We start from the raw sequence: 72,089 nt of genomic DNA, 5'->3' as shown, positions 1-72,089 counted from the left end.
AATAGGCATAAGTATTGTGATATAACATGTAATAAGAGCCCATAATGCAATAAATATTGATATAAAAGCATGATGCAAAATGGACGTATCACTTGCCCAGTCCGGATTGTCAATAATCGAGGTAATGGTGATCTCCATAGTGCGGGGGGTCCAACCACTCCAATACAGAGGGCTTCCCATGTGGCACTATAATGGGTAAGATGATGCCTCATGCTGCGGTCGGAAGGGTTTGAAAACCCCCGCGGTTTTGGCCAAAATATTGGCTGAACTGTACAAAGGGGAGAAGGATGAGTTCACTCGTCTCCAATGTCGAGATGGATTTTCCATGTATAATCCTCCACCATTATACTCCTCTCCCTGAATCATTTTTGCTGGACAGTAACCTATCCACTCGCAATAGGAATGGCGGAAGGCTATTGAGGGGATCCATAGCCCCGCCCCCCAGCCAGAGGGTCACAACCGGGACCTTGACCCCGGATTCGAAGAAGATCCGGACATATTTGTGGACCTCGAGGATGGAGTATTCTATCAGACGAGCTACGATGGTACGGAAGTACCCATCGTCGCCGATTACCACGGCCTCCTTCCCGCTTCGCATGTAAGTAATTTAGAAGACACCTTCTGCGAAAGAGTTTCCTTACTATGCCTCACCCACTGCACTATTTTGTGTTCCAAAGGGGAGGCGCTCAGCGTCACAACATGCACCAGAAGCGTCTCCGAGGATAGCGGCGCCCGCGCGGAGCACATCTTCGAAGAGGAAGGAAAATTATAATGCGGCAGAACCCTCGTCAAAGAGGTAAGGCTTTCTTTTGAAGAATCCATCTTCTGATTGCCACATCAAATCATGATGCCATTCGCCGCATTCTATCAGGAAAAGTGTCCGCCGGAATATGTCCGGGGATTCTGCCGGTCGTGCCTCCACTAGTCAGGTTCTGGACCCTGCCCTAAGGACGGGGGCTGACACGGGAGTGGCGCCGACCTACCCTTCAGCAGAGGATTTGGACAATATGTCCGTCACGAACTCTAAAGTGGAGAGCGCCACGAGTCATCATCATTGGAGGGCCGCTCTCCGTGACCCCAGCTATTCAAAGGAGGCATTTGATGCCTTCGGCTCGGGCAATGCATACATAGGAGCTCCTCGGGATGGGCTTGTAAGAGCCACGGACCAGCATCTAAAAGATATGCAGGAAAGTTTATATTGTACCGATCTAATAGTTATATACCAGTAGCCCCCGAGACTTGATGTAGTTGATCCAACTAATTGAAGGATCATTGCATAACCAGGTACTTACGGAGAAGAACAACCTGTTATCTTAGGAACTTGAAAAGTATCAGACCCAGCTAACTGCTACCAATGCCGAACTGAAGAAATCCAAGAAGGCGTCACCTGGTAATGTTCCCCTCCATCGAGAAAACATAATGGTATACCAAAAATGCTAACATAGTTGCTGACCTCTTAATAGGATCATCAGATCAACTGCAAGAGCAACTGAAAGCCGCTCAAGGAGGAGAACAAGAAGCCAAAAGACTACTAGCCGCGGGCGAGCGTTTGCTAACACGAGTCGTGGAGGAGAAAAACAAGCTCCAGGATTCCAATACCCAACTGGGCGAGGAACTGAAATATGTACGGGCCCAGCTGGCTGACTCCATGAAGGAAAATAAGAGGCTTCGAGGCGGCATATTTAGTATGTGGTCAAACTTACCTCCATGCAATTCGAAAATGAAAGGGACTAACAGATTTATGCCTGTATGTATGCGGACTGGCCGTCCCGAACAGGAGGTGTCCAGATTCTCGGGCGATCTTCTAGAAGAGACATCGCAAGTGCACGAGCAAGCTCGGCAGGCGATGCAAAGTGTTGCCAAGGCTTTATTGCCATCCGCCTCCCCTCTAGGAAAAATGGAGGGGCTTATACAGCTATTCAAGGGAGCGCGGCCGCGTTTTCGGTTATGGAAGATATCGGCCTACCGGGAAGGTGCACGAGAAGCCTGGGCCATGGTCAAAACATGGTATACCAAGCTTGATCCGAATCATATGGCTTGGGTCAGACCTCTAGGGTCGGATGGAAAAGAAATTCCTGTTAGTTTGTTATATGACCAAGTCGAAGTAGCCGCCTGATATTCCCAACAGGATTGCAAGTTAGATAGCCTGTTAGACGGTATAGAGGAGGAAGTTCTTGAGTCTAATTGACTATGTACTTTCCTTGACACATTTGTCCCTAGCCGTATTTGTAAAACGATTGTCATGGCAGACCTTTTCGCTTCGACCTCTGGACCCGAAGGTGCGGAGTGTTTCCGAATACCCGAGCGGCAAAAAATAGACCAGGGTATGCATGGAAACTAGGCATAGGGGTCATAGTTTCTTGAACAGACAAGTTGTATCCAGCTAGCTATGTTATATTACATTGTGATTGTAAGAAACATCTTCCAGAGAGAATAGTTACGTTAAGGGTTCCTTTCCCTGGGTAGTCATGCGTTAATGTGCATGTCCGAACTGTGATTTGCAAAAATCATAGTGTTCGTAAATTCTGGGGTGCTCACCATGGGGTGAATTCAAAAAAACATCTTTAGTCCGCCGACCGGATATTCCCTTAAGAATGCTAGCTTTCGGCTTCACTCAGTTTGAGGTACACATCTGGTTGATCCGAAAGTAACAATCGCAGAGGTGCTCCCTTTATGCCCTAGCCGAACTAACGGGAACGTAGGGCATAAGCACAGGAGCCAGGCAACCCAGCTTGGCCAAAAATTAAGTCATATCAATGCATGTAATGGCGAAGAAGAGGTACATATGAGGAGAACACACATATATGACGAGCTTGATTCTTGGAAAATAACAATAATAAGCTTCTGTCCAAGAAGGCCCCACGTATAATGGACGTACATATTTGAGTATGTGTATGTCACAGGTGCACGGTTGAGCCGCGCGAAGTGCTTTAAAGCTAAAAAAGAAAAAAGAAAAAAGAGAGAAAAAATTATTGGAAACAATAGGTAGAAGGAAACGAACAAAGAGTTCGGCACAAGGCATAGAATCCTCGGATCCTGACCGCGTTCCAGGGGTTCGGCTCTAGGCGATTGTCAGATGTATCTCGCAGGCGGTACGCTCCCCCGGTGAGAACTTCGTCAATGATGAAGGGACCCTCCCACTTTGGCTTGAGTTTGTCCCTTTTCTTCTCTGGGAGGCATAGAACAAGTTCGCCAATGTTGTAAGTCTTGGCCCATACTTCTCTGCTTTGATATCTGCGGGCCTACTGTTGATAAAATGCGGAACGGGCTTTTGCGACATCGCGCTCCTCCTCCAAGGCATCTAAGCTGTCCTGCCGATCGAGCACGGCCTCTCTCTCTTCGTACATGCGCACTCGAGGTGAGTCATGAATAATGTTGCAGGGTAACACGGCCTCTGCGCCGTACACCATAAAGAAAGGTGTGTATCCGGTAGTGCGATTGGGCGTGGTCCGCAGCCCCCAGAGTACGGAGTCGAGCTCCTCAACCCAGTGCTTGTCTGACTCTTTTAAATACCGCACTAGTCTGGGTTTGATGCCGCTCATAATAAGACCATTGGCTCGTTCGACTTGACCGTTGGTTTGCAGATGATATATGGAGGCGTAATCGAGGTTAATGCCGAGAATAGCAGACCAGTTTTTCACGTCATCAGCTGTAAAGTTAGAGCCATTGTCAGTGATGATGTTGTGTGGAACACCATAACGGTGCACAACATTGGATATAAAGTCTATCACTGGTCCGGCTTCGGTCATTTTAACTGGTTTGGCCTCTATCGACTTAGTGAACTTATCTACCATAACTAGCAAATATTTTTTCTTATGGTTGCCTCCTTTAAGGGGTCCAACCATGTCAAGCCCCCAGACCGTGAAAGGCTAAGTGATGGGGATTGTTTGTAGAGTAGTGGGTGGCATATGGCTTTGGTTGGCGAAAAACTGGCATCCGACGCAACGTTGGAAAAGGTCCTGTGCATCTGCTCGGGCCGTCGGCCAGTAAAAACCTGTATGGAAGGCCTTGCTTACAAGGGCCCGAGCTGCGGCGTGGTGACCATCGAGACTGGCATGAATTTCAACCAAAAGCTGCCACCCCTCCTCGGAGATACATCTTTGAAGCACTCCGGTAGCGCTGTTCTTGTAGAGTTCTGCTTCATGGACCCTGTAGGCTTTCAAACGCTGAACAATGCGGTGGGCCTCATTCTGATCCTCAGGGAGCTCTCGCCTATTGAAGTAGGGCAAGAATGGTTCGGTCCATGGGGCAATGACTGCCATTACAAGATGGGCCGATGGTGTTGTTTCAGTGGCTGAGCCTCTAATGCGAGCAAGGACGTCCGCCGCTTGATTACTTTCTCGAGCCACATGGTGAAACTCGAGCCCCTCGAACCGAGCCGACATTTTGAGAACGGCGTTACGGTAAGCCGCCATCTTCAGATCCTTGGCGTAGAAATCTCCATTTATTTGAGATATCACGAGGCTCAAGTCCCCGCGCACATCCAGGCGTTGTATGCCCATGGAGATAACCATCCGAAGACCATGCAATAAAGCCTCTTATTCGGTTGCATTGTTGGAGTCTGTGTATAATATTTGCAGTACATACTGAACTGTATCTCTAGTGGTAGAGATGGCATGGGTACGCGAAGAGTTGGAATATGTCTCGTACTCTTTAGGGAGTTCGGCTTCTGTCCATTCGGCGATGAAGTCTGCTAGTACTTGGGATTTGATGGCCTAGCGTGGCTTATATGTTATATCGAATGGAGGGAGCTCAATGGCCCACTTGGCAATCCGGTCCGTTGCGTCGCAATTGTTTATTATGTCGTTCAGTGGAACTTCAGAAGCCACTGTGATCGAGCACTCTTGGAAATAGTGTCATAGCTTCCGGGATGCCATGAATACTGTGTATGCTATCTTTTGATAATGAGGGTACCAGGATTTGCCTGGAGTTAGGACAGTGGATACGTACTATACCGACTTCTGGAGCGGGAATTTGTGTCCATCCTCTTCTCGTTCGACGACGAGTACTACGCTCACCACCTGGTGTGTTGCTGATATGTATAATATCATTGGTTTGCTAGCGCTTAGCGCGGCTAGGATTGGGTTGCTTGCTAAAAGATCCTTTATTTCTTCCAATCCAGCCATTGCTGCATCTGTCCACTCGGAGTGATCGGTGCATCGAAGGAGCCGATAAAGTGGCAATGCTTTTTCTCCTAGTCTGGAGATAAAGCGGCTTAAAGCTGCCATGCATCCAGCTAGCTTCAGGACGTGTTTAAGGTCTGTTGGTGTAGCCAATTGTGATAAAGCTCGTATTTTGGCTGGATTTGCCTCGATTCCTCTACTAGAAACAATGAAGCCCAGTAGTTTTCCCGAGGGGACGCCAAATACACATTTTTCCGGATTGAGCTTAATGTCATATGTCCGAAGATTGTCGAATGTGAGGCGTAAGTCATCTATAAATGATTCAACGCACTTAGTCTTTATGACAACGTCGTCCACATATCCTTCAACTGTTTACCGATTTTTTTCTTGAGGCATGTTTGAATCATGCGTTGGGAGGTGGCACCGACGCTTTTGAGCCCAAAGGGCATGGCGTTGAAGCAGAAAGGACCGTATGGGGTAATAAATGTCATTGCGGCTTGGTAGGATTCCTTCATTTTAATTTGATGGTATCCGGAATATGCGTCAAGGAAACACAGTGATTCGTGTCCTACAGTGGCGTCAATAATTTGATCGATGCGGGGGAGCAGGAATGGATCCTTATGGCAAGCTTTGTTGTGGTCTTCTAAATCAATGCACAAGCGCCAAGATTTATCCTTTTTTGGCACCATCACCAGGTTTGCTAGAAAGTCCGGATGTTTTATTTCTCTGATGAATCCGGCCTCGATTAGCTTGGCTAGCTCGTCCCCCATGGCTTGTCGTTTGGGTTTGGAAAAGCGCTGCAGTGTTTGCTTAACTGGCTTGTATCACTTCAATATATTGAGGTTGTGCTCAGCCAACCTGCATGGGATTCCTAGCATATCAGAAGGTTGCCAGGCGAATATGTCCCAATTCTCGCGTAGGAATGTTCATAGTGCGGCGTCCACCGTTGAGTCTAGCGGTGCACCGATGGAGGCTATTTTCTTTGGGTCCGTCGGGTGGACTTGAAATTTGACTATTTCATCTGCTGGTTTGAAGGAGGTGGATTTAGAGCGCTTGTCGAGGATTATGTCGTCCCTATCCACCGTTGAGCGTAGCACGTTTAACTCTTCAGCCACAAGGGCCTCAGAGAGTGCCTCGAGGGCCAGGGAGGCTGTTTTGTTTTCGGCGCAGAGGGCTATATCCGGATCACTTGCGAGAGTGATAATACCGTTGGGCCCGCGCATTTTTAGCTTCATATACCCGTAATGAGGTATGGCTTGCGTGTGAATGCGTCTCGCCCCAACAGGGCGTGGTATCCACTGTTGAAAGGGGCCACTTGGAAAGTTATTTCTTCCGACTGGTAGTTAAGCGGCGTGCCGTATACCACATCCAGTGTGATTTTTCCCGCGCATCATGCCTCCTGGCTGGGAATAATTCCTCGGAATGTCGTGCTACATTGCTCAATACGGCTCCCGTCTATGTCCATTTTACTGAGTGTATCCTCGTAGATGAGGTTTAACCCGCTGCCATCGTCCATGAGCACTTTTGTAAGTCGAAAACCGTCCACAATTGGATTGATGACCAAGGCCGCAGGTGCTCGGACTGACCAGGCTTTTGATTCATCACTGGCATTGAAAGTTATAGCCGTGTCGTTCCAAGGATTTATTGTTGCGATTTGGCAGACTTCGGCAAGGTCGCGGAGTGCCCTCTTGCGTCGATTGTTTGAAGCGAAAGTCTCTAAGACTGTCAATACTCTGCGGTCGTCGTGTTCCGGGGGGATTTGTTCCGAGGTATGTTTGGTGAATATATCCTTGCCACTCTTGGCCACTTGCCGGAGTATCCAACATGCTCTAAGGCTGTGGGTAGGTATGGTATCCGGTGCTGTGTGTATTTTGCACGGCATGTCGAGCCATCCTTCCAGAATAGTTCTGTGCCCCGTAATGGGTCTAGATTTCTTTACTACTGTGTTGTGCGCCTCTTGAGGGTGCATCCTTTTTGTCTGGACGAAAGGTTGAGTGGGAGTTGGCGGCTTCGAACGAGCTGCCTGAGTTTTCCATGCGCTTTCCATTGCGCATTACTTCCGTACAATGGTTGTCAAATCAGTGAAGTGTAATATGTGACAACGGTTGATAGCATTGAGGATTCCTTCGTCCATACAATTACTGTGGAATACTGAGATCGCGTCTTCGTCATGGCAATCTTTGATCTTGTTCTTGACAAGGTGGAATCTGGCCCAAAAGTGATGGACTGTTTCCTAAGACAGCTGCCGTAGATAGGTGAGATCGCTTATATCTGGGTGGGTGGGTGGATTTAAATCTAAACCCTGACCCAACTTGGGATCTCGAGTTTGAGAAATTTCCGAGCTTAGTAGTTCGAATTCCAGGAGATCAAGCGATATTTCAGGTCTACTTTCTGATTCCAAGTTCGGAGGACAAAGCATGTCGTTCCGTGGATAGGTGTCCGGCTCTACGAGCTCGGGGATCCGAACAGAGTTTGTCCTCAGTATAGGGGGAGAATTGTTGTTTTGCTCCTCCACTACCGCTATCTGGTAGGTCATCGATGGAGATTTGATTTCTCTCTGATCGGGTTTGAGCCCAATCCGACCGTAGTCTGTGGTGACCCCCAGGGCAGTGATGCGATCCAGGAGTTCATTCTAGGATGGTAATTCCATCGGATCCATCTTTCGGGAGCATTCGGAGTCAATCCAAAGGTGATTTTCAATGACCCGAGAAGTCATCGTCGGCTCACCGGCTGAACGGGTGGTCAGGATAAAGCCACCCAACCTGAGGTTTTGGCCTGAGGCCAGGGCTCCATAGGCGGTGATGTTGTCCTTGATCACAAGGTGAGCCATCAACCCTGACTTCGACGTCACAGTGGATCTCTCCATGAAAGCACCAATGTCGGTGTCAAAACCAGCGGATCTCGGGTAGGGGGTCCCGAACTGTGCGTCTGAGGTTGATGGTAACAAGAGACAAGGAACACAATGTTTACCCAGGTTCGGGCCCTCTCGATGGAGGTAAACCCTACCTCCTGCTAGATTAATATTGATGAGTATGGGCGTTACAAGAGTTGATCTACCACGAGATCGTAATGGCTAAAAACCTAGAAGTCTAGCCTATCTGATTATGATTGTCCCTATGGACTAAACCCTCCAGTTTATATACACACTGGAGGGGACTAGTGTTATACAAAGTCGGTTACATAGAAAGGAAATAGTATATTCGGTCGCCTGACTTGCCATCCACGCAAAGAATAGTCCTATCCGGACACGGGAAAAAGTATTCCATCTTGTATCTTCATGGCCAAATAATTCAGCCCATGTCCAATAGGCCGGACGCCCGAGGACACCTTAGTCCAGGACTCCATCACCAAGGTGCTGCTTCACATGTCGTAGGTTGTTGATGGTGAGGGCACGGTCACGAGGGCCCGAGAAGTTGGAGATGAACTAATCATGGAACTCATCCCTCAAAGAGATTGACTCGTCAGGCAGGTTCATGAACCAAGAGCGTGCACCATCCTTGAGGGCCATGGGAAACCAGTTCGCCATGAACTTTTCATTGCTGTTCGCTGCCTCGACACTCAGCGCGTAGAGCTGGAGGGACTTCGTGGGGCTAGAGATGTCGTCGTAGCACGGGAGCAGCTCCGGCTTGAACTTGGCCAGACAGACCACCCGACGCAACTCGTGAGGGAAACCCTGGCAGCCGGCGGTGCTCACAGGTGCATCCCGCACGGGGGCGGTGCTGTCTTGATGCCCTAGTGCTACGAACTCCTGGATAGCTCGTCCCTAATGCTGGCACTATGGCTTGGGGGCGCGTCGAGTGGCCCACGGTGCACAATCTGGTAGCTGGCCTCATCTTGGGCCAGCACAGGCGCTCCACGCGGCGGGTCACGCGGCCGCACGTCATGCCGGGGCTCAACGTTGTCACCGCGCAGGGGAGGAGGCGGAGGCGCTCCGTGTGCCATGTCACCAGCCCAAGACGACGGAGGACTTATCGAGTGGGAGGGCATCGGGGCCTAGCCAGTGGCATTGGCGATCTCGGTGATGCGGCCAAGCCAGGCGTCATGCCCTTTGTTGGCAGGGTGGTAGCACAACACCTCACGCGCAATGAGCAGCACGGCCTGCGCATTGACCGGCCCGCTGTGAGCATGGGAGGAGGAGGTCGTAGCTGCGGTGAGCAAAGGCGTAGTGGTGTGGCTGTCGTGCTGCACAACGGGGCCGGGAGGTGTCCTGCTTCTTGTGAGCGGCGGGGTCAATGGTGGTGTTAGCCGCGACCGAGGTCGAGTGGTGGCGGTTGCCGCGGCCCGCCGGCTCCGTCTGGGCGACGCGAGCTACTCGGCCCTCGGCATGAACACGGCAAGCGTCGGCCATGTAGATGGTGGAGCAACAACTGGAGTGGAGCATAAGATATTCAACCTGCCCCTACATAGCGTGCCAAATGTCGGAATCAGGGCTCCACGGACTCGAGAAAGGTTCAAACTTTGGGGCGTGCTGACAGAACTCCGTTCAGCTCCATCTTGCTGCCCAATAACTAATGGCAATGGTTTGGCGTGCTCGAGCGCAAGGGAAGAAGAATACAGACATGAAAACTTAACTAGATTCGGGCCATATTGCGGTGTAAGACTCTTCTCCTGCTTTGTGTGGATTGCCTCGCGAAGGAGGATGAGTATGTGAGTTCAAGAACGATGAACTGCCTCGGGAGGCTCGGGTGGCTTGAGGGGTCCTTGGAATGAATAGGATCTAAATAATCTCTCTATGGTGGCAACTAGACTATACTTATACTAGCAATGGTCCTCTTCCCCCGGAAACACTAGGCAGGAAGGGTTGCCACAACAAGCAAAATCGAAGGGGAACAAGAGTATAGCTTATCCTGACTAATGGTGGTCTACACCTGCTAAAGCTTCCTACCATGACGTGCTGCTGGGCTCGGCGATGACCTCTGTCCTGGCGAGCCCACTGTCCTGGTTTTCTTGCACCAAAGTGGCAACCTTTGGGGATTGCTTCGGGAACCTGCTACTTCTTTTAGCACTGTGTTGGTTTTCCCTGAAGAGGAAGGGATGTTGCAGCAAAGTAGCGTAAGTATTTCCCTCAGTTTTTGAGAACCAAGGTATCAATCCAGTAGGAGGCTACGCGTGAGTCCCTCGTACCCGCACAAAACAAATAAATCCGCGCAACCAACGCAAATAGGGGTTGTCAATCCCTATAGGGCCACTTACGAGAGTGAGATCTTATAGATATTATAAGATAATATTTTTAGTATTTTTATGATAAAGATGCAAAGTAAATAGCAAAGTAGTAGGAGAACAATATGATGAAGATAGACCCGGGGGCCATAGGTTTCACTAGTGGCTTCTCTCGAGAGCATAAGTATTCTACGGTGGGTGAACAAATTACTGTTGAGCAATTGACAGAATTGAGCATAGTTATGAGAATATCTAGGTATGATCATGTATATAGGCATCACGTCCGAGACAAGTAGACCGACTCCTGCCTACATCTACTACTATTACTCCACTCATCGACCGCTATCCAGCATGCATCTAGAGTATTAAGTTAAAAACAGAGTAACACCTTTAGCAAGATGACATGATTTAGAGGGATAGACTCATGCAATATGAAGAGAACAACATCTTGTTATCCTCGATGGCAACAATACAATACGTGCCTTGCTGCCCTTACTGTCACTGGGAAAGGACATCGCAAGATTGAACCCAAAGCTAAGCACTTCTCCCATCGCAAGAAAGATCAATCTAGTAGGCCAAACCAAACTAATAATTCGAAGAGACTTGCAAAGATAACCAATCATACATAAAAGAATTCAGAGAAGATTCAAATATTATTCATAGATAGACTTGATCATAAACCCACAATTCATCGATCTCAACAAACACACCGCAAAAAGAAGTTTACATCGAATAGATCTCCACAAGAGAGGGGGAGAACATTGTATTGAGATCAAAAAAGAGAGAAGAAGCCATCTGGATACTAACTATGGACCCGTAGGTCTGAAGTAAACTACTCACACTACATCAGAGTGGCTATGGTCTTGATGTAGAAGCCCTCCGAGATTGATGCCCCCTCCGGCGGAGCTCCGGAACAGGCCCCAAGATGGGATCTCGTGGATACAGAAAGTTACGGCGGTGGAATTAGGGTTTTGGCTCCTGTTCTGATCGTTTGGGGGTACGTGGATATATATACGAGGAATAAGTATGTCGGTGGAGCAAGAGGGGCCCCACGAGGGTGGAGGGCACGCCTGGGGGGGGGGGGCAGGCGCGCCCCCTACCTCATGGCCTCCTGTTAGTTGGCATGACGTTGGGTCCAAGTCTCCTAAGTTGTATTCGGTGAGAAAATCACATTCCCGAAGGTTTCATTCCGTTTGGACTCCGTTTGATATTCCTTTTCTTCGAAACCCTAAAATAGGCAAAAAACAGTAATTCTGGGCTGGGCATCCAGTTAATAGGTTAGTCCCAAAAATAATATAAAAGTGGATAATAAAGCCCAATTATGTCTAAAACAGTAGATAATATAGCATGGAGCAATCAAAAAATATAGATACGTTGGAGACGTATCAAGCATCCCCAAGCTTAATTCATGCTCGTCCTCGAGTAGGTAAATGATAAAAACAAAATTTTTGATGCGGAGTGCTACTTTGCATAATTTTAATGTAATTCTTCTTAATTGTGGTATGAATATTCAGATCCAAAAGATTCAAGACAAAAGTTTATATTGACATAGAAAATAATAATACTTCAAGCATACTAACAAAGCAATTATGTCTTCTCAAAATAACATGGCTAAAGATAGTTATCCCTATAAAATCATATAGTCTCGCTATGCTCTATCTTCACCACACAAAATATTTAAATCATGCACAACCCCGATGACAAGCCAAGCAATTGTTTCATACTTTTGACATTCTCAAAACATTTTCAATCTTCACGCAATACATGAGCGTGAGCCATGGATATAGCACTATAGGTGGAATAGAGTGGTGGTTGTGGAGAAGACAAAAAGGGGAAGATAGTCTCACATCAACTAGGCGTATCAACGGGCTATGGAGATGCCCATCAATAGATATCAATGTGAGTGAGTAGGGATTGCCATGCAACGGATGCACTAGAGCTATAAGTATATGAAAGCTCAAAAAGAAACTAAGTGGGTGTGCATCCAACTTGCTTGCTCATGAAGACGTAGGGCAATTTTGAGGAAGCCCGTCATTGGAATATACAAGCCAAGTTCTATAATGAAAAATTCCCACTAGTATATGAAAGTGATAACATGAGAGACTCTCTACTATGAAGATCATGGTGCTACTTTGAAGCACAAGTGTGGTAAAAGGATAGTAACATTGTCCCTTCTCTCTTTTTCTCTTATTTTTTTGGGCCTTTTCTCTTTTTTTATGGCCTCTTTTCTATCTCTTTTTTCTATTTGGGCTTCTTTGGCCTCTTTTATTTATTTTTCGTCCGGAGTCTCATCCCGACTTGTGGGTGAATCATAGTATCCATCATCCTTTCCTCACTTGGGACAATGCTCTAATAATGATGATCATCACACTTTTATTTTTCTTACAACTCAACAATTACAACTCGATACTTAGAACAAAATATGACTATATATGCATGCCTCCGGCGGTGCACCGGGATATGCAATGATGCATGAGTGACAAGTATGAAAGAATTATGAACGATGGCTTTGCCACAAATACTATGTCAACTACATGATCATGCTAAGCAATATGACAATGATGGAGTGTGTCATAAACGGAACGGTGGAAGGTTGCATGGCAATATATCTCGGAATGGCTATGGAAATGCCATAATAGGTAGGTATGGTGGCCGTTTTGAGGAAGTTATATGGTGGGTGTATGATACCGGCGAAAGGTGTGCGGTATTAGATAGGCTGGCAATGGTGGAAGGGTGAGAGTGCGTATAATCCATGGAATCAACATTAGTCATAAAGAACTCATATACTTATTGCAAAATTCTACAAGTTACCAAAGAAAAGTATTACGCGCATGCTCCTAGGGAGATAGATTGGTAGGAACAGACCATCGCTCGTCCCCGACCACCACTCATAAGGAAGACAATCAATAAATAAACCATGCTCCGACTTCATCACATAACGGTTCACCATACGTGCATGCTACGGGAATCACAAGCTTCAACACAAGTATTTCTCAAATTCAGAACTACTCAACTAGCATGACTTTAATATCACCATCTCCATATCTCAAAACAATTATCAAGTATCAAACTTCTCATATTATTCAACACACTCATAAGAGAGTTTTATTATTAATCTTGCATACCAAGCATATTAGGATTTTAAGAAAATTACCATGCTATTTAAGACTCTGAAAATAATCTAAGTGAAGCATGAGAGATCACTAGTTTCTATAAAACAAATCCACCACCGTGCTCTAAAAGATATAAGTGAAGCACTAGAGCAAAATTATATAACTCAAAAGATATAAGCGAAGCACATAGATTATTCTCACAAATTCCAAATCATGTATGGCTCTCTCAAAAAATGTGTACAGCAAGGATTATTGTGGTAAACTAATAAGCAAAGACTCAAATCATACAAGACGCTCGAAGCAAAACACATATCATGTGGTAAATAAAAATATAGCTCCAAGTAAAGTTACCGATGGAAGTAGACGAAAGAGGGGATACCTTCCGGGACATCCCCAAGCTTTGGCTTTTAGGTGTCCTTAGATTATCTTGGGGGTGCCATGGGCATCCCCAAGCTTAGGCTCTTGCCACTCCTTGTTCCATAATCCATCAAATCTTTACCCAAAACTTGAAAACTTCACAACACAAAACTTAAAGTAGAAAATCTCGTGAGCTCCGTTAGCGAAAGAAAATAAAAGACCACTTCAAGGTACTGTAATGAACTCATTATTTATTTATATGGGTGTTATACCTAATGTATTCAAACTTCTCTATGCTTTATAAACTAATTTACTAGCCATAGATTCATCAAAATTAGCAAACAACACACGCAAAACAGAATCTGTCAAAAAAACAGAACAGTCTGTAGTAATCTGTAGCTAGCACAAGATCTGGAACCCCAAAAATTCTAAAATAAATTTCTGGACGTGAGGAATTTATCTATTAATCATCTGAAAAAATAATTAACTAAATATCACTTTCCAAATAAAAATGACAGCAGTTCTCGTGAGCACTAAAGTTTCTGTTTTTTACAGCAAGTTCAACAAGACTTTCCCCAAGTCTTCCCAACGGTTCTACTTGGCACAAACACTAATTAAACACAAAAAACACAACCAAAACAGAGGCTAGATAATTTATTTATTACTAAGCAGGAGCAAAAAGCAAAGAATAAAAATAAAATTGGGTTGCCTCCCAACAAGCGATATCGTTTTACGCCCCTAGCTAGGCATAACAAGCAAGAATAGATCTAGGTATTGCCATAATAATAAGATAGATTGTTAAAACTCATTTCATATTCTCTACGTTCAGCAGCAAGTTTTCTTTGAGGCAAGCAAAAGTAATCAAAAGGGCTTAGTTTGTTGGGACAAAAGTCTCCAAGATCAACCTTGGGAGGTATAGGTTCCTCCTTTGATCCTTCATATTGCACAACCAATTCATCATTATAAGAATTCTTTTGACAGAACTTTGTGAGCCTATATTCAAGAGAATATCCCAATTCATTATGTCGAATAGAAAAATCATCATTAAGTTCAGAAATTCTATCAACTAAAACATTGGTAGGAACTCTTTTTCTAAGATTTTCATTGAAAGCAACATAGTCTAAAGATTGAAAACGCATTATTTCTTCTTGAACAAAGAGGATAGTCTCTATGGGAGGACGGCAAGCGTCCAACCTATAATGCACAAAGATTTATTTGGTCTCTTTTATTATGAATCAAAACTCATGAGCCAAAAAGATAGTAACGGCACGCTTAACAGAAGAATGCTCAATATTAGAAAATTCTAGGAAAATCCTTTGTATAGAAGGATGCATGTGCATGAATTATCTCTCAAGTTCAACTACAAGCATGGCAATAGCGTCCGCAAGACTACTAGTTCTATGAAGAATAGAACTACCCATAGAAGGTAAAGCACCGGCACAAGTACAGAAATCTTGAATAACCCCTTTTCCAATAATATTACCACTACCAACACGAAATATTTTTATATGTCAGACAGTGGGTTCTTTAGTAGGAGCATCAAAATTATTATCGACAATAGTATCCCCAATTTCAGACATAGAGGCGGAGGGTAAAGAACTAGCCATAATGACAAGCAAGCAAACTAACACACAAGCAAACAAAAAGCAAGCGGACAAAAAGGGTCAGATAGAGAAAGAGAGGGAGGATAGAGAGAGAGAGAGAGGGTGAATAAAACGGCAAGGGTGAATTGGGGGGAGAGGAAAACGAGAGGAAAATGGCAAATAATGTAATGCGGGAGATAAGGGTATGTGATGGGTACTTGGTATGTTGACTTTTGCGTAGACCTCCCTGGCATCGGTGCCAGAAATCCTTCTTGCTACCTCTTTTAGAACTCCGTTGGTTTTCCCCGAAGAGGAAGGGATGATGCAACAAAGTAGCATAAGTATTTCCTCGGTTTTTGAGAACCAAGGTATCAATCTAGTAGGAGGCTACTCGCGAGTCCCTCGTACCTGCACAAAACAAATAAATCCTCGCAACCAACGCAAATAGGGGTTGTTAATCCCTATAGGGGCACTTACGAGAGTGAGATCTGATAGATATGATAAGATAATTTTTTTGGTATTTTTATGATAAAGATGCAAACTAAAATAATGGAAAAGTAAATAGCAAAGTAGTAGGAGAACAATATGATGAAGATAGACCCGGGGGGCCATAGGTTTCACTAGTGGCTTCTCTTGAGAGCATAAGTATTCTACGGTGGGTGAACAAATTACTGTTGAGCAATTGACAGAACTGAGCATTGTTATGAGAATATCTAGGTATGATCATGTATATAGGCATCACGTCCGAGACAAGTAGACCGACTCCTTCCTGCACCTACTACTATTACAACACTCATCGACCTCTATCCAGCATGCATCTTGAGTATTAAGTTAAAAACAGAGTAACGCCTTAAGCAAGATGACATGATGTAGAGGGATAGACTCATGCAATATGAAGAAAACCCCATATTGTTATCCTCAATGGCAACAATACAATACATGCCTTGCTGCCCTTACTGTCACCGGGAAAGGACACTGCAAGATTGAACCCAAAGCTAAGCACTTCTCCCATTGCAATAAAGATCAATGTAGTAGGCCCAACCAAGCTGATAATTCGAACAGACTTGCAAAGATAACCAATCATACATAAAAGAATTCATAGAAGATTCAATTATTATTCATAGATAGACTTGATCATAAACCCACAATTCATCGGTCTCAACAAGCACACCGCAAAAAGAAGATTGCATCGAATAGATCTCCACAAGAGAGGGGGAGAACATTGTATTGAGATCAAAAAAGAGAGAAGAAGCGATCTAGCTACTAACTATGGACCCGTAGGTCTGAAGTAAACTACTCACACTTCATCAGAGAGGCTATGGTGTTGATGTAGAAGCCCTCCGTGATCGATGCCCCCTCCGGCGGAGCTCCGGACTAGGCCCCAAGATGGGATCTCATGGATACAGAAAGTTACGGCGGTGGAATTAGGGTTTTGGCTCATGTTCTGATTGTTTGGGGGTACGTGGATATATATAGGAGGAAGAAGTACGTCGGTGGAGCAATAGGGGACCCAGGAGGGTGGAGGGTGCGCCTGGGGGGGGGGCAGGCTTGCTCCCCTACCTCGTGGCCTCCTGTTAGTTGGCTTGACGTAGGGTCCAGGTCTCCTAAGTTGTATTCGGTGAGAAAATCACGTTCCCGAAGGTTTCATTCCGTTTGGACTCCGTTTGATATTCCTTTTCTTCGAAACCCTAAAACAGGCAAAAAACAACAATTCAAGGCTGGGCCTTCGGTTAATAGGTTAGTCCCAAAAATAATATAAAAGTGGATAATAAAGCCCGTTGATGTCCAAAACAGTAGATAATATAGCGTGGAGCAATCAAAAATTATAGATACGTTGGAGACGTATCAGAACCAATGCCTCGTCCTTGTTTCGTTAGCATGAAAGAGGAACACCTCCTTATGTGCACCTGCTAGCGCCCTTCTGGCTCCGCCCGTCACCACACGCATCACCCACGTGGAGATGTAGGGCCATGTGACTCCCCCATCTGATCCTTGATCTGCACACCTCTGCGAGGGGCCCCGGGAAGCCGCCTCGCGAGAGAGCTTCGTGTGGCCCTTGAAGACACTTGATGAAGCGCCCCTCGCGAGGCAGGGTCCTCATGAGGGTCTGGCTTGTGAAATCCTAAGCTGGGCCGACTTGGGACTCTTGGTAGCGCCGCGCACTGGGCCACACGTAGATGGACCTGGGTACCCCTAGTCCCACAAGCCCGACATATTACGGCATGAGGCTCACAATCTAGTTTATACAAGGCTAATGATTGCATAGTTTTAGTTGCTGTAGTAGGTTTGTATGAATCGTTCTGCAGTTCATTATGATCGCTAACACTCTTTTGGAACATGGCACACAATGTTCCATGTATTTAATACGAGCACATAATAACTAACTACTTTCTTACTTATATGCAAGATATATATAACATTCAGTAGCTGTGCGTGGTCTAAATTTGTGATATGTATGTGTTTTGGATTTGGCCACAACATCATGCTCCTTTGGTGAGATAAGAAAGATTTATGTATGCGGGCTGCACAGATTACCATTTTTTATAATTTTTAAAGTATCACCAGCTTATGCTTCATGACGAGCACATTATTGTTTGTGCTGTTTTTCCATGTACAAGATAGTCTGTCTTGCTCGCTTCATGGTTGTAACTATATTTTTGCCCTAGTCATGTGTACTTACAGAAACATTTCAGAATGAAGTGACATCAACACAAATCTCTCAGAGCAATGCGGCGTGGCCATTACCAAATGATTATGGATTGGAATAGGAATGTGCTGATGTTCTAGATCATCAACTAGAGGTGGCCATACAATGTGCATTTGAGTCTCAACATGTAATCAACACGATGAGACTGGAGGTGCACATAAAAAATGCACGAATGAAAAAATGAAACAAGACACTGAGGTAACCACAGAGGAATTGGAGATTTTGTAGACTGAAATTTGTGCTATCTAAATCCGGCCAATCCTATTTTATGAAGAGATTATAGTTCAAATGGTAAGTTCCGTTGGTGCACGTCTATAGTGTATGAGCTTCATTTGCCCAGTGTATGTAATTTGCCATTTGTGTACGCTTTCTTATCACTTGGGGCGAACTATGATGCCTAGTGAATGTAATCTGCTGTAATTTGTTTATTGTATCGTGTAGGTTTTCTAGAGAGAATGGTATAGAGTAGGATAATTCGTTGTATATGATATCGTTGAAACGAGGGCCAACACACCCAAACATTACATGGACGCCATCCGAACAAATAAACATGGGTAGTCAAAGAAGGCCTCAATTGGGCTGGTCAGCTAATAGTTAGTGGATCCTAATTTATGTGGGCTCATAATGGCTCAAACAGCCCAATCAACTTGGCCTGTTACAATTAGTGGATTTCGGCCTCAGATGTGGGACCATCGTAACAAGTATTCTTACCAGGCCGTTAACAGGCTGAAATCTCGATAGGGCCACAGTAATGGAATCAGCCCGCGGGCCTCTAGCAGGCAAAAATAAGCGTCAGTTTTGTCTCGACCCATTTCCATGTCGGGCCATTAAGAGGCCTCAAGCATTTTGGGCCAAAAGAGGGCCAATGTACAACATAGGCTTTTAACAGGGCGAAAGTCGGGTTGGGATAGAATCGTGTGATGGAGAATGTGGGACGCAAATGGACCCAAAGTCGGGAGGGACTATCAAAGGGCCAACTGTTGTGCGGGCTGTTAATGGGTCGAAAGTCACAACAGGCAAGAAATTGGCCCAACTACATAATGGGCCACGAGAAGGCCAAAAGACGTACCAGTGGGATATGGGGCCATCTCTATAATGGGCTACTAACAGGCCGAAAGAAGCTCGGGCCGCAATTGAGCCCAAAGATGTAGCGGGCTGTTAACGGGCTGGAACTGAAGATGGGCCAGAATGGTGTCAAATCTATAATGGGTCTTTGACGGGCTGATTTTGCGTAGATCGTATTGGCCATGGTTGTGAATGGGCTGGATGCAAGTAGGACGCTGATGGGTCGGCCCACTTATATTGACAGGCCTGACCTTTTAACCTAAATGGGCCACAGTTGGGCCATGCCACGTGTCGACGTATCATAAGCGCCTCGTGTCCATTGGGCAGCTGCCATCTGTTGCGGCGCAGAGCTGACACATGGTTCCTTCGGCCAATGAGAATTTTACATCTGGAAAATCGCCATTGGTCTAGGCTGTTAATAGGTTATAGGATCCACACCGGACTTGATAGCTTAACAACAACCCGTTACGGTGGATGCCATGTGTTAGTTATACTTGACAAAAGGACTTCCATGACACGCTGTTTATCCTCATGGAAGTGGACACTTTTGTGATGATAATTTGAGTATTATCATGGGACACTTCTATGACTGCACATGTATGGTTATCTTGATTCTGTCATGAAATCGTCATGGATGTACATGCATGATAGAAATCGTGACCTACTGTGACAAACATCTACGCATGTCATGACCTATCGTGACCTATCGTGACCTACGGCTGTCGATTCCAAAATAACAAAGGAGGTTAGCAATCTGAACATCAACACCCACAACCAATTTGTGTTCTACTGATGCATAACATCTACGCATAGACCTAGTGCATGATGCCACTGGGAACATTGCATGGAAAACAAAAATAATTCCTACAAAACACAAAAATATGGAGATGCTAGAAACGAGAGGGGAGTGTGTCTACATACCCTTGTAGAACGAAAGTGTTAATGATCTAGAGATCGTGGTTGGCATAGTCGTACTCCTTCGCGATGCAATCTGGTCCATGCACCGAATGAACGGCACCTCCGAGAAGTGAATAGGTACAGCTCGGTGACGACTATGCCTTCTAGATTAAGGAAGGGAGGTGGAGATGTATATGGGACCTAGGACAACACGACGAGGTGGTGGTGGTGGTGGCTGTGAAACTGCAGAAGAGCTTCACTAAGCGTCTGCACGAGGAGATGGGAGGAGTTCACTACTAGGAAAAACCTTATAGGTGGAGGCTTATCTATAGCGCGGCTCTATGGAACGATTTAGTGCTACTTTGAAGTAGCGCGAGGGTGGCACAAGCGCTACTGCTATCTATTTAGCAGTAACGCGGTTCCGCTGATAGGCGCTACTACTATGTGACCCCACCATACCCACCAGGCTATGTATAGTAACAACACAGCTCATGGTAAGCGCTACTGCTAAAAAGTGAGCAGTAGCATGTGTTACAGGCCCACCAATGCAGCTAAAGTTGTACAGTGCCACATGGTGAGCCCCACTTAGCAGTAGCGCGGCCTGCAGACCCGTGCTACTGTTACCGCACTTCTAAGGTGCACAACCACCTTTTGCATCCCCTCCCCTACCCCTCCTCTCTCCCTCAATTTGCTTCTTCCTGACTTGCTTCTCCTTCATTACTACTAGCTAGCTTTGTTGTTGTCTTCCTTCTCCTACCTATCTTCTCTATCCTTTAATGCCTCTAGCTACAACACCACCATTAATGCATCCCTTTCTCTTTTCCTCATTTTTCCTTCCTCTCCACTAGTTAGAGCCATATCTTTCACCAACTAGGTAGATCTACCCATTTCATGAAGTGACTATCTATCCCCTAACTAGATCTATCCATTTAAAGATGTCATTAAAGCCATCTTTGTCCACTTATCACTAGGTATGTGGCGACATCGACTTCATCGACGTGCTCGATCTATCTCGAGATAGGTGAGTAAAAGTTGGTGCTTTGCAAGAATGGAAATATGTGTGTGTGTGTGTGTGATATGACCTAATTGGGCGATATGATGGAAATTGTGCGTGTGGCATGAGTTGATGTCGAACTGTGCGTGAGTTGCCTATGTTTTGCCGAAATATCGATTTATTTCTGTTTCGGCGAATTTCGGGGATACTCTATATGTCCTATTTTAGGGAAGCTCATGCCAAATTTTTATGTGACTTTGATGCATGCATGCATTTTTTTAATCGTTTTCTTATTATATACCACACGGGCAATCATGAGGGTCTGTCGAACGATGGTGGAAAGATGGTTGCGATCGGCGGTGCAGGACATGTATGAAAATAACCAGAAGGAGATTATGTGTCCATGCCAAAGATGCAAAGTGTAACACCCCGGATGTAACTTTCCCAATTTGTACTCCAACTCTTGCCGTTTCCGGCATTAAGTTATATTTATTTCCTCGGGTTCGGGTTTTTGTCTCCGTGTGTTGTTATCGTTGTCATGCATCTCATATCATGTCATCATGTGCATTGCATTTGCATACGTGTTCGTCTCATGCATTCGAGCATTTTCCACGTTGTCCGTTTTGCATTCCGGCGCTTCGTTCTCCTCCGGTGGTCTTTTCTAGCTTTCTTTCGTGTGTGGGGATTAAACATTTCCGGATTGGACCGAGACTTGCCATGCGGCCTTGGTTTACTACCGGTAGACCGCCTGTCAAGTTTCGTATCATTTGGACTTCGTTTGATACTCCAACGGTTAACCGAGGGACCGAAAAGGCCTCGTGTGCGTTGCAGCCCAACACCCCTCCAATTTAGCCCAAAACCCACCAAACCCTGCTCCATGTCCTAGAGCATTCAATCACGATCGCGTGGCCGAAAACCGCACCTCATTTGGACTCTCCTAGCTCCACTTATGCCTATAAATAGGCCCCTCCATTTTCGGATCATCTCCTTCCCCGAAACCCTAGTCAAAAAAAAGCTCCAGATCCGCCGCCGACGGACGTGTCCGGAGCGGACCGGACAACATCCGCCACCGCCCCGCAGCCACCCGTGACGCGTCACGTGGCAGAGCCACACCCGCCGCCGCCGAAGCCCGCCTGGCCCGCGGCGAGCCCGCTCCCGCGCCGCACCGGGCCAGAGGGAGCCGCCACCTCACGCGCCCATCTTCCCCGACCCCAGTGGCCGCGCCACCGCGGGCCGCCATCGCCGGCCGCCACCTCGCCTCGGAGCCCCTCGCCGCGCATCGCCGCGCCGCCCCGCGAGCCGATCCGGAGCTCGCGCCGCCCGGGCCGGCCACCGCCGCCGACGCCGCCCCGTCCTCCTCCGGCCCCGGCGACCTCCTCTGCTTCCTCTCCGACGCCCGCGAGCTCCAACTCCGGTGAACAGTGCCGGCCGCGCCTCGGTTTCCGTGCGAAACCCTAGATCTAATCCGGGAGGTTGTTTTTTTTGCTAAGTCCCAGGAATTTTTTCACTTCATATGCTCCTGTTAGAGGCCCCGTAACTTTGCATCCGTAGCTCCGATTTGGACATTTAGCATATCAAAATGTTCGTCTCGATGAGTGCATCGTTTCATTCCATTGTATCATTTTCATTTGAGTTCATCTTGATGCCCGAAATGCTGTTAGAAGGAGGCTCCGTGAGTTAATTGTCAGACCTGCTAGTTCATCTTAGACTTTTGCCATTATTATTGTGTGCATGATATGCCTGTGAGTCCTTCATATGTTTTGTTAAGCATTTTTTCTTCTTTGCAGAGGTGCAACCCATGCATTTTTAGGATGTGTGAGGTGACTTATGCCGGCTTGCAAAGTGAGGCACCCGGTAAATCTGTTTTCAGGGACTTAGTTGTTTTCACTAAGTCTGGCATATTTTAGTTCATGATGCCATATGTGCAGCTTGTTTCCGAGTGATCCGTGCCTCTTTTGAGGATTATCAGTAACGGAGTTTTCTTAACCATGTTATGATCTATCCATCCATGTCTTTGGTTGCAATTATGGAGCATCCTAGCTTGAGTCAATCGAGCTCTACTTTGGCCTCGTGGTTAATCTGGGCAGATCGTCAACTCGTTTGCGATTTTGCCGATGTTATTGTAGTTTATCCGTGCATGCTATGCCATTGTTCCTGCCATTTCTAGCTAGAATTTTGTGCATTATTAATGAATGTATGCCTGCCTTGCCATGAGTTGCACCGTGGTGAGTGCATCGAGCTTGTTTACATGCCTTCGTGAGTTATATTTCAGCATGTCTCAGTTTTCACTAAGTCTGAAAACTTTGTGTTGTAGCTATGTTCGTGTGCTCGTTTATATATTTTGTGAACCCTTTTGGCCCCAGGTCACTTTGGGTCTTTTGTTAAGCTTGTTGAGTAGCTCCGTGCCATGTTCTTACTTGTCTTAATCAGGTATCGTTTCATGTTGTTTTGCTGCTCCGAAGAGGGCTTCGTCATCTGAAATTTCAGACAAGTGTTAATTTCACTAAGTCTGGAATCTGTTTTGCATTTGCGTTTTTGCCATGCTTGTTTGAACCTCATAATGGATGAATTGGCCGTGGCTCAGTGCTAGTCTTTTGTTAAGAATCTTGTGTGTATCCCTGCCATTTATTTTTTTGTCATGTTTGGTGGCTGTAGCATGTTCATTTCATTGCATTTAGATGCCTACTTGCTGTAAATCGCAGACCGGTGCAAATATTGAAACGCTTGCCATTTCCAAACCGTAACTCCGATTCCGGCGTTCTTTATATCGTTTTCAAGCGATTTCATCTCATCTTTCCATTGGAACCCTTGGAAATCCAAGTTGAGGCCAGGTTCATGCATTTCCTGTCATATCTTGCATTTTGCATCCCGCATCGCATCCCGCATAGCATATCATCATTTCATCATATTGCTTGGTCTTGCACGTGGTTGATTGTATCCTTGTTGCTTGTTTGTATTGTTGGGTAGAGCCGGGAGACGAGTTCGCTACCGAGGAGCCCGTTGAGTTTGCTTGTGAGGATCCAGTCAACTCTGACAACTGTGCAGGCAAGATGATCATACCCTCGAAATCACTACTATCTTTGCTATGTTAGTTTGCTCGCTCTTGCTATGCCAATGCTACGATGCCTACCTTTTCCTTGTCAGCCTCCCAATTGCCATGTCAAACCTCTAACCCACCTTGTCCTAGCAAACCATTGATTGACTATGTTACCGCTTTGCTCAGCCCCTCTTATAGCGTTGCTAGTTGCAGGTGAAGATTGGAGGCCGTTCCTTGTTGGAACATCATTTATTTACTTGTTGGGATATCATTATATACTGACATGTTATATTAATGCATCTATATACTTGGTAAAGGGTGGAAGGCTCGGCCTCTCGCCTAGTGTTTTGTTCCACTCTTGCCGCCCTAGTTTCCGTCATATCGGTGTTATGTTCCTGGATTTTGCGTTCCTTACGCGGTTGGGTTATAATGGGAACCCCTTGATATTTCGCCTTGATTAAAGCTTGTCCAGCAGTGCCCAACCTTGGTTTTACCATTTGTCACCTAGCCTTTTCTTTCCCTTGGGTTCTGCAGACTCAAGGGTCATCTTATTTTAACCCCCCCCGGGCCAGTGCTCCCTCTGAGTGTTGGTCCGAACCGGGCAGCCTGCGGGGCCACCTCGGGGAAACTTGAGGGTTGGTTTTACTCGTAGCTTGACCTATCTGAGTGTGCCCTGAGAAAGAGATATGTGCAGCTCCTATCGGGATTTGTCGGCACATTCGGGCGGTGTTGCTGGTCTTGTTTTAACCTGTCGAATTGTCTTGTCGTACCGGGTTGCCAAGTCTGATCGGTGTGTCTCAGGTGGAGGTCTATTCCTTCGTTGACCGTGAGAGCTTGTCATGGGCTAAGTTGGGACTCCCCTACAGGGATTGAACTTTCGAAAGCCGTGCCCGCGGTTATGGTCAGATGGGAATTTGTTAATGTCCGGTTGTAGATAACTTGAACCTTAATTAATTAAAATGAATCAACCGAGTGTGTTACCGTGATGGCCCCTTCTCGGCGGAGTCCGGGAAGTGGACACGGTGTTGGAGTAATGCTTGTGCAGGTTGTTCCTTTAGATTCTCGCTCGTGCTTTGCCTCCTCTTCTCGCTCTCTTTTGCGTATAAGTTAGCCACCACATATGCTAGTCGCTTGCTGCAGCTCCACATATTTTTTGCCTTACCCTTCCTATAAGCTTAAATAGTCTTGATCGCGAGGGTGCGAGATTGCTGAGTCCCTGTGGCTCACAGATACTATAACTCCAGATGCAGGTCCAGGTGATGCCGCTCCAGGTGACGAGTACGAGCTCAAGTGGGAGTTCGACGAGGACTCTCAGCGTTATTATGTTTCCTTTACCGATGATCAGTAGCGGTGCCTAGTTGGGGTTCGATTCAGGGCCTTGTCGCATGTTGTGTTCTTTTCTATTTTGGCGCCGTAGTCGGGCCATGAGTGTCTGTCTGATGGATGTTATTTATGTACTTTAATGTGACGTGGCGAGTGTAAGCCGACTATGTATGTCCCCTTTTATTATATATTACATGGGATGTTGTAATGGTTGCCTGACTTGCGACATTGCTTTCAATGCGGTTATCTCTCTAAGTCGTGCCTCGACACGTGGGAGCTATAGCCGCATCGAGGGCGTTACAAGTTGGTAATCAGAGCCTTCCCCGACCTTAGGAGCCCCATTGCTTGATCGTTTTTAGCGGACGAGTTGTGTCTAGAAAAATGTTTTGAGTCACTTAGGAATTATATATCGGAGAGCTTAGGAATTCTTTTTACTTCCCAGTCTCCTCATCGCTCTGGTAAGGCATCCTGACGTAGAGTTTTGACTCTTCTCTTCTCAAATTTCACTAAAAAATTTTTTAGGATCACGCGAGTATCTTGGATTTGTTCCGATGGCTTATGATGAGAATACTGTCTTGGTACCTCCTGTCAGGGGTTTAGTGGAAGTGTCCTGGGGAGTTGAGCTTTGAGGTGTTGTCATCATAATTTTATCGTTGCAATTCTGGAATACTTGAGATATTTTCGCCGACATCGAAAATGTCTTTTATGCAGTTCGTTGGTGAGATAACCTCGACGCCACCCAGTACTGGGGCAGGAGTTCGGGAGTATCGCCATAACTTGTATAACGGATGCTTTTCGAAGGTTGAGGTAGATGGTTTCCGAAGTTTTCTTGGTTATGTGTTGAAGGATGGATACAGCTGGATGTACGATTTGCTAGTTTGGGTGAGATATTATGCTTCCCCTGTATCCCCAACACCTGATTGCATAACCAGAAAAGTTTGGGAGTTTCATAGGTGGGAATTCTAGTAGCTCTAGTTCTTCTTCCACGGATATTGGTTTGAGACTGAGATTTCTTTCCGATTACTCGTTCTTGATCCGTACCTTGTTGATTTATTTCTCTACCTTAATTCTACGTGGCTTCGCAATTTATGGATATGTGACCTTTTTTAGAGGAATGCATTCGCTCATTTTGTTCGGATGTGAAGACTATATGTTGCAATTTTCATTCCGTTGGATTCAGCTTCAATATTTATCTATCATGTGCTAATGGTGGTCAACCTCTTCAGGATGGCTCCCGCTAAGAGCACCAGTCAGAATCAGAATCAAGATCCGCCACCACCTCCACCTCCTCCAGAGGCATGGCAAGCTGTGATGGCCGCAACCAATGCAAACACTCAGGTGATCATGCAAATTCTCCAAGAGCACAATCAAGGCAGTCAAGGGAATCAAGGCAGCAACCAGAGTCACTTTGTTACACTCAACCAGTTCCTTGCTAACGGGCCAAAGACTTTCAGTAATTGTGTTGAGGCAACTGATGCTGACGATTGGCTTGTGGATCTGTGTAAGCATTTCGAGTGCAGTAACGTCAGGCCTGAGGACTTTGTCAAGTTCGCTTCCTTCCAACTCAAAGATCAAGCTGCAGAATGGTTCCAGCAGTACAAGGATTCCAGAGGTGGATGTGTTATCACTTGGGATGATTTCCGTCGAGATTTCCGAGCTCATCATATTCCGCAGAGTGTGGTTGAAAGCAAGCGTGAGGAATTCCGCAATCTGAAGCAAGGCTCTTTGTATGTCTATGACTACAACAAGTTGTTCCAGAAGCTTTCCCGCTTTGCCAAGCAGGACGTGCCTGATGAGAAGAGCATGATATACCAGTTCAGGGGTGGTCTCAGAGAAGATATTCAGCTCGCTCTTGTTCTCTTTGAGCCCTTGAGATACGATGAGTTCTACAACATGGCACTGAAGCAAGAGGCTGCTCAGTTGAGGTGTGATGCTTCCAGGAAGCGAGTCAGAGATGTTACTCCTTCTTCCTCTACCCAAGTGACCAAGCAGCAGAAGTTTTGGCTTCCTCCTCCTCCGTTTCGTCAGCCGTTTCAGCAGAAGAGCAAAGGTGGCAGTGGTTCTTCCCACCCACCCAACCCTGGCTTTCAGAACAAGACTTCGTCTCAAGCTCCAAGATCGAGTGCTCCGTATCACCATCCGCTTTGAGAGGTCACGTGCAACAAGTGCCAACAGAAGGGTCACTATGCCAACAAGTGTTTCAACCAGAGGCGTCTTCCTCCTCCTCCTCCTCTTGTCAGATCGGCAAGTACAACTGTGGTCAAGCATAACCCCAAGCATGCCAAGGTCAATTTGATGAATGCAGCTCAGGCAGAGGACTCGTCAGATGTGATAATGGGTAACCTTCCTGTTAATGATATTCCTGCAAGAGTTCTTTTTGACACGGGTGCATCGCATTGTTTCATGTCTAAGCCATTTTTTACCAAGCATGAGTTCATTTCTTCTCATTTGGGTAAACAAATGGATATCATTTCTCCTGGCAAACGTTTGAGTGCTAGTCTGGAGGTGCCAGATGTTACTATCACGTTGGGCGACTACAAGTTCCTTTCTTCCCCAATGGTTCTTGGTAACTCGGATATTGATCTTATTCTTGGGATGGATTGGCTTTCTAAGCACAAGGCTCAGCTTGATTGTGCAGCCAGGCAGATTCAATTGACTCATTCGTCTGAGGATGTAATTGTCTTTGCCGCTTGGGATAATACCATCCGTCTGTTTTCTCTCAATGAGAAGGGTGAATTGGATGCCATCTCTCAAATTCCTGTCGTTTGCAAATATCAAGACGTCTTTCCAGAAGAGCTCCCAGGAATGCCTCCGCGCCGGCCAGTTGAATTCATTATTGAACTTGAGCCTGGCACGGAACCTGTGTGCAAACGTCCTTACAAGCTCGGACCTGAAGAGTTGAAGGAGCTGAAGAAGCAACTCGATGAGCAAGAAAGAATGGGTCTCATCCGGCCTAGTACTTCTCCGTGGGGTTGTGGTGTTCTTTTTGTGAAGAAGAAGGATGGAACGGACCGACTTTGTGTTGATTACCGTCCAGTGAACAAGAAGACCATCAAGAACAAATACCCACTTCCCAACATCAATGAGCTATTCGAACAACTCAAAGGTGCTCAAGTATTCTCCAAGCTTGATCTCCGTATGGGTTATCACCAGATTCACATTCTGAAGATATTCCCAAGACAGCATTCAGAACAAGCTTTGGTTCATATGAATACACTGTCATGTCTTTTGGCCTCGCCAACGCTCCTCCGACGTTCTCTCGCATGATGAATTTCATCTTCAACGCCTACACCAATGACTTCGTTTTGGTCTATCTCGACGACATTCTGGTTTTCTCGAAGAACAAGGAAGATCATGCCAAGCACTTGCGTTTGGTTCTCGATAAGCTCAGAGAACATCAGTTCTACGCTAAGTTCTCCAAGTGTGAATTTTGGCTCGATGAGGTCCTTTATCTTGGTCATATCATCTCTGCCAAGGGCATTTCCGTGAGTCCTGAGAAGGTGAAAGTGCAACTATCCCTAGGTGGTTTTGGTAATTCATAACAACATATAGCTCATTGAGCTAATACTATTCCAAGATAATTATTTCAGGAAAGCTCAATGATTGGCATGGCATGGATGTGAAAGTGGAACCCTCAAAATGCTAAGGACAATGGATTGGCTCAAGCTCAAAAGCTCAAGACTCTTCATTTCATATTTTAGTGATCCAAGATCACATTGAGTCCATAGGAAAAGCCAATACTATTAAGGAGGGATGAGGTGTTGCTTAATGAGCCTCTTGCTTCATGTGCTTAGTGATATGCTCCAAAACCCTCAACTACTTTCCCATATCCACTTATGACCTAAACCCTAAGCCAAACTCGGTCCTACCGATTTTTCCTATCCGGCGCCACCGAGTTTCACTTGTCATTAGCCACTGCCAAACCCTAGCAATTCGGTTCTACCGATAAGGATCTCGGTCCCACCGAGATGGGGTTGCAGACTCTCTGTTTCCATTTCGTAACTTTTCGGTCCCACCGAAAGAGCGAATCGGTCCCACCGAGATTGCAATGTAAACTCAGTGTTTCCCCTTTGTAACTTTTCGGTCTCACCGAGTTTCACTCGGTCCCACCGAAAGAGCAAATCGGTCCCACCGAGTTTTCCTGACCAACTCTCTGGTTAGCTAATTACCAAATTCGGTCTCACCGATTTTGTGTAATCGGTCTCACCGAGATTACGTTATGCCCAAACCCTAGCCGAATCGGTCCTACCGAGTTGCATGTCAGTCCCACCGAAATTTCCTAACGGTCACTAGGTTTACATTTTCGGTCAGACCGAGTTTATTTATTCGGTCCCACCGAGATTGGAAAACTGTGTAACGGTTGGATTTTGTGTGGAGGCTATATATACCCCTCCACCTCCTTCTCATTCAGTGAGAGAGCCATCAGAACACACACATCATTCCAACTCATTTGTTCTGAGAGAGAACCACCTACTCATGTGTTGAGACCAAGACATTCCATTCCTACCATATGAATCTTGATCTCTAGCCTTCCCAAGTTGCTTTCCACTCAAATCTTCTTTCCACCAAATCCAAATCCTATGAGAGAGAGTTGAGTGTTGGGGAGACTATCATTTGAAGCACAAGAGCAAGGAGTTCATTACCTACACACCATTTGTTACTTCTTGGAGAGTGGTGTCTCCTAGATTGGCTCGGTGTCACTTGGGAGCCTCCGACAAGATTGTGGAGTTGAACCAAGGAGTTTGTAAGGGCAAGGAGATCGCCTACTTCGTGAAGATCTACCGCTAGTGAGGCAAGTCCTTCGTGGGCGATGGCCATGGTGGGATAGACAAGGTTGCTTCTTCGTGGACCCTTTGTGGGTGGTTGCTTCTTCGTGGACCCTTCGTGGTTGGAGCCCTTCGTGGACTCGCGCAACCGTTGCCCTTGGGTGGAGCCCTGTGTGGACTCGCGCAACCGTTACCCTTCGTGGGTTGAAGTCTCCATCAACGTGGATGTAGGATAGCACCACCTATCCGAACCACGGGAAAAACATCCGTGTCTCCAATAGCGTTTGAATTCTCCAAACCCTTCCCTTTACATTCTCGCAAGTTGCATGCTTTACTTTCCGCTGCCCACAAACTCTTTGCATGCTTGCTTGAATTGTATGATGATTGCTTGACTTGTCCTAAAATAGCTAAAATCTGCCAAGAACTAAAATTGGGAAAAGGTTAAGTTTTTATTTGGTCAAGTAGTCTAATCACCCCCCCTCTAGACATACTTCCGATCCTACAAGTGGTATCAGAGCTTTGGTCTCCATTTGCTAGATCTCCATAGCTTTTGGTGGTCATAGCCTTGGTTTCACAACCTAGGAGAGTATGGCGTCTAGCGAGGGAAATTATCACCGTAGAGGTCCTTACTTTGATGGTACTAACTTTGCTAGTTGGAAGCATAAAATGAAAATGCATATTCTTGGACATAACCCCGCCGTTTGGGCTATTGTGTGTGTTGGTTTGCAAGGTGACTTCTTTGATGGGAGAGAACCAAACCGTGAAGCTACGGCGGATGAGTTGAAGATGTTGCAATGCAATGCTCAAGCTTGTGATATTCTCTTCAACGGATTGTGCCCCGAAGAATTCAACAAAATCAGCCGCCTTGAGAATGCAAAGGAAATTTGGGACACTTTGATTGATATGCACGAAGGTACCGACTCCGTCAAGGAATCCAAGTTGGATGTGCTTCAAAGCCAACTTGACAAGTTCAAGATGAAGGATGGTGAAGGTGTCGCTGAAATGTACTCTAGGCTTGCTCTCATCACAAATGAGATTGCCGGCTTGGGAAGTGAAGAGATGACCGATAAATTCATCATCAAGAAGATCCTAAGAGCCTTGGATGAAAAATATGATACCATGTGCACATTGATTCAAATGATGCCCAATTACAAAGATCTCAAGCCAACGGAGGTGATTGGAAGAATTGTTGCTCATGAGATGTCACTTAAGGATAAAGAGGAACTTCACAACAAATCAAGTGGTGCCTATAAAGCCTCATGTGAAGCCCCTACATCATCAAGTGAGAAACAAGACCTCAATGAAGAATTGAGCTTAATGGTGAAGAACTTCAACAAGTTCTACAAGAGTAGAAGCAAAGATAGAAGCTCCAAGTCAAGGTCCTACAATGACAAAAGATCTTCTAGTCGAGAGCGAAACTGTTACAATTGTGGAAGACCCGGACACTATTCCAATGAGTGTACGGCTCCCTACAAGAGAAGAGAAGATTCTCCAAAAAGAAGAAGCAAAGGATCACCACCAAGAGAGAGAAGGAGTAGAGATGATCGTTATGAACGAAGATACTCATGGAGAAGCGAGGATTCGGAAAGGAAGGAAAAATCATCAAGGAGCTACACAAGACGAAGACATCAAGCTCATGTTGGTGAATGGGTATCCGGCTCCGACTCCGACAGCCACTCCGAGAGAAGTTATCACTCCGACTCCGAAGATACTCAAGATGAAGGTGTTGCCGGTCTAGGACTTGTGTCAACCAACTCCTACGACATATTTGACTCACCAAATGAAGGAATTGGAAGATGCTTCATGGCCAAAGGTCCTAAGGTAACACACCCCGAGTATGTTGATTTCAATAGTGATGAAGATGACTTGTTAGGTGATGATTTGCTTGGTGACAACTCTAGTGATGAATACTATTATGAAAGACCAATTAATCATGCTAATCAAGATAAAACGAATGACAATGATAAGGAGAAGATTGAGGCTCTAACTAAAGAACGAAAAACTCTTAAGTTAGCTCATGACACTATCTTCGAAGATCATCGAGAACTTTTAAGAGCTCATGAGAGACTACGCTTTGAAAATCTCAATCTTGAGCAAGAGCATGAGTTCTTAAAGGCAATCAATGATGATCTCCGCAAGAAAAATTCTTCTTACATTGCCAAGCGCTTACTTTTATCCACTTACATGCCTCAAGTCAAGTCTAACAAGAAAGATTCTTCCTCTAGTTGTAACAATGATCATGCAAAATTCAATATTGTTGCTTCTGGTAGTTCTCTTGATTCCACTAATGATTCTCTTAGCCAAGTTACACTTGAGCAAGAAAATAGCTTATTGAAGGGAATTATAGAGAAAGGAGTGTACAAAAGCCTTGCCGGGAGTAAGTAATTCGAGGAAATTGTGCGCAAGCAAGGAATGCACCGGAAGAATCAAGGTGTTGGTTTTGAACGAAAGTTCAATGCCAATGGAGTTGAATGGGAAGAAGATCAATACCCCAAGACAAAGTTTGTCCCTCAACAAGAGAAGTATACTTCTTTCAAGGGGACACAAGCTCAAGATGATCTTCCACCACTAGACTACGAGCAAAAAGGCAAGGACAAGCTTCAAGAGGAAATTGATGCATTTGAAGAAGCCCCTAAGACCTTAGTCAAGTGGATTCCCAAGACTTCTTCAAGTTCCACTTCATCATGTACGACTACAACTCCAAGGATTCCCATCAAGATGATGTGGATCCAAAAGAAGAAGAACTAGAGAGTTCTTGAGGGTGACTCCGCCAACATACTTCACTCTTATCATTTTGGCAAGAACAAGTGCAATCAACTTCCACATCTTGCACTAGTTCAAGGAGTCACAAACCCTCTTGTTGGTAAGACAAGGGACAAGGTAACCTAAAAGCTTTCATGGACATCATCTTTTGTGTGCATCACTCTATGTCTATGGATATCCTTGCTTGTTCCTTGTGGGACCAACCCATGTAGGTATTGAAAGTGCAATTCACTCAAATGGATGGCTCCAAGAGATCTACATCAACATTGAGCATCCACATCTTCAATATCTACATGAAGTCATCATCGACAAAACCCAAGGTTAGTTCATCCCTCTTAGGGGGGATATCACATCTAGGGGGAGCTTTACTCTAAGACTTGAGCTAAAGCAACTCTAAAGATGTGAACAAAACAATGCTTTATGTAAAAGTGGTAACCCCACTTGAGCTTAAACGATGAGTATGACCTACGATCAAGTGTTCTCACTTGACTCCTAAGTCAATATACTCATATATAGATGACCTAGTCATCGCAAATTGCTTGATAGATGCTAGAATTGGTTGTGCATGCCTTGCCACATATTTCATTTGCCATCTTATTATGTGAGCATGCTGATCGCATATTTTACTCATTCGAGGACATCCACTTGTTGCTTTGATTGTTCGGTTTTATTTCTTTTTGCCAAGTGGATGGACAAGAATGCCTAAGAACCTCCTCTAGATATCTATGCTTTTCTCGTCTCAAACTCTATTCATGCTACATCACAAAATTTGATCAAGTAAGATTCGAACCACTCTGTGTGAGGAGCGCTCGGAGTTCCCGATTCGTCATAGACTTAAACTTCCAAAACCTCTTTATGATTCTCGGTCTGACCGATACTTCACTTTCGGTCCTACCGAGATCATTAAGTTGATCTAGGTTTTCGATCTCGGTGCAACCGATTTGAACCTTTCGGTCTCACCGAGTTTCAGTAACTGCACGCAGTTATGAATCTCGGTGCCACCGAGTTGTTCAACTCGGTCACACCGACAGGGTCGGGCTATATATAGTCACGGGAAAAATTTGGAAATTTCTCCGAACCCCTTCGCCCGCGCGATAGCCTGCTCTGCCCCCGAGGTCTCCGGATCGTCTTCTCGCCGCCAGCAGCCTCCAGTCGCTGGTCTCCGCCGCCGTCAACGGAATTCTGCCCCGCCGTTGCCGCCGTAGCGAGTCTCCGCCGAACTAGGGTATGGACTCGATCTTTTTGCTATTCTCCACTCCGATTCCTAGCACATTGTGATCATCATGATTCTTGCCACGTTTGAAACACTCCTATCCAGTCAATGAACTCGTAGATTAGGCTTAATTCAAAAATTTTAGGGTTAGGTTTCCGCCGAAACCATCTCGGACCCACTGAGTTGAAAAACTCGGTCCCACCGATCTGGCTTTTGCCATTGCACAAGTGAAACTTGGTCTGACCGAGAATAACTTATCGGTGCGACCGATTTTGGAATTCTGTGAAACCCTAGCAGTCTCGGTGCCACCGAACTGTGACTCGGTCTGACCAAGTTCACCAGTTCTGGTGCCAAAACTGCTTCGATGTCACCGAGTTTGAAAATCGGTAGATCCGAGATGCTTTCTGTGGAAAACTAAAACTAAGTTTTTGAATTAATCTTTTGCAAAAATCTCTGCTTTTTGTGATGCTCATCCACTCTATCTTATCCATAATCTATTCACAGGGTCAGCAGTCAGTTTGCAACATGTCTGATCAAAGTGACAGCCAGAATGTGTCTGAGCAGCAAGTTGTGATGAGTGAGGGCACTAGCCCCTCAAGTTCTTTTAATGATGGCAGCAGGAGCACCCCCAGCAATCTGCCTAAGGCTGCCACACATCAAAGGAAGAAGAGAACGTCTTATTCTAAGGATGAAGACTATGTGGCAGAGGAAGAGGCCACCTCCAAGAGAGTTGAGCCAGCTCAAGGCTCAAAGCCAGGCCTGAAGATCAAAAGGCCAGCAGGCAGGCAGCCAATGTCAAAGGCTAGAGCCTCAACTGAGAAGCCTTCACCTGCTCCCATTGAGCCCATTGCTGCTGAGGGCAAGAAAAGGAAAGAGAGAGTGAAGAAGACTGTGGCCAAGGTGCTTCGCAAGGCCTCCATCATGGAAGAGGAGGAGGAAGAAGAGGCAGCTGCACCAGCGCCCAAGGCAGCCAAACTTATGGGAGATGCCATAAGGTCAGGAACAGCTGCATCCAAGCCCAAGGAAGCACCTAAGGCTGCATCTAAGCCTAAGACATCACCAAAGAGAAACACAAGGAGTATACCTGCTGCAGAAAAGAACAAGGCCCCAGTGCCTGAAGCTACTGAAGAAGAGGAAGAGAGTGTCCTTAGAAAGCTCAAGCCCAAGATCCCAGACCACAATGATGCTCATCCTGTGGCTGAGGATATGAAGCTCAGGAGAGATTCAGGGCTGAGGAAGTGGAGAGAAGCAGATCCGTATGCTTCTAGGAGAAGGACTGCCGTGGATTACAGATTTCATACCAAGGAGCAGCAAGATTTCTATGAGACTGTTTTGCTTGACAAGAAGCCAATCGTTTGTGACATGAGATGGGTCGACTGGACCTACATCAAGGACAATGAAGAGTACTACCCAGGAGTTCAGGACAGCTTCAGAGCATGTGGAGTAGAGGACTTTGTTGGGAAGAAGCTCACAAAGTGGAACGAGGAACTCATCATGCAGTTCTACTCCACAGCGCACTTCTACCCGGATGGAAGGATCACATGGATGTCAGAGGGTACAAGGTACCAATCTACAGTGGCTGAGTGGGCACAGATCATTAATGCCCCAGAGGAGCAAGATGAGGACTTGGATATCTATGCCAAGAAAAAGATGGATCACAACTCCATGTCCAACATGTACAAGGAGATTCCGAATGAAGCACTTGACACGTTCAAGTTTGGCTCAGTGCATTATCTGCTCTCAGGATTGCCTACGATCAACTGGATCCTTAGGCACACCCTTCTTCCCAAGTCTGGAGATCACAAGATGATCAGAGGTCACGCGATCAACTTCCTTCATGTCTTTGACGTGCCTCAGAAATTCAAGGTCATGAGTCTCATTGTGGAAACCATTAAGAGGACGGCTGCAGACTAGAAGAGGAGTTGTGGGTATGCCCCACAGATTCAGGAGCTCATCAACTCCAAGATGGGCACGGGCGTATATTTGTTGGATAAGGAACACCTGCCCATCCGTCCAGATTTCGAGGACAATGAAGTTGTGATGACAGAGAATGAGCCATCGTCTGCACAAGCATATGCAAAGAAGGAGAAGGCGAAGAAGGAAAAAGCTGCCAGGATGCCTACTCAAGCGGAGGCATCTGATTATTTCTTGAAGACCAAACAAGAGCAGCTCAGTTACTTGATTGCGTCCATCCTGCGGATTGAGCAGAGTATAGCCACCCTGACTCAGAACCAGGCGAGCTTAGAGAGGATCATAGAACAGAGGTTCTATGACTTGGACATCAAGGTAACAAAAGTTCAGTCTGCAGTGGAGCAGCTCCAGGAGGACATGAATGAGAGGAGAGGCAGGACCACGACTCATGTGTTTGCGAGAGTGCCACGAGGCCCGAGGTTGTCTGCACTGCCAGTTGCTGACACCAGAGCCACCACCTCAGCACCAGCTACAGCCTCAGCTCCAGCATCTACTTCAACTCCAACTCCAGCGACTACTTCATCATCTACAGAAGCCTTCGTCCTTGGAGTGATCCGGACTCCACCACCACCTGAAGATCAAGCCTGAGCATCGACTTAGCACTATGCATTTTCTAGGAACTTTTTGGTAACTTGTTGCCAAAGGGGGAGAAAATGTATAGATCATAGGCTTCGAGAGAGAGTGTTGCTTTATTCTCTCTTGTTTTATTTGGTGGTTTTTCGAACCTTTTTTGCTTGTGTGTGAGATACTACGTCCTTATGCCTGTGAGACATCGATGATCATGTGTTTGATCATAAGCTACACTTAATGTTTGCTTAATGCTTGCTTAAATATTATCATTCTATCTATCGTTTGTGATCATTCACTATTCTTGGTGATGAGTGCATGTATTTCATTCTTATCATTTTGAGCGCTCCACCAAGATGTATGTGACATGGAAGAGTAACCCATGACTCTAACTCATTTGTGCATTTGCAGTCCAAAGCAAATTTTAAATATGCACAAATTTAGGGGGAGCTCTTACTTATCACATACATCTCAAAGCGACGATATATTTCATGCTTATTATGTTTTGTTGAAGCTTTGATCTATATGTTGTCATCAATTACCAAAAAGGGGGAGATTGAAAGTGCAACTATCCCTAGGTGGTTTTGGTAATTCATAACAACATATAGCTCATTGAGCTAATACTATTCCAAGATAATTATTTCAGGAAAGCTCAATGATTGGCATGGCATGGATGTGAAAGTGGAACACTCAAAATGCTAAGGACAATGGATTGGCTCAAGCTCAAAAGCTCAAGACTCTTCATTTCATATTTTAGTGATCCAAGATCACATTGAGTCCATAGGAAAAGCCAATACTATTAAGGAGGGATGAGGTGTTGCTTAATGAGCCTCTTGCTTCATGTGCTTAGTGATATGCTCCAAAACCCTCAACTACTTTCCCATATCCACTTATGACGTAAACCCTATGCCAAACTCGGTCCTACCGATTTTTCCTATCCGGCGCCACCGAGTTTCACTTGTCATTAGCCACTGCCAAACCCTAGCAATTTGGTTCTACCGATAAGGATCTCGGTCCCACCGAGATGGGGTTGCAAACTCTCTGTTTCCCTTTCGTAACTTTTCGGTCCCACCGAAAGAGCGAATCGGTCCCACCGAGATTGCAATGTAAACTCTGTGTTTCTCCTTTGTAACTTTTCGGTCTCACCGAGTTTCACTCGGTCCCACCGAAAGAGCAAATCGGTCCCACCGAGTTTGCCTGACCAACTCTCTGGTTAGCTAATTACCAAATTCGGTCTCACCGAGTTTGTGTAATCGGTCTCACCGAGATTACGTTATGCCCAAACCCTAACCGAATCGGTCCTACCGAGTTGCAAGTCAGTCCCACCGAAATTTCCTAACAGTCACTAGGTTTACATTTTCGGTCAGACCGAGTTTATTTATTCGGTCCCACCGAGATTGGAAAACTGTGTAACGGTTGGATTTTGTGTGGAGGCTATATATACCCCTCCACCTCCTTCTCATTCAGTGAGAGAGCCATCAGAACACACACATCATTCCAACTCATTTGTTCTGAGAGAGAACCACCTACTCATGTGTTGAGACCAAGACATTCCATTCCTACCATATGAATCTTGATCTCTAGCCTTCGCAAGTTGCTTTCCACTCAAATCTTCTTTCCACCAAATCCAAATCCTATGAGAGAGAGTTGAGTGTTGGGGAGACTATCATTTGAAGCACAAGAGCAAGGAGTTCATTACCTACACACCATTTGTTACTTCTTGGAGAGTGGTGTCTCCTAGATTGGCTAGGTGTCACTTGGGAGCCTCCGACAAGATTGTGGAGTTGAACCAAGGAGTTTGTAAGGGCAAGGAGATCGCCTACTTCGTGAAGATCTACCGCTAGTGAGGCAAGTCCTTCGTGGGCGATGGCCATGGTGGGATAGACAAGGTTGCTTCTTCGTGGACCCTTTGTGGGTGGTTGCTTCTTCGTGGACCCTTCGTGGGTGGAGCCCTTCGTGGACTCGCGCAACCGTTGCCCTTGGGTGGAGCCCTATGTGGACTCGCGCAACCATTACCCTTCGTGGGTTGAAGTCTCCATCAACGTGGATGTAGGATAGCACCACCTATCCGAACCACGGGAAAAACATCCGTGTCTCCAATAGCGTTTGAATTCTCCAAACCCTTCCCTTTACATTCTCGCAAGTTGCATGCTTTACTTTCCGCTGCCCATAAACTCTTTGCATGCTTGCTTGAATTGTATGATGATTGCTTGACTTGTCCTAAAATAGCTAAAATCTGCCAAGAACTAAAATTGGGAAAAGGTTAAGTTTTTATTTGGTCAAGTAGTCTAATCACCCCCCCTCTAGACATACTTTCGATCCTACAGAAGGTGTCTGCAATTGTGAATTGGGAACCTCCTCAGAACATGAAGCAACTCCGCAGTTTTCTCGGTCTCGCAAGCTATTGCCGAAGATTCGTTGAAAACTTTTCTAAGATTGTGAAGCCTCTCTCAAATCTTCTTCAGAAGCACGTCAAGTACGTTTGGTCTTCGGAGTGTGATATTGCTTTCAACACTTTGAAAGAGAAATTGATCACTGCTCCAGTTCTGACTCCACCTGATGAATCCAAACCGTACGAGGTCTTTTGTGATGCCTCTCTCCAAGGTCTTGGCGCAGTATTGATGCAAGAGAAGAAAGTTGTTGCTTATACATCTCGCCAGTTGAAGCCTAATGAGAAGAACTACCCCACTCATGATCTCAAGTTGGCGGCAGTTGTGCATGCTCTTTTGACTTGGAGACATCTTCTATTGGGAAGAAAAGTGGACATTTTCACTGATCACAAGAGTCTCAAGTACATCTTCACTCAGCCTAATCTCAACCTAAGGCAAACTCGATGGGTCGAAATGATTCAAGAGTATAATCCGAGTATTGAGTATACTCCAGGAAAGGCCAATGTGATTGCTGACGCTTTGAGCAGAAAGGCCTACTGCAACAGTCTGATTCTCAAGCCTTATCAACCCGCGCTTTGTGAAGCTTTCCGCAAACTTAATCTGCAAGTTGTTCCTCAAGGTTTCCTCGCCAACCTTCAAGTCTCTCCTACCTTAGAAGACCAGATTCGCCAAGCCCAGCTTCTTGATGCTATGGTGAAAAAGGTGAAGATTGGGATTGCCAAGAGTCAGTCCAAGTACAAGTGCTACCGCCTTGATGACAAGGACAATCTCTTCTTCGAGGATCGTATTGTTGTGCCTAAAGGTGAACTTCGTAAAGTGATCATGAACGAGGCTCACAATTCTCTCCTCTCCATCCACCCTGGGAGCACGAAGATGTATCAGGATCTCAAGCAAGCTTATTGGTGGACTCGAATGAAGCGCGAGATCGCTCAATTCGTGAATGAATGTGATGTCTGCAGAAGAGTGAAGGCAGAACACCAAAGGCCAGCTGGTCTCCTCCAACCTCTTGCCATTCCAGAATGGAAGTTTGACCACATTGAAATGGACTTCGTGACTGGGTTTCCAAAGTCCAAGCGTGGCAATGATTCTATATTTGTTGTCATCGATAAACTCACCAAAGTGGCTCACTTTCTGCCTATCAAAGAATCGATCACTACAGCTCAATTGGCGGAACTCTATACCTCTCGCATTGTCTCTCTACACGATTCCTCAAGTGATCTCTTCAGATCGTGGCAACATCTTTACCTTGAAGTTTTGGGATTCTTTTCAGAAGGCCATGGGCACTAACATCCGCTTCAGCACTGCTTTCCATCCTCAAACAAGCGGTCAAGTCGAGCGTGTCAACCAGATTCTTGAAGATATGCTCAAGGCTTGTGTGATCTCCTTCAGCATGAAGTGGGAGGATTGTCTTCCTTATGCCGAATTCTCATACAACAACAGTTTTCAAGCAAGTTCGGGCAAGGCCCCATTTGAAATTCTGTATGGCAGGAAGTGCCGTACCCCTCTCAACTGGTCTGAAACCGGTGAACGTCAGCTTTTGGGTAATGACTTAATCACAGAAGCAGAAGAAATGTGCAAAGTCATTCGTGATAACCTCAAAGCAGCCCAATCCCGCCAGAAGAGCTACTATGATAGTAAACACCGTGATTTGGCTTTCGAGATCGGAGATCATGTTTACCTTCGTGTCTCTCCTATGAAAGGTACTCGTCGCTGCGGTATCAAAGGGAAGCTTGCCCCTAGATACGTGGGACCTTTCCAGATTGTCAGCAAGAGAGGCGACCTCGCCTATCAACTCGAGCTTCCTTCAAACTTTGCAAATGTTCATGACGTGTTCCATGTCTCTCAGCTTCGAAAGTGCTTCAAGACTCCTGACCGCACAGTCAACTTCGAGGACATTGAGCTCCAAGAAGATCTCTCTTATCGTGAGCACCCAGTTGCTATTCTTGAAGAGACTGAACGCAAGACTCGCAACAAGTCAATCAAATTTCTCAAAGTAAAGTGGTCACACCATTCCGACCGTGAAGCTACCTGGGTACGCGAGGATCACCTCCGTTCTGAATACCCAGAGTTCTTTCAGTCCTAGATCTCGGGACGAGATCTTTTCGTAGTGCTGGAGTGTTGTAACACCCCGGATGTAACTTTCCCAATTTGTACTCCAACTCTTGCCGTTTCTAGCGTTAAGTTATATTTATTTCCTCGGGTTCGGGTTTTTGTCTCCATGTGTTGTTATCGTTGTCATGCATCTCATATCATGTCATCATGTGCATTGCATTTGCATACGTGTTCGTATCATGCATTCGAGCATTTTCCCCGTTGTCCGTTTTGCATTCCGGCGCTTCGTTCTCCTCCGGTGGTCTTTTCTAGCTTTCTTTCGTGTGTGGGGATTAAACATTTCCGGATTGGACCGAGACTTGCCATGCGGCCTTGGTTTACTACCGGTAGACCGCCTGTCAAGTTTCGTATCATTTGGACTTCGTTTGATACTCCAACGGTTAACCGAGGGACCGAAAAGGCCTCGTGTGTGTTGCAGCCCAACACCCCTCCAATTTGGCCCAAAACCCACCAAACCCTGCTCCATGTCCTAGAGCGTTCGATCACGATCGCGTGGCCGAAAACCGCACCTCATTTGGACTCTCCTAGCTCCACTTATGCCTATAAATAGGCCCCTCCATTTTCGGATCATCTCCTTCCCCGAAACCCTAGTCAAGAAAAAGCTCCAGATCCGCCGCCGACGGACGTGTCCGGAGCGGATCGGACAACGTCCGCCACCGCCCTGCAGCCACCCGCGACGCGCCACGTGGCAGAGCCACACCCGCCGCCGCTGAAGCCCGCCTGGCCCGCGGCGAGCCCGCTCCCGCGCCGCACCGGGCCAGAGGGAGCCGCCGCCTCACGCGCCCATCTTCCCCAACCCCGGTGGCCGCGCCACCGCGGGCCGCCATCGCCGGCCGCCACCTCGCCTCGGAGCCCCTCGCCGCGCATCGCCGCGCCGCCCCGCGAGCCGAGCCGGAGCTCGCGTCGCCCGGGCCGGCCACCGCCGCCGACGCCGCCCCGTCCTCCTCCGGCCCCGGCGACCTCCTCTGCTTCCTCTCCCACGCCGGCGAGCTCCAACTCCGGTGAACAGTGCCGGCCGCGCCTCGGTTTCCGTGCGAAACCCTAGATCTAATCCGGGAGGTTGTTTTTTTGCTAAGTCCCAGGAATTTTTTCACTTCATATGCTCCTGTTAGAGGCCCCGTAACTTTGCATCCGTAGATCCGATTTGGACATTTAGCATATCAAAATGTTCGCCTCGATGAGTACATCGTGTCATTCCATTGCGTCATTTTCATTTGAGTTCATCTTGATGCCCGAAATGCTGTTAGAAGGAGGCTTCGTTAGTTAATTGTCAGATCTGCTAGTTCATCTTAGACTTTTGTCATTTTTGCCATGATTATTGTGTGAATGATATGCCTGTGAGTCCTTCATATGTTTTGTTAAGCATTTTGTCTTCTTTCCAGAGGTGCAACCCATGCATTTTTACGATGTGTGAGGTGACTTGTGCCGGCTTGCAAAGTGAGGCACCCGGTAAATCTGTCTGGGATATTTTAGTTCATGATGCCATATGTCCAGCTTGTTTTCGAGTGATCCGTGACTCTTTTGAAGATGATCAGTAAAGGAGTTTTGTTAATCATGTTATGATCTATCCATCCATGTCTTTGGTTGCAATTATGGAGCAACCTAGCTTGAGTCAATCGAGCTCTACTTTTGCTTCGTGGTGAATCTGGGCAGATCGTCAACTCGTTTGCGATTTTGCCGATGTTATTGTAGTTTATCCGTGCATGCTATGCCATTATTATTTCCATGTATAGCTAGCATTTTGTGCATTCTTAATGGATGTATGCCTGCCTTGCCATGAGTTGCACCGTGGTGAGTGCATCGAGCTCGTTTACATGCCTTCGTGAGTTATATTTCAGCAGGTCTCAGTTTTCACTAAGTCTGAAAATTGATTGTGTTTTAGCTATGTTCGTGTGCTTGTTTATATATTTTGTGAACCCTTTTGGCCCCAGGTCACTTTGGGTCTTTTATTAATACTATTGAGTAGCTCCATGCCATGTTCTTACTTGTCTTAATCAGGTCTTGTTTCATGTTGTTTTGCTCCTCCGAAGAGGGCTTCGTGATCTGAAATTTCAGACAAGTGTTAATTTCACAAAGTCTGGAATCTGTTTTGCATTTGCGTTTTTGCCATGCTTGTTTGAACCTCATAATGGATGAATTGGCCGTGGCTCAGTGCTAGTATTTTGTTAAGCATCTTATTTGCATCCCTGCCATGTATTTTGTTGTCATGTTTGGTGGCTGTAGCATGTTCATTTCATTGCATTTAGATGCCTACTTGCTGTAAATCGCAGACCGGTGCAAATATTGAAATGCTTGCCATTTCCAAACCGTAACTCCGATTCCGGCGTTCTTTATATCGTTTTCAAGCGATTTCATCTCATCTTTCCAGTGGAACCCTTGGAATTCCAAGTTGAGTCCAGGTTCATGCATTTCCTGTCATATCTTGCATTTTGCATCCCGCATCGCATCCCGCATAGCATATCATCATTTCATCATATTGCTTGGTCTTGCACGTGGTTAATTGTATCCTTGTTGCTTGTTTGTCTTGTTGGGTAGAGCCGGGAGACGAGTTCGATACCGAGGAGCCCGTTGAGTTTGCTTGTGAGGATCCAGTCAACTCTGACAACTGTGCAGGCAAGATGATCATACCCTCGAAATCACTACTATCTTTGCTATGTTAGTTTGCTCGCTCTTGCTATGCCAATGCTACGATGCCTACCTTTTGCTTGTCAGCCTCCCAACTGCCATGTCAAACCTCTAACCCACCTTGTCCTAGCAAACCGTTGATTGGCTATGTTACCGCTTTGCTCAGCCCCTCTTATAGCGTTGCTAGTTGCAGGTGAAGATTGGAGGCCGTTCCTTGTTGGAACATCATTTATTTACTTATTGGGATATCATTATATACTGCCATGTTATCTTAATGCATCTATATACATGGTAAAGGGTGGAAGGCTCGGCCTCTCGCCTAGTGTTTTGTTCCACTCTTGCTGCCCTAGTTTCCGTCATATCGGTGTTATGTTCCCGGATTTTGCGTTCCTTATGCGGTTGGGTTATAATGGGAACCCCTTGATATTTCGCCTTGATTAAAGCTTTTCCAGCAGTGCCCAACCTTGGTTTTACCATTTGTCACCTAGCCTTTTCTTTCCCTTGGGTTCTGCAGACTCAAGGGTCATCTTATTTTAACCCCCCCCCCGGGCCAGTGCTCCCTCTGAGTGTTGGTCCGAACCGGGAAGCCTGCGGGGCCACCTCGGGGAAACTTGAGGGTTGGCTTTACTCGTAGCTTGACCTATCTGAGTGTGCCCTGAGAAAGAGATATGTGCAGCTCCTATCGGGATTTGTCGGCACATTCGGGCGGTGTTGCTGGTCTTGTTTTAACCTGTCGAATTGTCTTGTTGTACCGGGTTGCCGAGTCTGATCGGTGTGTCTCGGGTGGAGGTCTATTCCTTCGTTGACCATGAGAGCTTGTCATGGGCTAAGTTGGGACTCCCCTGCAGGGATTGAACTTTCGAAAGCCGTGCCCGCGGTTATGGTCAGATGGGAATTTGTTAATGTCCGGTTGTAGATAACTTGAACCTTAATTAATTAAAATGAATCAACCGAGTGTGTTACCGTGATGGCCCCTTCTCGGCGGAGACCGGGAAGTGGACACGGTGTTGGAGTAATGCTTGCGCAGGTTGTTCCTTTAGATTGTCGCTCGTGCTTTGCCTCCTCTTCTCGCTCTCTTTTGCGTATAAGTTAGCCACCACATATGCTAGTCGCTTGCTGCAGCTCCACATATTTTTTTCCTTACCCTTCCTATAAGCTTAAACAGTCTTGATCGCGAGGGTGCGAGATTGCTGAGTCCCTGTGGCTCACAGATACTATAACTCCAGATGCAGGTCCAGGTGATGCCGCTCCAGGTGACGAGTACGAGCTCAAGTGGGAGTTCGACGAGGACTCTCAGCGTTATTATGTTTCCTTTCCCGATGATCAGTAGCGTTGCCTAGTTGGGGTTCGATTCAGGGCCTTGTCGCATGTTGGGTTATTTTCTATTTTGGCGCCGTAGTCGGGCCATGAGTGTCTGTCTGATGGATGTTATTTATGTACTTTGATGTGACGTGGCGAGTGTAAGCCGACTATGTATCTCCCCTTTTATTATATATTACATGGGATGTTGTAATGATTGCCTGACTTGCGACATTGCTTTCAATGCGGTTATGTCTCTAAGTCGTGCCTCGACACGTGGGAGCTATAGCCGCATCGAGGGCGTTACACAAAGGAGGAGTCTGGCTCGACCCCTCTAAGAATGGTCGTTTGAAGTTGCACCTACTCATGACTGGTTTCACAGATGGATATACTCAATGAATAAGTGAAGATTATGATGATGAGGATGTCGACGGGCAGCCACTGACGACAAGGGGCCAGACAAAGGTATGACTGATAATGGCGGCAGAGAAAAGGCCGGACATGGTGGCAGAGAAGACACGGACACGTCGTAGCCTTCTTCGGTACTAAGTTCAATCGTGTGGGACCCTGATGTTCGAGACCTGCTTCGCAAGAAGATGACTAGTGATAGAGCTGCTTCTAGAGAGGAGGCCAAGCTAGAGCAACTGGGGGTAGACTCGTAGACTCCATTTTATGATGGTTGCAATCCCGAGGTGGCCCGCTTGAGTTTCACGCTCAAACTTCTAAAGGTGAAGGCTACAAGGAAATGGACCAATAGAAGCCTCAATGAGCTTCTCAAGTATCTAAAGTAGGTTCTTCCCATGGGGAACCTATGTCCTACTAGTGTCGATGAGGCGAAGAAGATAGTGTGTCCTCTTGATCTGCCACACATTAGATACCATGCATGCATCAACAATTGCATCATTTATTGGAAGGAGCACGTGGAAAAAACTAGCTATCCGGTTTGCAATGCTTCTCGATACAAGAAGGCCGAAAAGAAATCTCTATAGAAAGTTGTATGGTACTTACCGATCAATCCCTGTCTGTAGCATTATTTGGCTGATCCTAAGGAAACAAAGCTCATGCCAATATCATACAACTTTCACATATTTTTTGCAACATTTTATATCATTTATTTGGACTAGCATATTGATCCAGTGCCCAGTGCCAGTTCCTATTTGTTGCATGTTCTTTGTTTCGAAGAAAATACAAATCAGTCGAAGTCCAAAGACGATAAATATTTACAGAGAATTATTTTGGAATATATGTGGTTTTCGGGAGGTGGAGTTAATGCAAATGGGGGCCAACAGTGACCATGACCCACCAGGGCACGCCGGGCACCCCCTGGCGCGCCCAGGCATCTTGTGCCCTCCTTAAAGGTCGGTTGGGGCCCTTCTTCTGTCAGAAGAAAGATAATTTATGGAAAAAATCATGTAATTTTCACCATCGGAGTTAAGGATCTCCGTGATTTTAAGAAACGATGAAGGGCCAGATCTGGGGAACGCGAAACAGAAGAGAACAGAGAGGGAGATCCAACTCGAAGGGGCTCCCGCCCCTCCACCGCCATGGAGGCCATGGACCAAAGGGGGAACTCTCCTCCCATCTAGGGGGAGGCAAAGGAATAAGAAGAAGGAGGGGGGCTCTCTCCCCCTCTCTCCCGGTGGCATGGGAAGCCGCCGGGGCAAGGATCGGGAGGGCGATCTACATCAACAATCTTGCTACCGTCATCACCAACTCTCTCCCCCTCTATGAAGTGGTGTAACCTCCCTTCTCCCTACTATAATCTCTACTTAAACATGGCGCTCAACTCCATATATTATTTCCCAATGATATTTTGCTATCCTATGATGTTTCAGTAGATCCATTTTGTCCTATGGGTTAATAATAATCTTGGTTGGTATGATTGTATATTTTATTATGGTGCTGTCCTATAGTGCCCTCCATCTCACGCAAACATGGGAGATCCTTGCTGTAGGGTGTTGCAATATGTCCATGGTTCGCTTATGGTGGGTTGCGAGAGTGATAGAAGCTTAAACCCGAGTAAGTGGGGTATGGCGTATGGGAATAAAGAGGACTTGATACTTAATGCTATGGTTGGGTTTTACGACCTTAATGATCTTTAGTAGTTGCGGATCCTTGCTAGAGTTCCAATCATAAGTGCATATGATCCAAGTAGTGAAACTATGTTAGCTCATGCCTCTCCCTCATGTAAAATTGCAACAATGATTACCGGTACTTGTTATCGATTGCCTGGGGACAAATGACTCTCTTGTTGACAAAAGCTATCCCCTTTTATTACCTTGCATTTATCCGTAGTTTTATTCTCGCAAAGTACTCGTAGTTTTATTCTTGCAAAATAGTTTCATACTTGTCTTAGGTAAAGCAAACATCAACTGTGCGTAGAGTTGTATCGGTGGTCGATAGAACTTGAGGGAATATTTGTTCTACCTTTAGCTCCTTGTTCGGTTCGACACTCTTATTTATCGAAGAACATACAAACGATCCCCTATACTTGTGAGTTATCAAGACCTTTTTCTAGCGCCGTACTCAAGGAGCAATACCGTGGGGTGAATATTCTCGTCTGTGCTTGTTTGCTTTATCACTAAGTAGGTTTTATATTGTGCTCTTGTGTTCTATCTTTAGTTAAAGATATGGAACACGAAACACCAAAAAAATTAGTTGTACTTGCTACTCATGCAAATGGAGAACCTCGTAAAACCCTCGATGCTCGTTTTGTGAAAAATACTATGCTATACTTTGATAATCATGAGAAAATCCCATTCAATTTGATAATGGGAGTAACGTTGGATCAACGTGAATTCTTTAGGGATTATCGCTTGACACAAAAACGGAAATTATGATGGGATCAAATTCATATGTTGTATTGGTATGCTCGGGAGCTATGCTTGAGATATGATTATACTTGTTGCTCTAGGATGAACGCTCCACACCTTCCCTTTCCATGCAAATTTTATGATAATGAAACTTTGTCTCCTGATGATAATGGTATATATGATTACTATGATGTGGAATGAATAAAGAATTTTTTGCTTTTAAGGGTGCTTATGAAATTGAATCTCTGTTCGAAAAGTTTGAAGATTTTGATGATTCAGTTTATAGACATAAAAAATTTCCTATCCTTAAATATTGCTATGATAATTATAAATATAATTCTGATATTGATGAACTTATTGAGAAAATCTCCGCTGTCCAAGAAGAGACTAATATTTGCAGGAATCTATGGAAGAAGGAATTGATGAAACTGCAAGCTCATTGGATGAAAAAGATGATGAGGAGAGTGAAGAACAACATGAGGAAGAGCGGATTAGCTACCCATTCCCACCTTCTAATGAGAGTAACTCTTCAATTCATACATTATTTAATGTCTCTTCGTTCTTACCGAAGGATGAATCCTACGATAATTGCTATGATCCCATTGATTCGTTTGAAAATATCCCTTTTTGATGAACTTGATGATTCCTATGCTTGTGGCCAAGATGCTGATGTGAATTATATTTGTGGAGATGAACTTGCTATAGTTCCTTATGTTAAGAATGAAATTGTTGCTATTGCACCCATGCATGAATGTCCTATTATCTTTTTGAATTCTCCAAACTACACTATATCGAAGAAATTTGCACTTATAAAGGATTACACTGATGGGTTGCCTTTTACCGTTGCACATGATGTTTTTTATGAATATAATATGGATGTTCTTGTTGCTCCTACTTGCAATTATTATGAGAGAGGAACTACATCTCCGCCTCTTTATGTTTCCGATGTGATAAAATTGCAAGAAATTGCTTATACTATGCATTCGCCTTTACTTGATGTGCATGAATTGTTCTTTTATGACATGTCGATGCATAGGAAGAGAGTTAGACTTCGTCATTGCATGATATATGTTGCTTTGTGCTCACTACTAAATTCCAAATCATTGTTAATTAAAATTGGCCTTAATATACCTTGGTATTCGGGTGGATCCATTACTTGAGCACTTTATGCCTAGCTTAATGGCTTTAGAGAAAGCGCTGCCAGGGAGACAACCCGGAAGTTTTAGAGAGTCATTTATTTCTATTGAGTTCTTTTATAAAGTTTTAAAACAAAAAAATATAGAGGGGAACTTGAAAACTTTTTCACAAAAGAGAAGTGATTGGAAGTTATGCATTGGAGATGTGAGGGTCGACCTTGAACACTTGTGTTGATACTCAAGGAAACAATGTAGAACTTTTCATGAAGATTTTCAAAAAATTATTTATCCCCTTCTACAATTCCATTGTATTATAAAAATATTGTGCCAACATTTGTCTTTAGGATGGGTAGATTGCTTGTTGGTATGTGCGGTGCAAAGACAGAAACTTTGGCTGTAGTGCGTGAATTTTCATTTTTTACTAGAATGTCAAACGTTTCTGAAACTTTTTGTACACTATTTCTATATAAATTTTTTATTCTTTCCTAATTTTTCAGAATTTTTGGAGTAACAAAAGTATGGTAGATGTTCAGATTACTATAGACTGTCCTATTTAAGACATATTCTGTTTTTGATGCATTGTTTTGCTTGTTTTGATGAAACTATTGATTCTATAAGTGGTATAAGCCATGGAAAAGTTACAATACAGGAGCTCAAATGCAAAAAACAAAATATGAATTGGTTTGCAACAGTACATAGAGTAGTGATTTGCTTTATTATACTAACGGATCTTACCAAGCTTTATGTTGAGTTTTGTGTGCATGAAGTGATCAAAGATCAAGGAGGTCTCGATATGAGGAGAAGGAGGAGAGGCAAGAGATCAAGCTTGGGGATTCCCAAGGCACCCCATGTAAATATTCAAGGAGGCTCAAGCATCTAGGCTTGGGGATGCCCCGGAAGGCATCCCATCTTTCTTCAACAAGTATCGGTATGTTTTCGTTCTCATCTCATTCATGTGATATGTGTGGATCTTGGATCGTCTTTTTTGTTTATTTTTCATTTTTCTTTTATGCACCATGCAGGTATGAGATATTCCGTGGTTGATTTATAGAATGCTCATTGCACTTCACTTATATCTTTTGAGTGTGGCTTTATAGAATGCTTCATGTGCTTCACTTATATCATTTGAAGTTGGATTGTCTGTTTCTCTACACATAGAAAACCATAATTGAAGAATGCTCTTTTGCTTCACTTATATTTATTAGAGCATGATCTTTTCTAGAAAGAACTAAACTCTCTCGCTTCACTTAAAACAGGAGTTGGTCATTTGCATGGTTAGTAATAAAATCCTACATAAAAGTTATGGATCACTGAATATGATATGTTTGATTCCTTGCAATAGTTTTGCGATATAAAGATGGAATATGTGCACTAAAAAAAAGACACATCCGTGACATTTTGGGCCGAACAAATTTTTTTTTGTCATACATATGACACTTCTATGACGATAATTGTCACAAAACCCGGTATCATCATAGATGTGGTGGGCTCCTACTTCTATGACAAAAAATCATGATAGAAAATGGGCTTTTCGTCCTGGGCGGGCCGGAGACGCAGCTGCATGACATTCTTTGGGCCGTCCATGACGGAAAAAACCGTGGTAGAAGCGAGGGGGAGGAAAATTTCGGGTAGTTCTCGGTTACCGTGGGAGGTCGGGGCCGAGCGATGCGCGTTTCTCTCGTACACGTACGCGCGTGTGTGCGAGGCGTTGGCTCTAACTGAACCCGAGCGAGGCGTTGGGCTCTAACTGAACCCGAGCGATTGCACTGCAGGCTACGCGTTATTGAACCCGAGCCATCGATCGATGGCTGTTAACTGAACCCGACCAAGCGATTCCTTGGCTACTTCTTCTAACTGAAGCATATCGATGGGATGAACAGTGAGCGTTGTGGGGGGGTTTGGATGAACAGTGAGCGGTGGCGTTACCTCTGGATGAACAGGACCCCGTGGTGTGGTGGAGGGCTGGATGAACAGTAGACGGTGGAGGGGTGCCCGTGGAGGGGTGGATGAATAGGACCCCGTGGTGTGGAGGGCGGGATGAACAATAGACGATGGAGGGGTGCCCGTGGAGGGGTGGTTGAATAGGACCCCGTGGTGTGGAGGGCTGGATGAACAGTAGACTGTGGAGGGGTGGTTGAATAGTAGCCGGTGGAGTAGCGCGCTGTGGAGGCTGGATGAACAGGAGCCCGTGGAGGTTGGAGAAGGTCGACGGTAGATGAACAGTAGCTCGTGGAGGCTGGAGGGGGTCGACGGTGGAGATGAACAGTATCCCGTGGAGTCCCGTTTTGCGGTACGCCACACCCCTCCCGATGAACAGGACCCCCGTTTCGACCATAGCGCTCCAACACAAGTCAGTTTCCTCCGTTTTGCGGTACGCCACACCCCTCCCGATCAACAGGACCCCCACATTTCGACCGTAGGAGGTCCGTTTCCTCCGTTTTGTGGTACGCCACACCCCTCCCGATCAACAGGACCCCCGTTTCGACCGTAGGAGGTCCGTTTCCTCCGTTTTGTGGTACGCCACACCCCTCCCGATCAACAGGACCCCCGTTTCGACACTAGGAGGTATGTTTCCTCTGTTGTGCGGTACGCCAGGCCTCGTTTCCATCGCCTCTTCCGTCCAAGCCCTCCCGATGAACACGAGCACGCATTCCGTTCCGACCCAGCCGCGTTGCCACCCGATGAACACGACGCATTCCGTTGTCTCCCCATGAACACGACGACAACGCTGTTTCTCCGTTCTGACCCAGCCATGTACACGAGCCCTCGCCGTACGTATGCGCGAGTAGGCGTTCGAGACCCCGCCCATATGTACACATACGTGGCCGTATTTTCTTTCTTGCACCCTGGCCGCTGTACGTACGTGTACATGCTACGTGCGTGCCTCTACTACGACACGTGCGCGCCTCTACATCGACCAGTATGTACGTACACGTTCGCAAGCAGAATGACAACGCTACGTACGCTTCGACCAGGTGGGTCCTGACTGTCAGGCACTTCCTTGCCTGCGAAGATGTAGCTGGTGGGTCCCAGCAGTCAGGGGGCAAATCATTTTTTTTGCCCGGACGCACTTCCTTGCATGCGAAGATGTAGCTGGTGGGTCCCAGCAGTCGGGGGGGGGGGCGGTGGGTCCCAGCAGTCAGGGGGCGAATCGTTTTGGTTTTCTCTTTTTGCCCGGACGCACTTCCTTGCGTGCGAAGATGTAGCTGATGGGTCCCAGCAGTCAGGGGGGGCGAATCGTTTTTTTTGCCCGGATGCACTTCCTTGCGTGCGAAGGTGTAGCTGGTGGGTCCCAGCAGTCAGGGGGAAACGTTTTTTTTGCAAAATAAGGTGGCCCGTCTGGTGGGTCCCTGCTGTCAGGTGGAGGAATCATTATTTTCCGCGTAATAAGGAGGCACTTCCTTGGTGCCGCCATGGACCCAGCTGTCAGCCTCTCCACGTATAGTCCACGTCCGATGGAAGTCGGTCCTTGACCATGTTGACCACGCCGTGCCGAGAGCACCAGGGCGGTGGACGACGGCGAGGCCTAGGAAGGGCACGATGGGGAGCCGGGGAGGACGCGGCAGTGGAAGCCCGCGCGCGCGGAGAGGAGTACGAGGGTTCACTTGTTCGGCTGCGATGTGAGGCTACCATCGCCGCAGGGCCTGGCGAGCGGTGGGAATAGTAGGGGGCGGTGAGGCCTCCGTGGCAGCACAGCCGGCCACGGGAGGCAGGAGCACGTTGCACGACCGGCGCTGCTTTGGGAGGCTGGAGCAAGAAGACCAGAGGTTGAAGAAGCACTACGGCTGTTGGATGGACATCGTACGGTCAGTGGAGCTAGAATCGTTCATATTGACTAAAGTTGACAAAGGCCCCCGTCCCAGTCAACTTAGTAGGCCCACAAGTCAGCCTCCCACCATGGTGGGTCCCAGCTAGTAGGGGAAGTATTTATTTTTTTGTGCGTAATAAGGAGGCACTTCCGGTGGGTCCGAGCTGACAGCGGGGGGAACGTTTTTTTCGCGAAATACGCTGGCCCGTCCGGTGGGTCCGAGCAGTTAGGGGGGAAACGTTTTTTTCGCGAGATAAGGTGGCCCGTCCGGTGGGTCCCTGCTGTAATGTGGAGGAATAATTATTTTGCGCATAATAAGGAGGCACTTCCTTATGGCCACCTGGACCCAGCTGTCAGCCTCTCCACGTACAGTACTCTTCCGATGAAAGTCGGTCGTTGAACCTGTTGACCACGCCGCGCCAAGAGCACCAGGGCGGTGGTCTGGGCGACGGCGAGGCCTAGGAAGGGGAAGACGCGGAGCCGGGGAAGACGCAGCAGTGGAAGCCCGCGCGGAGAGGAGTACGATGGTTCACTGGTTCGGCTGCGGTGTGAGGCTGCCGTCGCCGCAGAATAACAGGGGGTGTGTGTGAGTAGAGGGATGGCCTGGCCAGCGGTGGGAGTAGTAGGGGGCGGTGAGGCCTCCGCTGCATCGCAGCAGGACACGGGAGGCAGGAGCACGAGGCACGACTGGCGCTGGTTTGGCGGCTGGAGCAAGAAGACCAGAGGTTGAAGAAGCACTACGGCCGTTGGATGGACATCGTACGGTCACTGGAGCTAGAATCGTGCATATTGACTAAGTTGACAAAGCCCTCCATCCCCGTCAACTTAGTAGGCCCACAAGTCAGCTTCCACTATACTAGGTCCCAGCTAATAGGGGGAGTATTCATTTTTTTTCTGCGTAATAAGGAGGCACTTCCTTGCGTGCGAATATATAGCTGGTGGGTCCAAGCTGTCAGCGGCGGTAACGTTTTTTTTTACGAAATACAGAGGCCCATTCGGTGGGTCCCAGATGTCAGGTGGTGGAATCATTATTTTGCGTCTAATAAGGAGGCATTTCCTTGCATGCGGCCGTGGACCTAGCTGTCGGCCTCTCCACCTAAAGTCCACTTCAGATGCATGTCGGTCGTTGACCATGTTGACCAGGCTGCGCCGAGAGCACCAGGGTAGTGGACGACGGCAAGGCCTAGGAAGGGAACGACACGGAGGTAGGGAAGACTCGGCAGTTGTTTCCCACACGGAGGGGAGTATGACTGTACGAGGGTTTACTGGTTCGTCTGCCGTCGCCGGAGAATAACAGCAGGTGCGGGTGAGTAGTGGGATGGCTAGGCCAGCGATGGGAGTATAATGGGGCGGTGAGGCCTGCGCGGCAGCAGAGCCGGCCGCGGGGAGGAGGGAGCAGGCAGTCCGGCCGGCGCCTGTTTGAGCGGTTGGAGCAGGAAGAGCAGAGATTGAAGAAGCACAACGTCCGTTGGATGGCCATCCAACAGTCACTGCTTGTGTGTCAACCTTTTTTTAGGAAAGACTCAAATCTGTGGGAAACAGCATACAGCCCATCTGCCATTATTTCTAATAATTTACAGCCCATTTGCTAATTATTAAGGTTTTTTTGGAGCCCATATTCTTTTTGTTAGCATTACAGCCCATATTGTGGCCACAGTTAAAAAATTATACGAAATTTTGCATATTTCTGTGCGGTCCCAACTGTTTTTAATCCCGAAATTTCGACTCACATTCAAACTGATTTTAAAAATAAATGTATATCAATATAAAATTCAACAAATTCTCCACGCATAAAAATTAATGTAATTTAAAATCTCGAAATGAAAAAAAGATATTTGAAACTAATTGCCGGTTTGATGTGTTTTAAAAATGTGTATCCTATTTCTCATTACTGATGGGCCATTTTCTCGGCCAGCCGAATGAAAGCTCTCCTCGTCTTGAAAGATTTGCAGCCCAACAGCCCTGACAAAGCGACTTGCTTGGCAAATCACAAAAAAAACTGGTGTGTGGTCGTGGACCCAGTTGTCAGCCTCTCCACATACATTACTCTTCCGATGGAAGTCGTTCCTTGACCACGTTGACCATGCCGCGCGGAGAGCACCACGGCGGTGGACGACGGTGAGGCCTAGGAAGGGGACGGCGAGGCCTAGGAAGGGGACGACGCGGTAGTGGAAACCCGCGCGTAGAGGAATACGAGGGTTCACTGGTTCGGCTGCAGTGTGAGGTTGCCGTCGCCGCAGGGCCTGGCCAGCGGTTGGAATAGTAGGGGCGGTGAGGCCTCCACGGCAGCACAGTGGGCCACAGGAGGCAGGAGCATGCAGCACGACCGGCGCTGCTTTGGGCGGCTGGGGCAAGAAGACCAGAGGTTGAAGAAGCACTACGGTCGTTGGTTGGACATCGTTGACCACGCCGCACCGAGAGCACTAGGGTGGTGGACGACGGCGAGGCCTACGAAGGGAACGACACGGAGCCGGGGAAGACAAGTTAGTGGCTGCCCACGCGGTGGAGAGTACGAGGGTTGACTGGTTCGGCTACCGTCGCCGGAAAATAACAGGAGGTGTGGGTGAGTAGAGGGATAGACATGCCAGGGATGCGAGTTTGATGGGGCCGTGAGGCCTTCCCGGCAGCACTGCCGACCACGGGAGGCGGGAGCAGGCGGTTCCGACGGCGCTGGTTTGGGCGGCTGGGGCAGGAGGATCAGAGACTGAAGAAGCACGATTGCCGTTAGATTGACATCTAACGGTTTGACGCTGGTAGAGTCGATTGTTGACTAAGTCTCTTTTTTGAGAAACCTTGTGTACGCATGAACTTAGTAGGCCCACAAGTCAGCCTCCAAATCTGTGGCAGACAACATAAAGCCCATTTGCTATTTTTTATAATTTGCAGCCCATTTGCTAATTCTTAAGTAATTTATTATAGCCCATTTTCTGCCTAGGACCACGGTCAAAAAGTCCAACCTCATTTTGCATATTTCGGTGGAGTCCGAACTGTTGTAATCCCAAAATGATAAACATTTTTTTAAGAACTTATTGATTTGCCAAAAAATTGTTTTGTTTTTGTAAGCAAATAAGACGTGGGACAAATTTAGTTGGTTTAAGGGAAAACCAGTGGTAAAAGAATCAGCGCTGGGTGGGAAAAAACAACAAAAATAAGGATGTAAATATGAAAAGGGAATTTTATGTGTTTTCAATATAATGATATGTGTATACGAACTAGTAAAACTATAGGTAGAGCTTAGAAAATGGATGTAGGACATGCTTTTCAAAAGGAAAATAGAACTGGGCTGTGTGTTTGATTCAGTAAAAAAAACTGCCTGCGGATGTTGTAAGACAAAATATAACTAACGCTGGTAGGCCAGAGGCCAGTAGATACCTGCTGGATCGTTGTGCCCCGTTGTCGTCATGGGTTGGGCCTGTTAAAAACAAAACAACCGTGGCAATCTACAGCCAAGTTGAAACTTGCTTGACCTAAAAAAACAATATACGTGCTCAATAAACGAGAGAATTCTGCAAGTACAGACTGATAACTGGGATGCAGCACGGATATTGTTTTTTTATCGTGATAATAAGTGCATGCACTTGTTTCGAAAAACTTGGAGAATTGGGAATTCGAATGGCGGGTGCTTATGCTACCCATCAAATAAAAATCAGGTGCCTGAAATTCGTTTCGAAAAAAATGATTCAACTTTATATCCACGTCGACCCTCGGCATGATGGTTGGAAGAAAATGCAAGTTCATACCAAAAGGTCGTTAACAACAATACTAACTTGCGGACGACAAGGTAGTACAACTACCAATACCAAACTAACTTATAAACTTTTTACTCCTGGCCCTAGTGTTCGTCTGGTAGAAAATCTTGCAGAGGACTAGCTCCCGCTCCTTCTCTTGCTCCAGGTCCCCGAGGTGGTACTGGTGCATCACCCAGTTGGTCCTCTGCTGGTCGAAGTTCTTGTTGGTGTGCAGCACCAGAACCTTTTTTGCTGCCCGTCTGCCAGCCCTTGACCATCACCGGCAAGGTATTGCCGGTCTTGTGCCACATCGTGTGCATGCCGCACTGCGACTGTATCTCGCGACGCATCCACGCGCCCCTTTTGAATGCCCTGGAATTGCGCTGGAAGAAATGCTTCCTTAGGCCACTCAGTGTGATACTGCAGTATTGTGGAATACAGGTTTTAGTGTACCTAGTTGGCATTTTCATAACATCTTTGGCATGTTGCAGTCACTTGTTTCACTTTTTATTAACTGTCAAATTGTAATTGCTTCACCAGGTCTGCGTGTAAAAAGAAAAATAGAGCTATAAACAAAGGAATATGTTTGTGCAAGTAGACGGCCGATCGGTGTCTTACCTGGAAGTTTCTCAGGTTGGGTGTAACATATGTCGTGCTCGCTGTCGATGGTTGGTATGAACAAATCGATGAGAGTCTAAAATCTCGTGCTGTCAGCACTCACTTTGGCCTCAAGTTTCTTAGGTTGGGCCAATCCTTCTTCGACTTGCATCGGTAATTCCATAATACCCGAACACGCCGCCGGGATTCTTGTGTCACCTCACGCGCAGCGTGTTGTCACGTCAATTCAATGTGTGGACATGATGAATAATTTGACCGACATATACTAGTACTACTACTATACTACTTACTAGTCGTATTTAGTGTCACAATTTATACATAGGTTTAACTAACAAGTACGCACTTGAAGCCTAACTGATATATGTATATGTATATATATGGCTTCTGCACAACATCTCCATCATCATTATCAGTACATCCTACGCAGGTGAGTTAGGATGCACTTGATCCCAGGAAGGTATCTATCCTTCAAACCAGAGGACAGTACATAATATCCAACAAAAGAGGGTCGTGCTACAGCAGCAGAATACATGGCTCAGTCTAGATATCAGCACGAATCAAGTTGTGCATATTTGCTGTTGGCATGAACCACATCGCTGCATGTCGGGTCTGCAAAAGCCATCCATCGCATGGAAGCTTGATGCCTTTCACACACTGAAAATTATCTGGCAACAAGCTGTGTCGAGGAATCTCTGGATATGGTGATTCATGAAACCCATGGTATGATGTGTAAACACAGCCCCCCCCCTCGCGAATGGAAGTTGCATAGCATAGTAATCATCGCCGGTGATATGATCGATGATTGGTTGGATGATCGGATAATTGAGCCCGAGGAACAAGGAGTGGTTGCCGAGGCTGTAAACCCGCCTCCAGTTGAATACGCTTGGCCCAATGGAGCTGGGATCTTTCTCGAACATGAAGCAGCCATAGCCATCAATGTCACGAACGCCCCACACATTGTACTGCATGTGGTTTGATGTAATGGTTTGGTCAATTTGGTACGTGCGAATGAGCATCAAATGACCACCGTCAGCTGAATGAGCGATAAACCACCACCCATCGGCTGGTATGATTCCATGTCCTAGAATCATGAAGGCCAGCGCATTTGCGTCTGCTGCAACAATTCAAATTGGAGACCAAAAGGACAAAAATAAACAATCATGTTTAGAGTATGTGTGGAATTAAGATTATTATAACAGTGACACATATCATAGACAGAGAATTGCAATGCCATGGTCATAATCATACCCCAAGTTAACAAAATAAGCCAATGGCTTTCATATTCTAGCAATATGTCATGGTTCAAACATCATGTAACAATGACAGGAAAACAACTATGACAGCGCCTACTCATTTTTCTACCATAGCACTTACTACTACTGTTCTAATATCAACTGTAAGCAATAACATGCGTTGTTATAAATATCTTGTAAACGAGAGTAACATATAGCAATCATGATGTTATGCTCATAATATGTATTCTAAAAATCATTAGATGCCAATTGTTCTCATATCAACTCTAACAATAACATGTGTGGTCATAAAAATCTAGGAAATGAGATGAACATATAGCAATGATGTGGTTATAGACATGCTATGCATTCTAAATTTGTAACAAATGAACAGGCAGTCGTATTCATAAGGTAAATATGAGATGAGATAGAACAATTACACGACGATAGATTCCACCAGTATAGGTAGCCAATTTGTGCGTCGACCGCGTAAACGATGCCATCATGCACTATAGCATTAGACAGAAATGTTTCCTCAATAGGATTGATGATGAGCCATAACCATGTACAGCGACCGGATTCCAGATAGACTAATCCCTTGTTGAACAAGGCAATGAGCTTGTAATCCATGTAGTCTTCTGATGGTGTGGGCACTTCGTAGATTACAACTTTATGCAAAGAAAGATCGAGCCAAAAGCTTGACGCGTCTCGTGCGTAGTAGGCAGGAGTGTCCGGCGGGCCGTGAGGCTCGATGGCGGCGGTATCCAAATATGGAAGGGTGATCTCTCGCTGGGTGTAGATATCCACGAGACGCCATGGACTACCAGATTGGTGGATGAGGACAACCCAGTTGGCCTTCATGCCCGCCCAGTAGTGGCTGCGCATGAAGGGCAGGTGGACGGGTAGTGGTAGCATGTCGAGGGGCACCACGGCAACCTCCGTAGGATCGTCAAGTCGGTGTCTGGGCCACCTGCGAGGAACGGGCATCAGCAAGCAAGGTGTCTTGAAAAGAGCCGGCCGATTGCAAACGAGTAGACGGTACAAAGACACCGAGCATGCGGCCAGACGGACGGTGCTGAGTAGGTCCATACGACTTCAGATCTGCTCCAAGAGAACATCGGGGAGGGAATTCCAATCGCGGCTCTGCGTGTCAGTCGGTTCTGCCATTGGGGTTTTCGGTGCCTACGAGCCAGCGGGGAAGTGGATTCAGGCGGGCGAGCGAAGAAGCTTCTCCTTGTGTGGCCGAGCAGTGAGCGGGGGGATATGGTACGCGCGAGCTACCAAGGAAGATGGCGCGGACAGGTGAGCAGTGAGCGGGGGTAAATGGTGTGCGGCCAACGATGTGGAAGAGAGGAGGAAGAAGAAGAGAGGAGGAAGAAGAGTGGAAGACGGGGAAGAAAGTACATTCAATCTCAATTCTACTATTACTACTACCAGGATATACCGTCCTTCGGAGTGTAAATAGTTACACCGATGACATGTGGGTCTACCAAAACAGGGCCCATATGTCAGTTAATGGAGGACAGAGGTGCGTAGATGTATTTGCGGAAGCGTGCTCTACTGGCAAACATGATGGCAGTAGTGGGTAAGGCTGATTTAGTAACACCAACACGCTGGTTCAGCTTATTAATTACGTGTCCCATCTGCTGCAGCGTGTATTGTCACTTCACTACGAAGACTAGTTGAATAGTTCTCTCTGACCGAGATGGGGAATAAATCGATCGCGAGGACTTCCTTTCTACAGTATCCCTGTGCCTCTACGCTCACTTCACTCATTTTTCTCCGTACCTAGTCACTTGTTGAAATCTGTAGAAAGACAAATACTCCGTATTTGAGAACAGAGGGAGGCTTTTACTCCGTACTACTCCCTCCATTCCAAAATAGATGACTCAACTTTGTACTATATTTGGGAACATAGGGAGTATCACCATATGGAGGGAACAGAGGAAGCTTGAAATATGAACATGTCAATGGGAGGGAGTAATCCCCATGCATGCATGCATGCAACATGCAACACTCACACGTACACATGGACGCACGCAACACTCACGCACCCATGCGGCACACAGCACACGACGCAACACACACACTCACGCTCAAGTGCTCAACCTAATCCCTATGTCCGTGAAAGACTGTACATTTAGAGATTTACACATTAACGAGGGCATAATTAACGCCCAAAAGTAGCAGACTTATGTGTGCATGCGACCATTGAGATAAGAAGATTAAATGTAGGCCGTTGCATGCTGTAATTAAGGATAGACATGTAGCCTATACCTACAGCACAAGTTGGTGCATTAGTCAATCAATATCGATTTAGTAGATTAAAGGATAAATGCATTGGAAGTGTAGATGTACATCATGTAGTACACTCTTTGTTGGAAGACCGAGGGAGGACACGTGCATGCACTCACATACACAGCCAGGGCGGTTCGCGCGCAAGGGTTGGACTCGTGTCGCGCCTGCGTAAAGTTTTGTTTAACTGATTTCTTTGCTCTGCCAACTGACAGGTGGGACCCAGAAACCAGGTGACAATTTAACCAGTCAACAAAGTGCCACGTCGACTATGTGGCCGGTCAATAGGGTGCAATACGGTGCTCTACGATGAGCTAGTGATCGCATAATCGCCACAAAACTATATACTGTGACCGTAAAGAGCATACTGTTACATACGTTGACCGCCAGTGTATTTTTCTCGTTTCAAATTAAGCCATATTAATCGGAAAGGATGCAGTATGGACTACTAATACTAGTACTAGTACTGCTTTGATGTGTCCCGTCAACTCGCCGAACGAGGAGAAGCTTGCTTACTACGCCTCTCCCTCTCCCATGCGCGCGATGGTTCGCAGGACGAGGAGAGGGTTTTGACTACAGCGCCCTCTCCCTCTCCCTCGCCCTCGCCCTCACGGTGGACATACTGCAGTTAAATCGGTGTCAGATTGCCAGAAGCATATTGTACTGTAGTATCATCATTTTTGGACCTTCCGAAGAGGCAAAGAGCCAAGTGCAAGGTTCACACGAGTACGAACTATTGAACCTCCCGTAGTGGCAAAGAGCCAAGCGCAAGGTTTTATAGGAGTTTTCGTCCTAGTAGGAGTGTACTAGTACAACTATAGCGAATGATGCTATTGTATGATGCCACCACGTCACGTATATCCAAAGCTGTGCCACCTTTTTTTCTCAAAGAGCATGTTGGAGCCCGTGCAACAACCACGCAAGTTGCACGTAGGCATAACACATTTACTAGTAATAAATTCTAAAGGACAAATGCAAGTATGCCACATAAGTTCATCTCCAACTCATGTGATAAATTTGTGCACGACTAGTCTACATATATTCACAGCGCTACCGTTCACAATTACTGTACTCCACTTACACGTTATAGATGGGCTACATGTCCTCCTCCAGGTTCCAGTCCCTGGTGTTCTTCATGGATGGCACGATCCATAGAGGTGGGCAATGGGAATCATTGTCGCAACTTTCTAGTCCGGTTCCACACGATGGAGACTCATCCAAGGTGAAGCGGCATAAATCAGGTATAGTGTGTCCCAGCATGTCGTTCATCCGGCGGTGCGCACTCAAGACACAACCGTGCTTCATGAATGGCAGGCCTTCCGTGTCGTGCACGGAAGGTGGCATCTGCTTCACAATGGGGTAGCTGTCCCCGATGAAAAGCGAGTACTCTCCAAGAGTGTTCCTCGGCACGCACGTAGCATCATGGTGGTCGAACTCGGCGCCGTTCATCTGGTACACGCGGCATCCCAGATCTGGACACATGGTGACGTACATAGTCAAGGTCCATGCATAATAATGTTGTGCTCAAATGTGGCGGTCAGTAATACTGTGCAGCAAATAGTACTTCTCCGGTATAGAGGAAGTAAAATAACCGGCTTATTATATATAGCCACTCTTGGCTACATGGATGAGATAGTAAGACATGTCAAAACAAAAATGGTGGCTGCTAGTGGGTTCAAGTCTTCAAGGGCCTAGCTAGCTATATGCGTCCTCCAAGGTAAAAGGTACTCCTACTAATACTACAAAGTATACTACTAGTACAACAATGAAAGAGAAGGCGAGAGGGTTAAAAAATGGAATACCTGGGTAGATGGTGACGGTCCGATCGTGCTAGATTATGTGACCATGTTGCACATCAGTGGCACCATGGGTAAGGACTGCTAAGATAGTTGATCCCAATATGCCAAAGTCAGCTACAAGGTTCCAGGTTAGACCAAATCGCGAATGCAAATGCACATCCAGGATCGGAGATCTTATTTTGATCGGGGGATGACTGGTCCCTGCAAAATAATGGAGTGCCGTTAGGGATGCAAATGATGGTTTGTGCATTCCGTTTGTAATCTCTCATATCGTAGGATGTCAACCAGATGAAACAAGTCCCCAGGCTTGTCACCGCGAAGATGCAGCCTAGATGGCGCACGGCGTCTTCGAACGTGTAGGGGTACAAATCTGCCGCCACCAACATGCGCCTGCCTCTGCCGTTACTGCCTCCTACATTGATGGCAATCCTTATGTCGAACACCGCGATGAGATAGTAATCGTCGTAGCCGCGTTGCTTTGTCGGCGCGTCCGCAATTGCTATCTTCTTCAATCTCATGTAGGCATCATCATACGTATTCTTGCCCAGCCAGTCCGGAAGGCCGATCCCAATGGTGGAGAAGGGGTCTACCGGAACGGCCGCACTGCTGCGGATATTGTGCAAAATCATGGTGGTATCCGGCCGGAGGTATGCAAGCCAATCTTCGTTGGCACCGACCCAGACCTATATATAAGACGGTGGGCAGCGGACAAATTACGGGATGGAAATGGAATAACTAAGAACTACATGATCAAACTCCATTACTGACCTGCTCATCGGAGAAAATCCGACTACCTCTCAACATCGTCAACTCTAGCGGAGTCAACGTGCAACCATGGCCAGGGTCTAAAGCCCTCGATGCGGCTATATCTCTCACGTGTCGAAGCACGACTTAGAGGCATAACCGCATTGAAAGAAATGTCGCAAGTGAGGTAATCTTCACACAACCCATGTAATACATAAGGGAAAGAGATACATAGTTGGCTTACAATCGCCACTTCACACAATTACATGAATATAGCATTACATCAACCAGATACAATCAAGGTCCGACTATGGAACCAAAATAAAGAGCACCCCCAAATGCGACAAGGTTCCTTGATTGACCCCAACTGGGCTCCACTACTGATCAACTAGAACGAAACAACACAAAGGACAAGATCTTCATCGAGCTCCTCCTTGAGCTTGTTTACATCATCTGCACGGTTCAACGGCACCTGCAAGCTGGTTTTGGAAGTATATGTGAGTCACGGGGACTCAGCAATCTCACACCCTCGTGATCAACACTATTTAAGCTCATGGGTAAGGTAAATGTATGATGTGTAGCAAGCGACTAGCATATATGGTGGCTAACCTATTCGCAAAAGAGAGCGAGAAGAGAAGGCAAAAGCATGGTCAAACAACTATGATCAAGAAGTGATCCTAGAACAACCTACGTCAAGCATAACTCCAACACCGTGTTCACTTCCCGGACTCCGCCGAGAAGAGACCATCATGGTTACACACGCGGTTGATGTATTTTAATTAAGGTCAACTTCAGGTTTTCTACAACTAGACATTAACAAATTCCCATCTGCCCATAACCGCGGGCACGGCTTTCAAAAGTTCAAAATCCTGCAGGGGTGTCCCAACTTAGCCCATCACAAGCTCTCATGGTCAACGAAGGATATTCCTTCTCCCAGGAAGACCCGATCAGACTCGGCATCCCGGTTACAAGACATCCTCGACAATGGTAAAACAAGTCCAGCAACACCGCCCAAATGTGCCGACAAATCCTGATAGGAGCTGCACATATCTCGTTCTCAGCGCACACTCAGATGAGACATCCTACGATTAAAACCAACCCTCAAGTAGCCCCGAGGTGGCCCCGCAGTCTACTCGATCGGACCAACACTCAGAGGAGCATTGGCCCAGGGGGGTTAAAATAATGATGACCCTCGGGAGCGCGACTCCCAAGGGAAAAAGAGGCTAGGTGGCGAAAGGTAAAACCAATGTTGGGCATTGCTGGAGGAGTTTTATTCAAGGTGAACTATCAAGGGTTCCCATTATAACCCAACCGCGTAAGGAACGCAAAATCCGGGAACATAACACTGATATGACGGAAACTAGGGCGGCAAGAGTGGAACAAAACACCAGGCATAAGGACGAGCCTTCCACCCTTTTCCATGTATATAGATGCATTAATTAAATAAGAGATATTGTGATATCACAATAAAATATCCATGTTCCAACAAGGAACGAACTCCAATCTTCACCTGCAACTAACAAAGCTATAAGAGGGGATGAGCAAAGGGGTAACATAGCCAAACAACGGTTGGCTAGGACAAGGTGGGTTAGAGGCTTGGCTTAACAATATTGGAGGCATGATAAGCAAGTGGTAGGTATCGCAGCATAGGCATAGCAAAAGAGCGAGCAACTAGCAAGCAAAGATAGAAGTGCTTTCAAGGGTATGGTCATCTTGCTTGAGATCCCGCAAGGAAGAAGAACGAGTCCATGAAGAAGACAAACGGACGTAGTCGAACGGGTCCTCAAAAATGCGACGTTGTCGGAATAAAACCGAAGAAGCAAACACTGGAAAGAAGCACACAACATAGTAAACAATCCAACACATGAACATGGTATGATATGCGGGATGCGGTATGCAATGCATATGCATGATTTGCAAAGGAATGATTGAACCTGGCCTCAACATGGAAATCCAAGAGTGCCACTTGAAAGGTGAGGTGATTTTGGTCGAAATCGATATAAAGATCGCCGGGATCGGATGCACGGTTTGGAAATGGCAAGCAAAACAAATATGGCACCGGTCTGCGATAAACAGCAAGTGACCAACTAAATTCATCAAGATAAATATGCTACAGTACTCAAACATGACAACAAAATACATTTCAGGGATCCACTCATGAAGCTTAAAAAAGATGAACATTGAGATACGGCTAATTCACTCATTAACAGGTTCAAACAAGCATGGCAAAAGAGCAAATGATAACAGGTTTCAGACTTAGTGAAATTAACACAAGTCTGGAATTTATCATCAGGAAGCACACTTTATAGCATGAAAACTACATGCTACAGGAAATTAACATGGCAAAGCAAGGCATGGAATGAAGCTACACAAAGCACTTAACAAAACACCCTTAGTGACCTTGAGCGAAAAGGGATCAGAAAATACAATTGCAAGAATGTGAACATGGCAAAAACATAAACAGATTCAGACTTGGTGAAAAACTGGAGCATGCAAAACAGATTAACGAGTAAGCATGTTTACGAGCTCGATGCACTCACTACAGAGCATGGCATGACAAACAAAGCATACACCCATCAAGAATACATGACATAGAAGCTACACATGCCAAGAACAACAACATAGCATGCATGGATCAATAGCAACATTCGCGGTAAAATCGCTAAACATGTCAACAATCTGCCAGGATTCACTTTATAGCAAAAGTAGAGCTCGATTGACTCAAGCTAGGTTGTTCCATAAATGCAAACAAAGACATGGATGGATATAGCACCACAATGTTAACAAAACATCCTTACTAATCATCCTCAAAAGTGGCACAGATCACTAGGAAACAACATGAACATATGGCATAACAACAAAATCAAGACAAGGACTTAGTGAAATTCTAAGTCCCTGAAATCAGCATTACCGATTACGCTACTTTGCAGGCTTGTGCTAGTCAATACATAGATCACAATAATACATGGCAACCACCTCTGCAAAGATGGCATGGCATATAAGAAAACACATGTAGAGCTCAGGATCATAGCATGCACACATTAATCATGGCAAAAATGACAAATAGCTATTTGCTGAAACAGAGCTGACAAATTCCTCACATAGACCTCTTCCAACCACATTTCGGGCATCAAGATGAGCTCAAATGAAAATTATGCAATGGGATGAAATGATGTACTCGTCGAGACGAACATTGTGATATGCTACACACATGAATCGGAGCCACGGATGATGAGTTATGACATGATGAAGATGGCATAAAAATATAGCAGATCTGGGACTTAGACGAAAAAAATAGACCTCAGGTGAATAGTGGTCAACGAGGCGTTTGGGCCGAATCGGCGGTGAGGCGGGCCGGCGCTGGAGATGGGCCTGGGAGGCCGAGGCCCACGAGGCGCACGGGAGGAGCAACTCCTCTGCTCTCTCTCGAGCACGTCCATGGCGACTGCGTTGGCTCCGGCAGGGCCGGCGAGGTCGGAGGCTGCCATGGCAGGGCGGCGCCGGTGGGATCCGGGCAGCGCTCCGGCGAGAGGAGGCCCGCCGCGAACAGGGAACAGAAGGATCCGGCGATGGCGGCACCGGATGGGGATGGCATGGCGCGAGGTGGCGCACTCCGGTGAGCTTCGGACGGCAGCCTCGTCGTCGTAGCAGCAGGTCCGGCGAGCAAAACCGGCGGAGGGCGGCCGTCGAGGCTGCGGTGCGGCGCCGGAGACGAGGGGCGCGCAATTGGCGTCGGGATCGGGCGACGTGGGTCGCGGGGAGGGCCGGAGCACCTTGGGCGGTGGCGGAGCGAGGTCGGCGGCGAGCGCGGTGGCCGGCGCTAGCGCACGGCGGCGGAGACGAGGCGGCGAGGCGCGCTGCAGGCGGCGGGGGCTCGGCGAAGTGGGGCGGTGTGGGCGCTGAGGTGGCGGACGCCGATTGGCTGCGCCGGCGGGGAAGGGTGATGTGTCGTGACAGGATTGGTGGAGGTGAGGTGGAAGGTGCGGTGGACACGTCCGGCAGCGGGAAGAAATGTCCGGCGGCGATGAGGGAGTTGGATCTAGGGTTTGTCTGCGCGAGAATTTCGGAGGGAGACACGTATTTATAGGTAGAGGGAGCTAGGAGAGTCCAAATGAGGTGCAGTTTTCGGCCACGCGATCGTGATCGAACGACCGAGATGATGGAGGAGGTTTAGGTGGGTTTTGGGCTAGTTTGGAAGGGTGTTGGGCTGCAACACACACGAAGCCTTTACGGTCCCTCGGTTAACCGTTGGAGTATCAAACGAAGACCAAATGATACGAAACTTGACAGGCGGTCTACCAGTAGTAAACCAAAGCTGCATGACAAGTCTCGGTCCAATCCGAAAACGTTTCATACCCGCACATGAAAAAAGGTAGAAAGGGACACCGGGTGACATAGGAGCGCCGGATTGCAAAACGGACAATGGGGAAAATGCTCAGATGCATGAGACGAACATGTATGCAAATGAAATGCACACGATGACATGATATGAGATGCATGACACGCAAGCAATGACAAGGAAACAACAGCGAATAATTGGACGACACCTGGCACATCAGTCTCGGGGCGTCACACAGGGAGCGGTGGACTGTTCGAAGAATTGTCCCATAGAAGAACCTTCTCCTCGAGGACGCATGGAAGACCAACAAGCATGGCCTTTTCCCAAGCTTGTTTAAGCAGCATCTTCAAAAAGTTGGTGCAGGAAGCACCGAGTCTTGCGGCGGTGAGGACGTCGGAGCGGCATGCGATTTCTCCCAGAGAATCATCATCCAAGGTCTCCCAGCCCCGACGAGGAGGAGAACCGCCTGGAGAATCCATGGGAGCAGCGATGAACTGCCTTCTCTTCGGGGGGAGGGGAACTAGCGAGGAGGAGATAAGAGCTTAGTAACCGCAGGGCCTCGTCCCTTCCAACTGTAGATCGTTCCTCAGCGAAGGGGTGAGGCTATTATTTACTACTCTAAATAATAGCACTAGTAAATAATAGCACTAGTAAGAAATTTTTGGCACTAGGTAGTAGTTTTTGGTACCATGGAGTACTAGTACTAGCATTATGGAACGTTAAGGGATTGCATTATACTGTAAATAATAGCACTAGTAAGAAATTTTTGGCACTAGGTAGTAGTTTTTGGCGTGGATTAAGAAATTTTGGGTATGTTTTTGCCATTTTTGTACACGCCAACTAGTGTCAAAAAACGTCGTACATTATGTGATGGAGGAGTACGTACTCGTACTGTAGCAGTACTAGTACTACTTTTCTCGACTACTCCTCAAAAAAGCACCCAATTAATGCTCTTGTTTTCCTCAAAAAAGTATGTTTACCAATGCATTAATTGCAATGCATGCATGCATAAATTACATTCATTGGTCAATTTTCTCTTAATACTTGCATGCAATGATTTAATGCACCTTGGAATCTGAACATGTGATGGGAAACAACCAAATTGAGCCTTATAAACTGGAAAAACTAAAATTTTGAGATGAACCCTATAAACCGGAAAGGAGGGAGTACTGTACTTCTAGTCTAGTCTTGTATAGTGCACCAGTTTTAAACTCTTGAATCTCACGGCCAAGGAGCTACAGTTGGAAGTGAAGGGTACTACTGTTCTCTAGAACCATCACTGTACTATCAATGCAGGGGAAGTACACCTGCGTAGTGGCCTAGTGGGTACTCTCGGTGCTCTATTCAGCCGCTCCTCTCAGTAGCTGGCCTACTCAGCCGCTCCTCTCATGCAAACACTAGCAGCCTGTTTATCAGCAACGGTTACCGCGGGGGCAGAACATTTGAGTTATTTGATACAGCGAGACTAGGCTTTTCGCTTCCATTTGTGGAGGTGTAATGGATCTCGTCGAACTTTGTTAGTAGTTCCTTCTTTATGAATGAGATGAAGCAAAGCTTTTGCCTCCGTTTCAAAAAAAACACGTCAAGAGGAATTTCTTTTGTAGTAGAGCCGATAATGGAGTGAAGTCCATGCATGCAACGCCACAAGCAACAGAGTAGTAGTAGAGAACTTTACGTACAGAGCCATATTGCACAGTACTCAATGCCCCGCCAGGCTTTTCTGGCTCCTCGGGCTTAATTGGGAGGCGCTAGTTTAAATATGCTACTAGCTAGAAGCTGCAACAGAGGTGCGGCTAGGGCGAGCATGTGAGCCACGGGATGCTGGGAAGGAAACCCCGTTCACGTGGCTAGGCTGTCCAGACTCCAGTGCACCCAGATTGTGGGGCCGCATGTCCGTTTGACTTCAAAACTCAAACTACCCGTGTAAAATATTGGCTCGCAGCGAAGTGGAGTACTCCCTCTGTTCCAAATTACTTGTCGCAGGTATGGATGTATATAGATGTATTTTAGTTCTAGATACATCCATTTCTGCGATGTATCTAGATAGTATACTATTTTAAAAAAAGGCCGCCGTGCGTTTGGCCGGGATCAAACCCACAAAACGAGGTATACACTCCCGCGACCACTAGTAGTACTCGTTGGAGTACAACGCAACCTAGAATCGCCTTTTGTCGCTAGTAGTACATACATTGTTGCTTACAAGAAACCCCTAAGAGCATGGTTAATAGTATAGCCAGCTGCTGGCTATAAGCCAGGGCCATGTCATCTACAGCCCATCTTATAGCCAACATGTAGTAGTAGTTTATTTCTTATAGCCCGCTGACTCAGCTCTATTGTACTTGCCCTAATAATGCAAGAAACCACTAAAATGCCAAGAAACTACTACCACTTGCATACGTGGCAGACTTAAGATAAGACTACCTTATCAACCATTGTACTCCTCTTACCAACAAAAATCCTCGAGTGACCTCCTACCTCCGGCCCGTCCACCTAGTCATCCTCGGCCATGGGACGCAGCTACCGCCGCCGGTAGAAGGCGAGGTCAAAACCGCCGGCAGTGCGAAGCCCATGTTGCGGTAGCCCAGATGCCAGCTCCGTCCGGTGCTCGCGGCTGCTAGCTAGCCAAGATAGTTACATAGTGCATATGTGTACATGATTGAAAGTAAATATCAACCATGAGTGACTAATATCTTGATGGAAAACTCGAAACTATGGAATACTAGGAAAAGAAATGCATGGTTGGAAATACTAGCAATGTTCATGTCCGTTGCAACGAATCAAAATTAGAATAATACTTATTCACAAACTTGGTACAAAACACTCTAATTTTGATATACATATGTCACTAGAGATATATTATTTTTCAATTAAAATATATTCCTTGGGCTGTTTTGGTGAGGTCGGGGAGGGATGTGGTTGGTTTTAAGATACTAATTATGGGTTTTTCTGCAAATTGGTAGACAAGTGGGATGTTGGTGAGAAAAGGCAACAACTTACCTCACAATCGTTAGATGTAGATCTAATGGTCAGAAACGACGGATGGCAGACACACCAGCATCACCAACTTAGTCTTGTGTAGGAGTACTAGCAAGATCTGTGCATTGCACGGAACATCAAGATGCATTTTTTTAAAAACACTTGTTGTGATTGACCCTTGCGGGAGTAATCCCATGTGTAAAAACTAATGATATCTCGAGAAATATGAGATAAGGTGAAGAGGAGTGGGTTGTGGTGGTGGTTGGTGGTTAGACTGAGCGGAGGCATGGGGACTGACGACGCCGGTAGAGACCACTAGGCCAGTTTGTTCCAGAGGCTTCCTTTATTAATTTCTCAACAATGAGGTTTGTTGGAGACAAGTATGAACGAGGGAAGGCCTTGTCTGCAAATGTGGAGTGGTGTGCGGGTATCTTTTAGTTTAATTTCCATCCGTCAGATATAGATCGGACGGTCTATATTGCAAGATGGCACACGTATCATCATCACCAACTCGGTTTTTTATAAGAGAATAAATATAAGTATGGAGATACAAACGTATTATCGATACTTGCTTCCGTAAACTAGCATCTACATTCTATTCAACGCTTCGACATGTGGGGCCTTAGCACAATGACTTCTCGATTATGTAAAACAAAGATTTTCCCGTCGCCGACAAGGAGGGGGTGACGGCGGCGCGCTTTTTGGCTTGCTCTAGTCCTAGTAGTCATACTAGGTGGTCTAAGCACGTGTAGATTTATTCTTTTCACGTCTCGTGTTCGCTGTACTGCCACGACTGTTCATGAATAGACGGTAAGTTATTCATGGGGAAACCCTTATTGAGCGTGTTTGTGAGAGAGAGAGAGAGTGTGTGTGTGTGGGTGGGTGTGTGATATGTTATAGACTGAGGCAATGATAACAGATTCTTTGTGTCTATGTGTGTGGAGGATAGAGAGACACATGTACATGGGGATTTGTGTTGTGTAACGTGGAGACACATATACATAATTAGAGAGTGAGTGTGTGAGATACACATGCGGACATGAGGAGAGATGAGGATCCAGGTAAATGGGTGTTTGTGAGTGTCTATGTGTGTTTGTGCACGCGTTTGTGTGTGAGAGGCAGAGAGTGTATGTGGAGTAGTGAGACCACTGATGATGTAAACCTAGTATAAGGGAAGGGGGGATGGTGTGACATGTGTAGTAGCGAGATAGCACGGGTGTGGGCGGGGGGAGCAGAGTATTTGGAAGAGACATCGAGAGTGTGTGTGGGAGAGGGGTGTGAGAGCAAGAGAAAGAGAGAGCTAGCGACGGAGAGAGAGAGTGAGAGGAAGAGAGGGGGCGAGAGGGGTCGTTTGTGTCCATAAATGGTGTATAGATAGGGAGACAATGTTGATGTTGTCCGAAATTGGCCTATGAACGGAGACGCAAGGGAAGCAAGTCATCGTGTGTGTGATAGGGACTTCATGAGAGATCTAGAATAGATGGTGTAGTGAACAATGTGCGAAATCGAGAACGATTATACATTAGGGAGCTATGC

This window comes from Triticum urartu, chromosome 6A, assembly GCF_056163025.1.
Source record: "Triticum urartu cultivar PI428250 chromosome 6A, HENAU_Tu73, whole genome shotgun sequence".
NCBI classification, from domain to species: Eukaryota; Viridiplantae; Streptophyta; class Magnoliopsida; order Poales; family Poaceae; genus Triticum; species Triticum urartu.
The sequence above is the reverse complement of the archived record's forward strand: the minus strand, read 5'-3'. Positions refer to the sequence as shown.